Source organism: Hibiscus syriacus, unplaced genomic scaffold (genome assembly GCF_006381635.1).
Source record: "Hibiscus syriacus cultivar Baekdansim isolate YM2019G1 unplaced genomic scaffold, ASM638163v2 tig00112800_pilon, whole genome shotgun sequence".
Classification (NCBI taxonomy): Eukaryota; Viridiplantae; Streptophyta; class Magnoliopsida; order Malvales; family Malvaceae; genus Hibiscus; species Hibiscus syriacus.
In genome coordinates, this window is record NW_024063403.1 from 43,973 (window position 1) to 97,414 (window position 53,442).

A 53,442-nucleotide genomic window follows, 5' to 3' on the forward strand; every position below is an offset into this window, starting at 1 on the left:
TTAAAATAATTATTCAATTAAATGTTAGGGCTATTTTTCGACATTATGCCTAAAACAATATAATAATATTCATGTGATTAATTTTGAGATACATACGCACCAAAATTTGATATTTTAATTTGTATAGAATGATTTTAATTTTCCTATTCATAGAAATAAAAAAAGAAACACTTTTTATACCTGATTTATTTTTTATTAATCTCGATTCGTTTATTTTTACTCACAAAACTATAATAAAAAGATAATATTTTTAGTTTGGAGAGGGAAATTAAGACATGGAGACCCAAAGTCCACAATGCCAAGCATTAATATTAGTAGAAGAAAGAAGATTCAACAATTACAAGGCGTAAGGGATAGGGCAACGACCTTTCCCTTTCATTAAGGGTCTAAATGCCCTTTTGTCCCATGCATTTTGCTTCTTTCATTGGGTGAGGTGAATCATACTTTCTTTCTTTCACCTTTACTCACCATTTTTACAAAAGAAGTTGCTTGCCCTATGGAACACTTTACCTTTGATCAGGGATAAACTGAGGGGTCGATAAAGATGGTGTCCTCTGAAAATATTCTTCATATTTTTTTTTTATCGAAAATCTGGTTCTATTTTTAAAATATTGTCGTATTATTTTTATCTCAACGTGTCCCTTTAACCAACGTTTTTTGTCATTAACTAACGGCTTCGTTAATTACTGCTGACGCGGATGCTTTTTCAAATCTGTTAAAAAGGGAATAATGCTTGTGGCTATTGGTAGAGACATAAATAATCAGTTTCCGGTTGCATGAACAGTTGTTGGATGGGAAGGAAAAGAATCTAGAGGTTGGTTTTTGCAGAAACATATGGTTGACTTAGAGCATCATAATGACGAATGACTTATACCAATGTTGATCAATGACGAAAAATGTTGTTCAAATGACGACATTATGTTCTTTTTTTTAAGTTTAAAGATCACATTAAAAGAAAAAATAGTACGAAAATTACATTAATTTATTTTTTTAAAGTACACGAACTTTTCGTGCCCTTCTATCTAAAATTTTAATAACACAAAATTATGTTACCATTATGTTGGATAGTGCTCGACTATGGTTTATTGCATGACAAGTAGTTAGGTATGGCTATCAGAATCCAGTCATAGTTAGGGGTGTTTATCGAGTGAGTCGATTGCGAGTTGGATAGTACTCGACTCGTGCTCGTTAAAAAATTTTGTTGCTCGACTCGTGCTTGTTAAGAAAATTTGTTACTCGACTCATTGCTCGTTAAGCTTGTTAAAATTTTGCTCGACTCATGCTCATTAAGAAATTTTGTTGCTCGACTCATTAAGGTCATTAAACTCTTGCTCGTCTCATTGCTCGTTAAGTTCACCACATTTTTTTATTTTATTTTTTAACTATAAGTAAAACCTACTAATACTAAATAGAACTTAATATAAACCAGAGTTTCAAATAGCGAGACGCAAACGCTATAGCGACAACTATTTCGCGGAAACGTCGCCATCCATAATCGATATTTATAAATTTAGCGGTGAGTAGTGGATTCACGTCAATAGCAGTCCGTAACGTCCGCCATTTAACGAGTAATGGTGTATAGCACCGATAGTAGCACGCTATTACTGTTTTAGCACTTAAACTTTCATTTTTTTTAAATCATACCTAAGATTTAATTTTCATTTCATTTCAGTATCCGTCGTTCAAAACTTAACACGTTTAGTACCTAAACTATCAATTTTGATCCATTTTAGTACATAAACTTTTAATCTTTTCAAAACTTAATGTTTAATTTTGAATGAGAATACTAAAATGAAACAAAAATTAAAATCTTTAACGGTTGGTATTAAAATTAAACAAAAACTAAATTTTAAGTATAATTCTATAAAAAATAAAAATTTAAATATTAAAATAGTCTAAAACTAATAATTTAAGTATTAAACGTGTAATTTAATTTTTTTTATTTTGTGTTTGAATCTTTGTCCCAAAACTAGAAAGGGGGATTGTTGATTCTTCAACAACAGGCAAAGGAGACAGCTATACTTTCTTATTTGTGTGATTTTGCCATTAAAGTTTCTCCATTTCTTCTTCTTCCCACAAAAACAAAACCACAACCACCAAAGAGTCATCATTCAAGCCTCATCTTTCTCTCCACCTTTTAATGTTTTTTTAGGTTTGCTTTTCTTTCTTTCTTTTGGTCTTTTATACTCTTCTCTCTCCTCTGTTGAATAAACTCTTTTGCTTGGTAGGTTGTGCCGTTGAGGGTAGATGGGCCCTCAACTCCACTGATAAGCATTTTAATGGGACTCCTCCTCCTCTTTCAGTGCTCTCTTTGCCCCCATTTTTCGTGCTGTCTCGCATTTTAAGTTTTTTCCCTTTCTCTTTCGCCATTTCTTTGGTTTTTTTTGGGTTCTTAAAGCTTGAAGGTTAAGATTCTGGGGTTTCTGTTTTCTCCCTTTCGAGACCATGGCTGGTTGTTTTATGGGGGTTTTGTAGCTGGGAATTATCTGTTAAAAATGCTGGGTTTGTATGGTTTTGGGGGAAAAATTTCAGCTTTGAGCTCGCTTCATACTGCAAATTCTGATCTTTTTTCAAGCCGACTCTGGTTTCTTATTCTGTGTAGATCTCTGGGATTTCTGTTTTGAAAATGGAAAACTTTGTATGTTAAATGATGACGAAAGTGAAATTTGTAGTTTATGTTTGTTGGGTCGAAGAACGATGATTGAGAGATAGTGCTTGATTCTGAGAGAGAGTGAAATTTGTAGTTTATGTTTGTTGGGACGAAAATCATGGATAGAATGATTCAACCTCCATTGGTAAGCTAATTAGCTCATTCCTGCTTATTATCTGTTTGAAGAAACGCTATTATAATGGTTTTTTTTGTGATAATTGCTCATGCTTGCATTTCAACAGCTCTATCCATCACGATCAACCATGAAAATATACTTGTATCTGCCACTTTATTGTCTTTCCAGGTGGTCCAATAAGTTCTGCATTTAGTTTTTAAACTTACCAAACTACATGGACCTCAAATTTGTCAGAGGCTTGAAAGCTAGCTCTCTCTAAGACTATTGAGATTGATTGTACTGAACTGTTATTATTTGATGGCTCGACAATTCTTAGCCGAAGTCCCTTTCTATAATTTGTTCTCCGGTAGACTCGGTTGTTATCTTATTGAAGGTATGTTGTCCGACTATGCTAGCTTGTGCGTGGATGAAGCGATGATCATAATAACATTGGAAACGTATGCAGAACATGTTTGTGGAATCCTTCATTGCGTCTTCGAGATTGAGTACTTGCAATAGATACCTTAAGGATCGAGTGAAATTAGTTTAGAAAGTGTGTTACTATCCTTAAAGTCGAAATCTGTTTTCTTTCAGCATATCATCTGTGTTTAGGAGCTTTCTATCACATGTGTACTTGACCGTCTTATCCTACTTATGTGGCTCTCAATGGAAGATCTTTCAATACATCCTGCTTCCACTCGAGGCTGGTGTTCTTCGAGTATTGGTGGAATTGTTTTTCGTTTTCTATTTTGATGCTAACTCAGTCCCTAATGATTCGGGTTGTTACTTGGATCTTGCAACTGTTTCCCCCCTCTTATACTGATGAAAGAAAACAGAGTTCAACATCTGCTTAAGATTGTACTTGTGCATGCTAGAACTGTTGTATATCATCATAAATAAATGATATCATCGTCGTTCTCGATGTTGGGATCAGCCTAGTGCTTCTTACCAGCTTCATGTTACTGTGATAAGAAAGTATAAAAGGTTTAAATTAAAATAAAATCTTCATGAATTGTGAATGTTCTTGGCAGGTTGATACAACGGCTTGTTTATGTAGAGTAGATGTGGGGCTCAAGACTGTTTCTGGAGCGAAAAGATATGTACCCGGTACAAAGATGTGTCTCCGGCCTGATATTAAACCATCCATTCATCCAACAAGGAGCAAGCCAACACGTGGTGATAGGAGCCGTTACCAATCTCCTCTGCTCCCTGGACTCCCCGATGATCTTGCTATTGCTTGCCTAATACGCGTCCCACGAGTTGAGCACAGAAAGCTCCGCCTGGTCTGCAAAAGATGGTATAGACTTTTGTCCGGTAACTTCTTTTATTCACTTCGTAAGAGCCTTGGAATTGCAGAAGAATGGATATACATTATTAAGAGAGATCGAGATGGGAAAATTTCTTGGCATGCCTTTGATCCGGTATACCAGCTCTGGCAGCCACTCCCTCCTGTCCCCAAGGAATATTCTGAAGCCCTTGGCTTCGGATGTGCTGTCCTCAGTGGTTGTCACCTTTATCTGTTCGGTGGTAAGGATCCCTTAAAGGGATCAATGCGACGAGTCATATTTTACAGTGCCAGGACAAACAAATGGCACCGTGCCCCAGATATGCTTCGTCGAAGACATTTCTTTGGTTCATGTGTTATAAATAATTGCTTGTATGTTGCTGGTGGAGAGAACGAAGGGATACATCTGTCATTGAGGTCTGCCGAGGTATATGATCCCTACAAGAATAGATGGTCTTATATTTCAGATATGAGCACGGCAATGGTGCCCTTCATTGGGGTTGTATACGAGGGGAAGTGGTTCTTGAAGGGGCTTGGATCTCACCAGCAGGTGATGAGTGAAGTCTACCAACCCGAAACTGATAGCTGGTACCCCGTCTATAACGGAATGGTTGCAGGCTGGCGGAACCCTTGTACTTCTTTAAACGGCCATCTTTATGCTTTGGAGTGCAAGGATGGTTGTAAGCTGAGGGTTTACGACGAAGTGACTGATTCTTGGAGTAAGCATATCGACAGTAGGATACATTTGGGGAATTCTCGAGCTTTGGAAGCAGTAGCTCTCGTTCCATTCAACGGGAAACTCTGCATCATTCGGAATAATATGAGCCTATCTCTGGTCAACGTTTTGAAATCCGACGATGTGAGGGGAGCCACTGCCGAACATTTATGGGAAACTATAGCAGGGAAGGGTCAGTTCAAGACCCTGTTTACAAACCTTTGGTCTAGCCTCGCTGGCCGGAACAGGCTGAAGAGCCACATTGTTCACTGCCAGGTTCTTCAAGCATGATGACTGTAAATTTTGTTTCCTCTTTGCCTATCGGTATCTCTCGGAACGTGCCGTGCACGCATAAATCCATCGTAGTAGGTGCCTGTTGATGTCGAAGGATTTGGATACACACCGAAATCCGAAAGGTATGAAATGGGGATTAGTGTGAGGGTTATAAACATTTATATAATACACACTGCTTGTTAAAATGTAGAAAGTTGAAAAGCTTGCTCACTTGTTCTTCAGCTCTTTCACCATTTAAGCACAGATTTTTCAACATTGTTGAAGGCTTTTCAAGATATGTTTCAACTGTATCTTTTTTTTTGTTAAGGCGTATTTGTTTCTTGTATTCACTTCTGAAAGAGAATCGGGTGCCTCAGTGCACGTGACGGTCATCGTTCGAATCCGTCGATCAAAGAGTTAGATTAATCTTTTTTTTTTCTAAATTTAAGGGTCATGTTGAGTTTTTCACATAAATGTGAGGCCCTCATATATAATTAAACAAATTTTGATTTGTGATCTGGCTCGATATATTATTAGGGGTGAGGATTCGATCGAGTCAAGTAAAAAAATTTTGAGTTATTTGAGTTGATTAGTCGTGTTTGACAATTTGAATTTACTTGAATTTTTTTCGAGTTAAGTCGAGTTTAAGAAATTCAAGTTGGCGAGTCGTATTTTACAATTCAAATTTAACTTGAATTTTTTGTGTGTCAAAGTATAGTTAAAAAAATTCAAGTCGAGTTGTTCGAGTTTCTATGCTAATTTTACTATAATTATTTACAGTATAATGACAAGGATTTGTTCTATTATTTTAACTTTTTTTAAACTTATATATATATATATATATTATTTTCACACTATAATGTTATTTATATCAAATACATTTTAAAATTATAAAATATATTTATAATATTATATTTTAAATAATGGATTTTGAGGGTAAAATATTTATGAGAGCCTAAAGGAGTCGAATTGATGGGAAGAAAGAATTTGTAAGCAATTGTAGTCAAAAGATTAAATTGAGTAAAACGTAAAGTTAAGGGATTAAATAAAAAAATAGAATATACTTTTAGTAAAAAAAAGGTAATAATCGAAGTTACATAAATATTCTATCGTGGTATATAAGCAAGTGGTTCAAATTTGGTAGAAAATATACTTAAAATAAAGAATGAATTAAAGGAATAAGAAAGTTATAAAAATTCGAGAGACTAAATTAAAAAATAAAAAATTTGTTATTCAAAAAAAGAATTGAAATTACATATGTATACTACTATGATTTAGGAGCATGTAGTTTAAAATAGGTAAATAAACTTAAGATGAAAGAAATTGAATAGATAATGAAATTATGGATTAAATCGTAAAACGGTTAAAATATTTAGTTAAATTTTTTATTTTTTGAGTGACTCGAAATTTCAAAATTTCAATTTGATTCAAACTTAAAAATTGAATTGATAATTCGAATTAACTCAAATAACTTGAATAACTAGAAATTAAAAAAATCAACTCGACTCAGCGATGTACATTACTACTTTTTCTTCGTTGTTAACAGTAGGTTAAACTACACCCCACAGTCATTAAAGTTTTAGTGAAATTATATTCTAGTTACTAAAGTTTGAAAAGTTATGTTATGGTCATTAAAATTATTAATAAATCATAAAATGGATATTTTGTTGCTTGATGAATAGACACGTCATCAGAAAATGTTAATATCTAATTTGTCCTTTAAACAATAACTAAAACTTCAATTTAATCCTTGAACATATTTTTAACTATAATTTTAAAATTAATTTTTTTTAAAAAAAAATCATAATTGGTATAATAACAAATTTAACTCTTTACAAACTATATATTTTAGTCTTAGATTTTAAAAAAAATAAAGATTAATTATAAATGAAAAAAATTGAACCCTATAGTATAGGCAAAAATTCATCATCATTTCTTTGAATTGAAACGATAACCTAAAATGGGTGTTTTGTTCAAGTAATATGGGATTACCGGGGGAATGGAATATCATTCCCCCGTTTGGTTGGCCAGTAATCCTATGCCCCGATAATCTTTTATTCTCAACAGTGGTATTTTGGGGGTATATTACCGGGAATGTGATTACCCCTTCCCTTAGGTATTGTTGGATTACCGACGTTTTGGACTAAAATGCCCTTAATTTTTTTTTTCAAAAATATCATTTTTTATGTCGTTGAATAATAAAAATTCTATGAAGGTTAAATTATAAATTTATCCTTAAACTATTTTAGATTTACAAAAAAAATCCATAATTAGAATTTTATATGAAGTTCAAGGGTTAAAATAAAGTTTTACCCTTTCATTAACCTATTTATCTTTTCAATTTTGTAACAAAATTATATAATTTTTATGAATTTACATCTTTTAAAGAAAATATATAAATTAATTATAGTAGAGTTCAACTTGTTAAAAAAACAAATATATAATAAGAACAATTTGATAAAATATACATTTCAATAATCTTGTATTCATTTAACCAAACACTGTAATCTTACATTTCTGCTAAAAGAACTAAACATAAAATACAACATTTTCAATAATTTTATTACCGCCGATAATCATATTCTCATTGGTAATCTTATATTCCGTGAACCAAACACACCCAAAATATCACTTTTTGTCACTATTCTTGTTAGCTGACGCTTTCCTTTTTTGAATTTTGATTTTTTTAATTTTACTTTTCTTTTATGAAATGTTTAAAATAATAAATATATAAAGATTGAGAGTATATATATTTTTTGAAATCAATATTAAAATAATACAATGTAAAAAGATTAATGATCTAAACCTAATATTATATAAAATATGAATTGTTTTCTCATTTTTTAAAATTATAATTAAAAATGTATAAAGACTAAATCAAAACTTTAGTTATAATTATTGTTTAGGTACAAATTCTATATTAATTTTTTTAATATGTCACGTTATCAATTTAGTTGTATAATGTGTGAAATATAATGACCAAAGTGTACTAACCAAGCGATATCGGTGGTAAATGAATTATTGTTATTCATTGAGGTTTTAAGTTTCGAGCACCAATAATGCCAACGGTGTGAGCTTGTTGAATGTCAAATGGTTGAGAGTAGGGGTGAGCTTTCAATCGAATCCAGTCGAGTCGAAAAATTCAAATTATTCGAGTTGACGAGTCATATTCCATAACTCGGAGTTAACTTGAATTTTTTTTGAATCGAGTCAAATTTTCGAGTTTATATTTAATTTTAATTGTAAATATTTACAACATTGTGACATTATTTCATTACAATTTAAATGGTATTTTATAATCATATACAATACATATATATATTTTTCATATGTAATTTACATATATCATACAAAGTCGAAGGACTTGACTCAAACTCAAAAATCAATCAACTAATTACTTTAAATTTTGAGTTATTCAAGTTGTATTTTACAACTCGATTTGAGCTTGAAATTTTTTCGAGTTGAGTCAAATTTATGAAATTACAAATCGAAGTCACTTCGAGTAAAACAAATTGGTTTTTCGAGTCGATTCGAGTTTTTCTCGCTCATAGTTGAGAGCTATCTTTGAATAAATACTACATTGTACTTATACTAGATTAATAAAAAAAATGACCGAAGTGAAAGCCTATTAAAATTTATTGGGCGTGAGTGTAGTTTACCCTTAAAAGTCAGTACAAAGGAAGTGATAAACCCTAGCCAGTGATTACCAGCCACCATCAAAGGATTCAACCAAATTTAAAACAGAGCTCGGAAAAATCCCTATTGATTTGTTTCACTTGACTACTACTCTGCAGATCTCATCTTATTCGAGGAGTCAAAGATAGTGATTTTGAAGGTTAGGGTTTTAATCGCAGTAGTCTCAAAATGGAAGAAATCGTTCAAGGTGTCAACAGCATCAATTTGACCGCCGATTCCCACAAGAAGAACCGGATTCAAGTCTCAAATACCAAAAAACCCTTGTTCTTCTACGTTAATCTTGCCAAGGTTTTTCCTCTTCAGTTTTCTGATTATTTCTGCATTTTGCCCCTTTCTGAATTTCTGGGTATTAGTTTCTACCATTGTTCTGCAACATAGGGTTTAATTCTTTGTTCATGCATTAAATTTAATTAGTATATCTGATATACTTTTTTTTTTATTTGCAGAGGTATATGCAACAGCACAATGAAGTGGAGCTATCTGCCCTTGGCATGGGTACTTTTACTTTTTCAGCTCTACGTTTTCATTACATTTAATATCATTTTACTTCATTTTCAGATGTTATAATTAAAGGATTATTCTCAGATATGAATTTATGTTTGTTTTTGTCTTGTCATCACGATTTTTGCTTTGATGCATTGATAGCTTAGTCTCAAGAGGAACAGATGGGGGAGGGGGGGAGTTAAGTAATGATTTTTACTTTCTATGGTTGTTTGATCTTTAGATTTTTGTACTGCTGCTGCACAAAATTGGATTTGAAGCTGTGGTTTTAGCATTTTAACTTGCAAATTATGAACCCTTTGAGTGGCCTCAGTTACTAAACAGTTATTAGAGGGAGTGTTGTTATCTCTAGAGGTTCCAAGGTTTGACTAGTTGTGTCTGCAGGTTGCGTCCGTGTTGTCAATGGCTAATAAGGATTCGCCGAATTATGGTCAATTTTGTATGCTAAGTTTTGAGAATGGTGTTAACTCATTGTTCTTTTTTGTCTTATCAAATGTGCAGCTATTGCAACTGTTGTTACAATTGCTGAAATTCTGAAAAACAAAGGCTTGGCTGTTGAGAAAAGTAAGATATCTTCCACTTTTTCTTCTGTTTATATATTTTTCAAAAAATGTGTTAATATGGTCATCACGTCCCGATAATTACGAGAATCAACTTACACCTTTGCAGAGATCACGACCTCAACAGTTGACTTGAAAGAGGACATGAGAGGGCGGCCTGTCCAAAAAGCAAAGGTAAATCAATTCAATAGCTCCTAGTGCCTCCATCTCGATGAGCCATGGTTTATTCAAAAACATATTTGCAAGCTGACATACATTTATTTGTTCACTCCAAGTTAAATTCTGATGTGATTTAGAAAAATTCAGTATTAGAATTTCCAAGTCACGGGTTGTCGTTTTTAGATTCGGGTGTTGATTGATATGCTTTTATGTTCATTCTCAGATTGAGATATTGTTGGGGAAGACGGAGGACTTTGACGAATTAATGGCAGCTTCTGCTGAAGAAAGAGATGTTGTGGATGGAGAAGTGCAGGGTTGAATCTCTGAAAGAAGATTGTTACTTTCTGGTGGTCAGTTCTTATAGCCACTGTATGGTTAAGCAAATTTGGTTTCTTATACATTGTAGGTGTCGAGTTTTCTTGATTGTGCTAGTATGATAATTTTTTTTTTTTTATAATGCTTCCTTTTCAATATTCAGTTTTCTTAGTTGATTCTTTCGGCTTCTGTTTTCCCAGAGACATCGATGCGATGTTGGTATTGTGAAATTTGAAGTGTGAATCATGGCTTCATATATTGAAGACGATCATGATTTAACCTACTTTACATGTAGTAGTTAATAACTCGAATTATGTTATGATTCTGGTCAAACGAAATCTTCTTACTATTAGGATTGATCGATGATCACTTTGTTCATTAGAAAATTGACCTTTGTGATGGCTGTCAATTTAAAAATTAAGATTTAAAAGCATTTTAAAATGGCATATTAGTATTTTTTAACAACAGTGACCAACGGAGGTGAATTAAAAGTTCAATGATTGTAATGTAAATATTAAAAGTTTAGTGATTGAAGTACAAGCATTCTAAAATCCCAGTGACTATCAATATAATTTATCCTAACTTTAAATTTCTTTTGATTGAAAAATTCTGAATTCTTTGAAGTAATGAAACTGGATTCAACCTCATATTTTAACTAATCTTAAATTTGTGAAAAGTAGTAATGACAACTTCAATTATTAAACAAATTTCCCAAATGGATGTAATTTGTGTTATTATACCAAAATAATATGCCCATGGTGTTCAATAGTCTTATTTAACACCCTTTTCCCTGTTTACAAGAAAATGGGAAAACCTCCGTATTGACATTGTTACCACCGTCTTCACTCCTTCGAGGTAAGGACCAGCAATCCCAATCCACCCACAAGTATGTACTGCAAGAAAAGGAGGGTAAAAACGAGTTCAAAAGAAATGAATAGGTTGCAACATCCATGGTATCGAACATGACATGATGATATGACGCATTCATGATGATGTAAAATTTAATTAAAACATGATATGATCACACAATTATATAGGATTATTATCAGATGCATTGACAGTTGAATTTCTTTTATCTATGTTCGAGATTAAAATGATGACAAATATCTCATTCATATATATATATAACATCATAAACACGAGTATGACACAAGTATTATAGGCTCTTTTCTTTCACAAACTTTAAAACTACAAAAAATTTCAAACCTTGAGTATAGGCTTTTCTGACATGATGATTGTGAACCAGCCAACATAAGGCAAGAACCTGTACAGTAAGAACATATTTTTTAACATCATGATAAGTAGCAAGAACGAAAATCAGATAAATGTCACCCAGAACCCGAGTATGATTTTAACCTTGTTCTTGGTCAAACCTGTCTTCAAGTATAACTTTCATGTCCTATAAAAAAAAGTATAACTTTCATGTTGCTCACTTGAATTTCTATGTTACTCGGATGCAGTGTAAGTAGTTATGATTATTTTTTCGAAGTTCTTAAAATATCATAGCCTATACATGTGCAGATATCTGTTGGAGACAAATTCCATACACGAGTACTTGAAGAAAAACGAAGAGTCAAAAACAATAGACGCTAGGATGAACAGGAAATAATGATAAGCATGCAGGGGCAAAATGTGCTTATGAGTTCAGGAATAGTTACTTATGTACAGAAACTATTAAGCATATGAACAGAAAATTCATGGCATTGGCCGTAGTCTGACTTTTTTATTGACAAATAAGAGTAGAGAGAAGACCCCAAAAGAAAGAACAGTTATGCTTGTTCTAGGTCAAATCTTTCCCTGATGGTAATTTGACAAATGTCAAATTGACAGGGCCGATGATAATACTAAACCATTAAATTGGCGTGAACAATAGAAAATTCATTTCACTAAATTCTAGCTCCCAAAACTTCACATGCTTGGTAAATTTTATCCATTTATATGCTTATCAGTCTTGAACAATAATAATATATGCCAAAACACAATTCAGTAATGCTATTTTTGTCAAATTAGGTGTGATGAACTCATAAACTCGAAGATTATAGCACAAATGAGTGGTGCAAGAAATTCCTAATCAGTGTGTTTTACAAATGTCTCCACTTCTAGAAATTTTCAACATTTTTAGGAAAACAGATGTTAGATTTACCCGACAGCTCTGCCCATTATGTATTTTTGTTGCAACCAGTCGTGATTAGATGCATACAACATCCTGTCATCATCTTCATTTGCATCTCCTGATGAATATGTCCGGTCAAGAGATTAAAAGGGTTAGTAGACACAAGTTGTAAATGTACATATGAAGATATTCGGGGGGGGGGGGGGAGCAACCGCAGAAAAAAAGAGAGAGAGAGAAAAAAACCAAGAGTCCACACTCCATTACATTGGTGGGGAATGGGATTTTAATGGTCATAAAATATTTGTACGATTGATCATTAAAGGGGCACTGAGAAAAAAAGGTCAAGACTTGTATTTGCTCTTGTTCAACTAGCTTGTTATCAAGAACATGCTACCTTTTGTGAGTATATCAACTTCTTTAGTATCTTCGTGCTCATGAACCTGAAAAGGCATAACAAAACAAGCAATATACTAAGCCAAGCATACAAAATAACCTGAAGGGTATCATTTAATTCAAATAGTTTACAACCATGGCACCTATGTACATTTCAGAAAGAAAAAAGTTCGATCACTAGCATAGGTGGTTGCACACAAAGTTCATGACCAGACTCTTAGAGTTGAACATGGTGCTAGCTTGATTCAAACTATTTGTTTCTAATTGCTTGAGACATTCTATATCAGCATATGAAAAGCTTCCGTTTCACACTTGACATTCAAGCAGTTCAAACTTTCATCATCGAATAAAGATGAGTCCGGACGATCTGTCTAGAACTCACCATTAGCAACCGATAGAGAAGCACCATATACTTGTGAATACATTGAAACCAGAGAAGAAACAAAGGGTATCAGACTGATCACTTATAGCATGCATAGCACACATTCGTCAATGGCGTTTCCTGGCACAGATGAGTGGCTGGAATGTAGTAACCAAACAACAAAGATGACTCTAGGAAGTCACTATGATGTGCCCTACTCTCTAGAAACTAGACAGTTTAATGTATTTAGATGGTTTCCAAGTACATTGGGAAAACCTTCAAAATTCCAAAGTCCAAACATATGCGTGTTGGGCTCGTATCCAACACTCACACTCGAGTCAAACTAATGTAGTTTTGTTCTGCATTTATACAAGTAAACAGGCAGAGAGTAAAAAAACCAAACATAAAATCTCAACAGGATCTAACCTCAATCACCCGATGAACAATTGGAATATCACGCCCCTACTCAGCATAGAGAAAAAAATGAATCAACAAAACAAGCTTCAAACATGAAAATAGTTGAAAGAACAAGCGTATAATTTGTATACGATGTACATCATTGAAGACGACAATTTGTCCCGTGCGAATAGGATTCTTATTAATGTATAGGAACAAGATATCGCCCTGCATTTCAAAAGTATTTAAATTCACATTAGATTCTTTAAATATCACTAATCAAAATTAAATGAAAAAAGAAAGAGAAAATGCATGTAAAGAAATGACTCACTCGCTGGAAACCTGGTTCCATACTCCCTGATAGTACAACCACGACCGGCGACTGGCTTCCGGTAATGCAAGTCAATCCTTTCCACATCATCAGCGCCAATGAAACAACCATTCCTTAACAAGATTTAATTAAGAAAAGTCAAGTCTTTTTTATCAAATGTTTCGAGAAATTGAGAGGAAAGGGGAGACGCACCGAGGCTGATGGCTTGAGAGAGAATTTTTCTAACATTAGTGAATTTCATGTTTTCTTCAATCCAACCCATTGAAGATCTTCACGAAGCGCCCTGCAAATTTGAGAATGAAATTGAAAAAATAAGCAATAAAAAGAAATATGAGTTTGGAATTTGAGTGTTTGACTTTACCTTCGGGTACCAACACTGAGGCCCATAGTTGTTGGACCTGGACCCGATCCGAGTTGCAAATATCTATTAGGGTAAACTACGTGTTTAGTATCTAAACTATTAGTTTTAGTCTATTTTAATATTTAAACTTTCAATTTTTCATAACCATACCTACCATTTAATTTTTGTTTCATTTTAGTACTTTATAGTTAAAAACTTAACTGGAAATAGTGGCATCTTTTTTATGGATTAAATGCAGCATTCATCACTTAATTATCTTTTTACTCTTATTTTGATCACTAAAGTTTAATTTTTTTTAATTTAATTTATTAACTTTCAAATTACTTTTAATTTAATCACTCTAACTTTCAAATTTTTCTTATTTTTAATTATATATTAATAAAATAATAAAAAATTTCATACCATAAAAATATTAATGAATTAAATTAAACTGATTAAATAGAAGTAATTTAAAAGTTGAGTAGTTAAATTAAAAAATTTCAAATTTTAGTATCTAAATAAGAGTGAGAAGATAGTTGAATAATAATTTACCCATAAAAAATACTGTTAAATTTTTAATAATGATGTATTAAAATAAAATAAAAATTATTTTAGATATGATTTTAAAAAATTAAATATTTAAATATTAAAACAAATTAAAATTAATAATTTAAATACTAAACATGTCATTTACTCCTGTATATTAATATAAGTGATCTGCGTTATTTCCCTCGTAAACCCTAGCGCCCCTTTTTATTACTATATCGAGCAAGAACCCTTGTTACTCGTTTTCCTCTGTTTTCCCAAAGAGAAAAATGATAATGGTTCTCTCTTTTTTCTTAAGCTCATGTAGTTTTATCTATGCATTATATCTTACAATTGGCTTTTTTTTCCGTAAACTAGAGAACCTGTGAACCCCAAAGCATACCCAATAGCATCTCAGTTGACAACAACAATTTTAGATCTTGTTTAACAAGCTGCCAACTACAAGCAGCTCAAAAAGGGAGCTAATGAAGGCTAGTAAACAATACCCATTTCCATAATTTTTTTGTTTATTGTAATCATAGTTATCGTTTCCGATATGGGTTTATCTTTCTCTTGATATTCTTCTTCATTTCATTTTTTAATCGGGTTTGTTTGGGATTCAGCTACCAAGACCCTGAACAGAGGTATCTCGGAGTTCGTTATGATGGCTGCGGATACCGAGCCCCTTGAGATTCTGCTCCACCTTCCTTTGCTTGCTGAAGATAAGGTAATTGCTTTATGGAATATGTATATTTTCTTGTGTAAATTACGCATTTAGTATATAAACTATCAGTTTTGTTCCGTTTTAATAATTTTTAATTTTCTCAAAATCATATCTAAAATTTAATTTTTGTTTCATTTTAATACCTGCATCCGACAAAATTTTTATTTATTTTCATTTTAGTACCATTAAGTTTTAAAAAAAAACTTAAAAGTTTAGTTACTAAAATAGATTAAACTGATAGTTTAGTTACTAAACGCCCTCTCTAAGTTTTTAACGGCTAATACTAAAATGAAATGAAAACAAAACGTTAAGTATGGTTTTGAGAAAAAAATTGAAAGTTTAGATATTAAAATGGATCAAAACTAATAGTTTAGGTACCAAATATGTAGTTTGTCCTACTTGCCTGCACTATTGGGATTGTGTACCTCACATAATAATGGGGGTAGCTACCATATCAAGCTGCACAATTGCTCCTAATTGCCAAACACGACTGTGACTTGCAAGTTTCATGACTATATGTATATGAAGACGTGATTTTCAGCAGTTTTGGAGTTTTCTCCCCTTTTGTTTAGTACTTATGATTGGTATATGTGTTTGTGGTTGATGTGCTTATGGTTGTTGTATGTGCTGTTATGTGCTACCATTTTCTTTGTTTTTAGTTTAGGGTTTAGTATTTAGGTTTTAGGGTTGGACTAAGTGTCTTTTGGAGTGTCTAGCTTCATTGCTTCAAATCGATGGTGTACTCACTAGCTGTGAATTTGAAGCATCTTTAACTTGAGGTTATGCCCTCTGTTTAATGTCGATTGTTCCTATAATGCACCATCTTGATTTCTCAATGTAAAGTTCATCATAGAACCAAAATCTTGGCCACAACACCTTGATTCATTGCCTAGATTTAGAGCACAATATTTAAGTTTGTATTTGATTTTTTTTTTGCAGAATGTCCCCTATGTATTTGTTCCTTCAAAGCAAGCACTTAGACGAGCATGTGGGGTCACAAGACCTGTAATTTCATGCTCTGTCACAACAAACGAAGGAAGCCAATTGAAATCCCAAATACAACTCAAGGTACTTGGCCTTCTAGTACAACATGTTACCTTGTAAAATTTATGATATTTTGCACCCTTTGGGGCTGAATATGCTTCTGCATCTTATGTTTTTTTTGTTCATTTGTGAAATGTAGGATGCTATCGAGAAGCTCTTGATCTAGAATCTTATGAGAACTCGTTTTCGGTGTGATGGGCCTCTCGGATCGTGGTGGTCGGTCCTTAGTGGCTTTGACTGATAAAGTAGTGCCACAATTGAAAATCTCTTTTCATAATTTGACCTTAAATGTGATTGTTGTGCCTTTTATGTTTTCCATGAACTGAGAAAACAGAGTATGATCTTGAATCGATACTTACGGGAGCTTAATATGAATGATGCTATTGCTTTAATGTAGTCTGTTCAATATGCCCTTTTTTTTTGTTGTGTGTCACACACACACAAGCAATTGCATTACAAAGGGAATGGGGAATGGATTATTGGTAAGATTTTGCAATAATTTGAAGGATAAAGGCTTTTGGCTAAAGAGATTTATTTATTTAAGATTAAATATCATTGTAATTAAATTAAATTAAATATATCTAAGATTATAGTACGGATTGACTTCATATATATATATATATATATATTATCTTTTACATTGTAATTAAATTAAATATCATTTAAGATTATAAAATATATTTATATATTTTCTAAAGAAAATACCTTGGGAACAAAATATTGATATGTGGAATTTTTTTTGTAAAATTTGTCTATAATAAAAATTTAAATTAAATAAAATGTAAAATTAAAGGATTAAGATATAAAAAAAATAATTGTTAAAATAAGAATTGAAGTTGCATAAATATTCAATCAGAAGAATATGTGTTAAAATAACATGTGATTCAGTTTTTCACAATAATAATGGAGAAATTAGAGATATAAGAAACTTTAAGTTGATGAATTATTTTTTATTATTTGAGTTATGGGTAAATTATGCCTTTAGTGTCTAAATTATTAGCTTTGGTATGTTTTAATACTTAAATTTTTAATTTTTTTTAAAATCATATCAAAAGCTTAGTTTTTGCTTCATTTTAATCTCTCATAGTTGAAGACTTTAGTTTTTGTTTCATTTTAGTATCCCATTCAAAATTTACCATTAAGTTTTGAAAAAAAAATTAAATTTAAAGTACCAAAATGGATTAAAATTGATATTTTAGGTACTAAACGTGTTAAGTTTTTAATAATAGGTACAAAAGTGAATACTAAATGTTAAGTATGATTTTGAAAAAAAATGATAGTTTAGGGTGTCCAAAATTTCAATAGTTTAATCATGGCGAAAGTCTCAACCTGGGGGAGATAAGATAATAGACTACCCCCAACGTCAAATTGAGAGCAACTTCCATGAAAGACCTCCAAATTATGAAATGCCCTCCGTGGGACTCGATCCCACGACCTCAAGGTTAAAAACCTTGCACTCTACTAACTGAGCTGAATGGTCATTTCTGATTTCAATAGTAAAATAATTATTGTTATTTTTTGACGTTATGAGTTCGAACATGAAAACTAGTAAGAGTATAAACGTTCGATATCAGATGATTGAAATACTGAAAATTATTTTTAAACAAATAACAACTGCTTCACTCTCGTTTTGATATTTGTGTGATGATGATGATGATGATGATCATCATCATCATGCTAATGTCAGTGTGTGTGCAAGTGGTGAAGAAGATTAGAGGTGGAGAGACATTTGATCTCAGCAAGCTTCTTCTGCCTTTTTGGATAACAACAACATGCTATTGTCGGCTTGTGGCTCACGGCTGACAAAAACTCGATACTGAATATACAAAAACAAAAAAAAAATTGTCGTTATCGACAAGAAATAGTTACTGTCCACTAAACCGTATATGATCATTTGATTGACAATGCAAGTAAAATTTAATTCAAGACTAGGGACCAAAAGGATGTGGAGAAAGTAAAAGGAAGTTCCTACTTCATGGAGGTTAATTTTGAGGCTTGAACAGTAAGCCTGTTGGATACAGTGGAAGATTTCACTTGCTGTTCATGTGCAGACATCCTAGGATCTATAATAAGGGATGGTTTGTGTTCCTTCTTCTTATAACTAGAGAAAGAGACAAGACTCCATCTCTAAATAAGGCGGTGTCAATGAAGTGGACGGTGTGGTCTGATTTGAATCGATTTTCGAGTACTGCATGTGCTGCTAAGCGAGCAGGCTGCTTCGTAGGCGTTTTCCTGTGATTATTATCACCCCTTACGTGTGATTTCAGGGCACTTTGTTTGATTGTCGCTACACATGGACTTATCCATGATTCATATCTATGAAGATTGCCTGCAATTGAGATGACACAAAATGTGAAAACGAAGAAAAAAGAGAGACTTTTGGTAAGGAAATTTATGGGGTCTAATCTAACACCTGTAAGCTTTTCATGGTGAATCTTCTCCTGATTAAGCAAGTTGGCACTGCTTTAATCAAAATCTGACTCTAATAAAGCATAAAGAACTACCACTTTGCCGTAAAATATATATATTGCAACAGTTTTTACATGTCAAAAAAGGGGTCAAATATCAACAGTAAGCCTTTGCTTTATCTCCTTGTAGGCCTCTCTTGCATGACATTATCGTCGTGTTGTTCAGGCGGCGAGGTTTTAATGGGATGTGGGGTATAGAACGCACTAAAAAAGTCGTATGGCCACGGTGCTGTGGTTCACCACCTTCACAAACTCCAAATTCTGCATGTTACAGATTCCATTTCTCCTCTTGTACTGCCTTCAATCACTATCACCTTTAAAAATTTCCCTATATAAACATATCTGCCAACAATATCAATGGTTTAGAGTCATCCACCAACAAAACCAAGACCGATAATCTGTCCTATTTAATTAGTGGAGGGTCACTTCATAGGTGTTTTAACTTCCAAACTTGCACTATAAAATGGGAAACTAGTCTCCAACACTTCCAAGTTTGGAGTTGAAGTTACTTTTTCACCTTTGTTGTGCTTGTTTCTTCAACTGTTGAAACATTCAGAAAAATGGTCAGTTTGAGTTTTCCATGACTACATACATATATATATAGATATAGTGTAATAATGGCTGACAACCCATTGTTATCCTTTGTTTTATAAACATGATTGTTTGATTCAATGCTTTCTGAAATACTTTGTTGGTGGGTTTTTCCCCCCTTTTATCAGGAAGGGAAGATGAGTTTGACGGTGGCGGATGCGGTGAATTACAAGGGTTTCCCAGCCGACAGATCGAAAACGGGTGGTTGGATTCCAGCTGCACTCATTCTAGGTTTGTTTGTTCACTTCTTGAGCAGGTTTTCACATGAACTTACACACGCCTTGAACAGTAAAATAAACACACAGTTTGCAAGTAAATTCAGCACCAACAAGAATTTGAGTAACATGTATGGGACCCATCAAAGCTGCAATTCATAGATACTTACAAAACAATGGTGATAAAATTCATGTCATTTTCTTTTTGGAGTATGGGATAAGGAAGATACTATATGTAGGGCCATTCATACGTGAAATTACGTATTGAGACCACCATGCATATTACATGACTTCACCTTTACAACATTATTATATATGCACTTTTTACTAACATTATTAGGTTCGAATCTTTATATTGTAAATGAAGTAAATTGAGTCGAAACCATTTTCACAGGGATTGAGATATGCGAGAGGCTATCAACCATGGGGATTGCAGTTAACCTTGTGACATACTTGATCGGAACAATGCATTTATCGAGCTCAACTTCAGCCAACGTAGTCACAGATTTCATGGGCACATCTTTCCTCTTGTGTTTGCTCGGTGGTTTTCTTGCTGATTCATTCCTCGGAAGATACATGACAATTGCTATATTTTCACTTATACAAACACTGGTGGGTGTTTAAAGTTTCAAAAAACATAAAATAATCAAACACAAATGTTGATTTCGATCCTTACTTTGTTCAGTTTTTGACTGTGAGTATGTTATGGTGATTTAGGGGACTGGGACATTAGCATTGGCTACAAAGCTGCCACAGTTACGCCCAGCACCGTGCAATGGATCTGCTGCTCCCCATGCATGCAATCAGGCCAATGGATTTCAGATGGGAATTTTGTACCTGGCACTCTATATAATTGCACTTGGCACTGGTGGTCTAAAATCGAGTGTTTCGGGTTTCGGAACCGATCAATTCGATGAAAAAGATGAGAAGGAGAAGTCCCAGATGGCTTATTTTTTCAACAGGTTCTTTTTCTGCATCAGTACTGGAACCTTGATGGCTGTCACGGTGCTTGTTTACATACAAGATGAAGTTGGTCGAAGCTGGGCTTATGGGATTTGCTCGGTTTCAATGTTCGTAGCCGTCTTGATATTTTTATCAGGGACTAAAAGATACAGGTACAAGAAAAGCTTGGGGAGTCCAATAGTTCAGATCTTCCAAGTTTTTGTTGCTGCAATGAATAAGAGGAAGATGGAACTGCCTTACAGTGTTGAATTGTTATACGAAGACACTCCTGATACGTCGAGAATTCTTCATACAGATCGATTCCGGTGAGTTTTCGAATTGTTTTTTTCTTCGTTTATGCGATTTGTTGGCCTTGTTTCATTCATGGTTTCTGAATTATAGGTTCTTGGACAAGGCTTCCATTGTTGGGGAAGGAGATCTTGAGAGATATGGTCCGAATCCTTGGAAAGTTTGCTCTGTCACAAGGGTTGAGGAAGTGAAAATGATGGCAGGGCTTCTTCCGATATGGGCCACGACCATCATATTTTGGACCACATACGCACAAATGATGACCTTCTCGGTTGAGCAAGCCTCCACCATGGAAAGATCAATTAGAGGTTTCCAAATCCCTGCTGGTTCCCTCACCGTCTTCTTCGTGGCAGCGATTTTGATCACTCTGGCTGTTTACGATCGTCTCGTTATGCCATTTTGGAAGAAATTGAAAGGGAAACCAGGTTTCAGCAACCTACAGAGAATAGCCATAGGCTTAGTACTGTCAACTTTAGGAATGGCCGCCGCAGCAATAGCCGAGGCGAAAAGACTGGCAGTGGCTCGATCGGTCGATGCAAACACCAGAACCCTGCCTGTGACCGTGTTCTTGTTGATCCCACAGTTCTTCCTAGTGGGTGCTGGTGAGGCTTTTATTTATACAGGCCAGCTTGACTTCTTCATCACGCAATCTCCCAAAGGGATGAAAACCATGAGCACGGGTCTGTTCCTCTCGACGCTATCGCTCGGTTTCTTCGTCAGCAGTTTATTGGTAGCTGTGGTGAAAAGCGTAACGAGAAGCAGTAATGATGGTCATGGCTGGCTGGCTGATAACATAAACCATGGCAGACTTGATTGCTTCTATGGACTTTTAGCCGTTTTGGGGGTCATAAATTTTGTTCTGTTCCTTGTTTCAGCGGCCTGGTTCAAGCGCAGGAAACCCAAACCTGCCATTCAAATGGACACCATTGTCAATGGCTCCTCTTGTGAGGACAAGTGCTAGGCTACTCTAAGATTGCAAATTATCGGTGTCGAAAGCACCATACTAGTCGAAATAGCGAGGGAAGTTACCGGAATGAAAGGCGGTCGTGATTGGCTGGCTCGTAGGATCAATGATGGTCATGATTGGCTGTTTTATGCATCATAAACTTGGGGTTATGTCTTGTGTGTGCCAAAATGTACAAGCCAAATCCAGGAGAATTTGCTCTTAGAAAGGACCAAAACTAGCCATTGTTGATCTTCCTATTAAAGAAGAGACTGCATAACATAGCAATACAATTATATGTAGAAGATGGTTCAACATTTTTCTTGAGTTCATTTAAAGTTCTTCCCAAGTTTCAAAATCAATTGCTATCGTTGATGGATTACGTGATAAAACAACAACAAAAAACCTTAAAACTAGCCCTTCAATGGTCAAAATCTTGGAAACAAGGAGCCGGTTGAAAGACTCCGATAGCTGCACCATAAGCATTAATGCAACTTGAACTAACATTCGTCCCGGTTAGTGCAGACTTAAGCAACACAGATTGCAGTAGCAGTCCGGTGCACGAAACAGACCGGCTGCAGTTCAGTGTAATGGCCACTTCAGTACTCGATGTTCCCCGTAGATTCTTGTAAACCATGTCCCTTATCTTAACACCAGTTTCCTAACATATAATCGGTTCTGCTTTGGTTAGTTTTCAGCTCTGAATTTGTTCAAAAACGACCCAACTGCTCGTTTGAATTACCAGTTCCCCACAAGCACCCCTAACATTGCAGTAGTTTTGGTCTATGATTATCAGGTTTTTCTCCTTCTCGAAGGATAGATTCTCGAACGTAACTCCTCAAACATAACCTTTCCCAACCTTACAAGAACTTGCAGTCAATATTACAAGATAGCAATACAGACATACCTAAGAGTTGTATTTATTTACCTGCCATGTCTTGATTCGAGCTCCATTCGTAGTTCCTTTGGAGGATACCGTGTTTACGCGAATGCTCCGCACTTGTACGAAGTTTCTTGCCCTTCCTAAGCTTCCAATGCTGTTTTTTTAACAAAGAAAAAATAGAGACAAAAGCATATCAGGAGAGTCACAAGTGCTTTGAAAACTACGTTGCTCGGCGGTAGATGTGCTGGCACGTGAGTTGAAAAATCCTAGGACAATCACTATGTTCCAAGGGATTAAATGCTCAAATCTCATCATATAAAAGCTTTCACCTTATTCCATGGCCAGGTCCACACTTTACATGAGAAATATGAACTTTGTAAGAACTGTGTAAAACAATTCATGTAATGGCATGAAAAGATTGTTATACCAGTTCCAATTATACTGTTTCTGATGAATATATTGCTAGCTGAACTGATATGAATTCCATCGGTGTTAGGACTTGTTTCCGGAGTTGTTATCACCTCGTCGTCGACGATAAAATCATTGGTTCCTCTTATCAGGACATGCGTTTGAGAACTATACACTAGTCGAACCTGGCTGAGACTGCTGGTTTTGCAGGACTAGAAAATCACGGCCTGCGAATGCATCAAACACAGGATCTGAACTTCAGGAATTATCTTATTGCTTCACCGGTGTCGAGAAGCGTAATCGAAATCGAGAAATCTACTTACTGTTGGTGCCAAAGAAGTGCACGGTGCACCCTTCGTGGAGAAGTTGGCACATGTATGAAAAAATCGAATCAGAAAACAAGCTTTCCTTGAGGAGATGACACAACTGAGAGTAGTACCAGGTGTGGATGATATCTGCATGATTGGTTCCACCAACCCCAGCCTCGTCCGTCGATCTCGCCTCGACCTTTGATTTCGAGCCCTGAAACTCGGTTAAACGTTAGCCATCGTCCTTGATCGAATCCCTCCCATGTCTCGGGTGAAATCGGTGATATTATCCTCCCCATTATCTGATAAGATAGTAAGAATCACATTGTCTTTTACAGGAAAAAAACTGGGAAAATATTCATTTTGGCCATACCAGAAACTTGATCTCTTTAGCTTTGCATGGACCATTAAAAGTGAGTGGACGCAACAAAAACGTCTGGTTTCCTGGAACTAATATAATCCAAACACCATCTTCAACCTCCCTGCTGCACACGAAATTCCATGCTTTCAAAAGTGCCTGAAACAAATGATTCAATGAACATGTTGAACTCTCATTTGAAGCAGAACCATGGGGTGAAAATTGAACTAAAACGAAGTGAATTTACCTCAGAATTATCAGCAGTTCCATCTACGACAGCACCAATCCAATACATCAACCACCTCTGATTTCATGGCGGCGACGCCAGGAACAGTATCGGAGCAAAGCAAGTGTAAGATCAGAAGATTCAGAACAATGAAGGCAAAACAAGTTGCCTGCAAATGGAAAGAAAGAACAACATCAGGGCGTTCAGTCTCGAACATTTAAAGATGTTATTAAAACTCACCGTTTGCATTAAATGGTCCCTTGTAATGAACTAAAACTACACTTTAAAGTTGAGTTAATTGGCCATTACAAGGGAGAGAAGCAGAATTTAAAGAGCTTAGTTGATGATTTCTGGGAACCTTCAAAGATAAACAAAACAGGAGAGCCGCCCACACCTTCATTTGGTGCTAAGCACAATCAAAGATTTTACATTTATTTGCTCCTAAATTTGTGTGATAAATCATGAAAGAAATGGAAATCAAGTAACGTTTCCAAATTATCTGTTCTTTTTCCAATTTCCATGGATAATTTTTCTTTCTATGCTACTACTGCAATAATTAATTAATGTCATAGTTTTCGTGTTTAAGAACAGAGAAATCTGCCACGTGGCAACTTGTAATTGGTATAATAATCACAGTCACTCCCAAAAGCAACTCCTATACTCAAAAGCTCACAAGCTCAGGCTAGATTTTTCCTAGTCCCAGAGATCTGATCTATAGAACTCCGCAATTTTCCGGGAAAATCTATTGAAGTGAAAATTACTGAATTCCCATGGCAAATGCATGGAAAAGAGAAAGCAGCAAAGCTCAGAAGTTCCTCTCACCCAAAACCCTCCTTCCTCTCCTCCTCCTCACCCTCTTCGTCTACCTCTATTTCTCTCTGCTTTCCCCTAAAACCCCCACCTTTATCCCCACAACTCCCTCTTATAGCGCCCAAAAATATGCCCAGAATTTCCCAATCCCTCCTTTTAGCTGCCGCAACTCACCGCAAGCCCATCCCATCGTTGCAAACAAAGTAGAAAATCTCAAACACCCTTTCATTTACTCCCTAGCTGATTTAGGTTCCCTCCCTGACAAGCCTCACAAGAACATCGTGAGACTTCTTAAAGGCAAGCCCTTTCGTAAGCCTGACATCTCGGCCACCGTTCAGGATTTTCTGCAAGGGAAAAACAAAGATTGGTTTTTCGTCGATGTCGGGGCCAATGTCGGAATGGCGAGTTTCGCGGCAGCTGTTATGGGGTTCAGGGTGTTGGCTTTTGAGCCGGTTCTGGAGAATTTGCAGAGGATTTGTGATGGGATTTGGTTTAATAGGATTGAGGATTTGATTACCGTTTTTGAAGCAGCCGCATCTGATCGTAATGGAAATATTACTTTCCATAAGGTACGAGTCTTCTCATTCATGGTTTTCTTTTGGCCGATTAGCGAGCTTATAATTTAGTGTCAATTTATGCTAAGCAAAATAACTTAAATTTATTGACGTGGCTTATAATGTGTTAAAAATGGGAATTTGGTGGAACTGTTGAACTCGTTTGCAAGTTTGATACTTTGGGATCAATTTTCATTTGCTGCATTTTTTTGAGTTCTTAAGGCTCTATGAAAATGTGGCACCTCTTTGTTCCTTATGCAGTTATCAAAATCCTTTATCCAACTGTCCTTTCCTCTGTAGGTTAGATGCTTCAGTTGCTCTCTCAATGAATCCAGTTCCAGTCTTTACCTATGGAACTTGCCTTATTTTTTCCCTTATGTTTCAAGTCAATGGTTAACTTACTATCAATTATATCCAATAGCTGGTGAGGACCAGAGAAACTCTCTTGGGTTGATCATCAATGACAATTGTTCATGGATTCAATTTAGAATGGAATTCTGGGATACTAAAACTTGGATTATTCTCATTTGGTACAAAGAGGGCCATAGTTTGGGGGATAGAAGATCGAACGAGGATTTTCCTAGGTACAGATAGAGCCTCACTTTCGGTCATGCAGACATTGTACTGAGGGAACCTCACTTTCAGTCAACTAGATCCAGTAGGTGCCCTAGTAACTTTTTCGTTGATCTGAAAGCTGGTGGGTTGATCATCAATGATAATTGATCATGAATTTAATTTAGAATGGAATTTTGGGATTCTAAAACTTGAATTTTTCTCTCTTGGTACAAAGAGGGCCATAGTCTCACGATAGAAGAAGATCAGACTTGGATGTTCCTAGGTACTGAGAGAGCCTCACTTTCGATTATGCAGACGCTGTGCTCATTGCTTGAAGATAAACCGGTGTGATAATTTGATTATGATTTCACGATTGCTAGTCACTTCTTTACGAATCTCAGTAAATTTTGATGGGAAGAATGAGAGAGCAGGTTACATGGTAAGCTTTGGGGGTTTGGGTTGAGAGAAAAAAGATAACTGGTATGGTTTTGCCTTATAGATTATCTGTTGTCTTGTCATTTTGTCGTTTGGATTTAGTGTTTATCCATTCTCATATACTGCTTACTTCTTTTACTGTATTATTATTCCTTTTTCTGCTTCTCATGTGAAAACCTTTGTATTTTCTCCAGTTGGTCGGCCGGCTTGACAACAGTGCTGTTTCTGCGGTCGGTGCAAAGCTGGCATTCAAGTCCAATGAAGAGATAGCAGTGCAAGTGAGGTCCATCCTTCTGGATGAAGTAATCCTGGAATCAGAGCCGGTGCTTCTACTTAAAATCGATGTTCAGGGATGGGAGTATCATGTATTGAAGGGAGCCAAAAAGTTATTGTCCCGGAAAAAAGGCGAAGCCCCGTATCTAATCTACGAGGAAGACGAACGGCTGTTGCAAGCAAGTAACACTACGGCGAAAGAGATAAGGGACTTCCTAAGTAGTCTGGGTTATACTCTCTGCACCCAGCATGGTACAGATGCTCACTGCACCAAGAATTGATGCAAGTACCACGAAATTTTCCATCGATGACAACTTACTGCAAATCGAATGTCATTTCTCTCGGCCCGCGGTGAAATGTAGTTCTTTCGAATACGCATTTCTTCATGTTTATGATAGAGTTGTACCGAAGCTGATAAAAGGTTCTACTGTTGGCGCTCTTTTCTCTTGGTGATTGGTTGGCTGATGGCAGCTTCTCAATTCTTTTGTAATTTTTGTTCTACTTCTCAAACTTCCCATAAAGCCTGGTTCATATTAATGAGAATAATCTATTACAATTGGCCAAATATTTGACCCCTACAAAACCCTGAAATTATAATCAAAACCCTCAAGTATTACATCGTTTATAGCTGAATACAGTACAAATTGTGGATCAATACATGATTGATCTGATAATGAATACCAGGTGCAGTCTAGAGATGCAATATGCACTTATGATGCTTCAAATAAATGACGGGCATGGAAAGCCTGCAGTAGCAAGGTTTAAGACATTTGCGTGAAAAACATTACAAGATATGCCTGTGGGAGCTGGGACTAACTCAAACCTTATGCTTTTGAAGTTTGATCTCGGAATCTCTCATCATATAAATCCAAATCTTCTCGATTATTTTGGACCGCTTGTTTTTGAAAGACCCGCTCTTTCTAACATTACGTCGTAGAGTTGTTTTCCGTTCTAGTTGTAACAATTTTTTCAAAGAAAAAATAATCACAGATCAAGGATTGTATTAAAATGTATTTACAGCTATAATATTCGAGTAACTGAACGGTTTTCTTTCGTCTCTCGAGTTTTTTCAAAACCAAATACGCGGATATGAGAGATGAGTAAGATACACTTACAAAAATGACCGGGAAAAAGTGAACTTGTCCTTCAGGCTTTGTCTGAGTCTCCTTAAAATACACCAGAATGGGGAAAATTGGCCACCAAAGTTCCCAATTCACAAATGTTGAGTACCTTTGGTAAAATTGATAGGTAAGTGGTTTACCCTTTTGGAACATGGATAGAAATCGGAAAGGTGACTTACTTCCATCGGTTTTTGCCACCAACAAAGACATTTTCACCTGAATCCTGAAGCTTGTCCCCAGCTTTCACCTCCTAAAACCACAAACATCACCGTTCACATATGCGTAAGTGGAGAATTCTAGCTCCAAATCCGCAACAATGAAGGAAGTATACAAGAATGGACTAACCAGTGCCTCGTCATCGAAGACAAATCTAACTCGAGTAGTCTACAAGAACAAACTGTCAGCTAGTTTCTGCTAAAATATCGAAATGGAAACTAAAATGATGTAGATCCAGAAATGAGAGATTTGTGGATCTCATCAGAACTGCATCTTGTAAACTGCTTTGTGTTTCATCAAAGGATTAAATCTCTTCTGATGGTTGCAATTTGGAGTCTTCTCAATGACATAAACTATTTCTAGTTATTGATACCTGGAACAACAGAAGCAACCCAAGTAGACCAACAGGTGCAGCTGGTAATAGGTTATCAGTATAAGCTAATCCACCAGCTAGACCTGTTTCAATAAATAATTTTTCGGAATATAACTTAGAACAAAGGGAGGACAATAGCATATTAACAGCATTTATAAAGAACAAGATCAATCAAGAGAGAGTTATTTTGATAGTAAAGAAGCAAACACCGAACAGAGGAGACGTTAAAAGATTGCTTGCAAACCGGTGCAACTATAAATGCAGCCTTGTTCGCAGACCAAAGTGCAGGTTGGATCATATATAGTTAGAAAGGTCCTGATCGCCAGACAATCAACAGCATCGAAATAAACAAACTAATTGTCGAAGAACTATTATAATCCTAGTTTTGATAGTTTATTCATCTAGACAAAATAGGCAAACTTACAAAGTTTGTATGACACCATTCAAGACCAACCAAGATACCCAAAAAAAGGATGCATCCGAGTATGGAAAAATTCAGAGAGCTTACCGAGTAGGACAACCGGTATGCGATAATCTGGATCAGGAACCACAGTTTCTTTCTTTTGGACCTTCCTTCCAAGCTGCCAAGTATCAAAACAGCTATCTCAAATCATGAATTACGACTACATAAAGCCCGGAACGATAATCAGAAATCAGTTCAATCACAATTACTACTTCCTGCCACCAATCTGGATATAAACTAAAGCTTTTTATCTGCATCTACCACTTATAATATAAGAATTCAAAGATTCTATGAGGAAATAAATGCTTAAAAAGCAAAAAAAATGTCAAAGTTCATGAATTCATTCAACAATACAAACCACTGATGCAACAACAGGTCTGCCTCCACGAGGACTATTGGACGCTCTTCTTAAAAAACATTGCTTATATCCTACTTTGCCTCGGAATGAGCTCTTCATTTGTCCCAGAAGACCACCCACTTCATTTCCTGTTGGAAATAAGTACGTGATTAATTCTTTTCAATATTATTTCTTCTCAATGAAAACTTAAAAATATGCTCCATATTTCACTACCCTCCCCCTCAAGTTTCTTTTATGTATAAATAATAAAGTACTGAACTTTATACTAAGAATCAGAAAGGGCTTACTTTGGGAAGGTAGAAATGGAGCAGCAGTCAACAGGAAGCCACTAGCCATTCGCTGCTCGCTGTATTTGCCACAAAGCAATGTTTCTTTTGGGTTTTTGACAAGAAAAAAAGAACAAATAAGCTGTTGGTTCCTGGTTTGTTTGTGGGAGAATTTGACCTTATTGCCCCCTAGTTCCTGTTAGCAATTGACATCTTGTGATGATGTAAACTGATGTTCCAAGGGTGTTTGGGTAATTCACTTAAGCTGAATGCCTCTGCTTCCATTTAGCCTTATCTACTGGAACTATTGACGAACCCACTTTTTCTTTTCCTCTGTTCTCTGAAGTTCAAAGCTTTGTAGAACCAAAAGTCAACAAATTTTTATTTTTTTAATAAATTTGCAAGATTCTGGGAATGGGTTCAATCCATTTGTAAAGTTGCAAGCTTTGAACTGTGAAGGGATAATTCAGATTGTAATGTCATCTAGGATAGAATGGTTTCTGGAAATGGCTAGGGAAATTTCTTATTATAGAGAAGAATGATGAAATACAAAACTGGATAAAACAACATTCATGGTTCGAAAGAAAAGGGTCCTAGCCATGCATGAGCTCATTTTGTTCCACTCAAGAACCCCGAGTTTGATGAATTAGGAAGACTAGCTTCAAGGAAATCTTTACTGGTCATGCACTCGAGATCTAGTGTTCTTCAACCATGATTTTACTCACATCAGCATCACGTTTACCCCGAATCTCATAACGATTTCTTCTGGTTTAAGTCACTGAATCATTGAGCAAAAGAATTCAAACTCCAGTAAGGTTGTTGGTTCATGCAATCACATTTGTTAATTGTTTAATAGGTATGAGATTCGAATAAAGTCTGTAACTTGTAAGACACAAATTTGGAACTTGGATGGTTGATGTATGATTGTGCAGTGGGGCAAGTGTCATGGTGGTTCGGTCCACAGGTGTAAATTGTGTGATTTGTGAGGCCTAAAACTCGTAGAAATAGAAGCTGGGGACCAAGTTTTTGTCCCACAATAAGATTCATATTTTTAATATTGTAATAATGTCATATATGCCCATTCTAAATCAATTCCTGAACTTTTTAATGTTCCAATTTCATCTTCAAATTATAACTCACGTTGTAAACTGGTCCTTAATCTTTTGAACATTTCAATTTCATTCCAAACTATTAATATACACTAATCATATACCCTATTAATGTTATAAGCCAAGATATACTAGTATATGTTTGAAAAAAATTAAGTAAAACTATGGCTAAAACTAATTATATATTTGAAAAAAATTTAGAAATGGTATTGGAAGATTCAAAAAGCTTGAAGACTGAATTAGAATGGAAGTCATAATTTAAGGATGAAATGAAAATGTTCAAGGGTTTATAGACAAATATAGAATGAGGATCATAATTTGAGGACATGTGACACGATTAACTCAATTGAAAAATAATAACAAAATTTATAATTTATGGATAGTACAATGACTAATGACAAAATTTCACCTCATAATACCTAAACCGACATTCATCCATATAAATTATTGGACCTAAACCAGTATTCATCAATATAATATAATATAAAAGAAACTTTACAAGTAACTGAACAGTATTAGAAGAGAGAAAAAATCAAGGAATACGAATAAAAGTTGATAAATGTGTTAACAAGTTCAGTCCACAGTGTTGAGTATTTGACTTGAAATCCCATAACAATTCCAGATTTGATAGCACAGAGTCCAGAACATACTATGCCAGTTATGCTTGGCATACCTATGACAGTATCAATCTAAGAATCTCCCCTGAATAATTGAACGATTTCTCGGTTTCTTCCAAGCAATGATTCTTCTCCTCTCGAGTCCAGCTCTTCAGTAGTGACGATGAAGAACATGAAATCGGTGTTAGTCGTAAAGCAACAGAATGGAGATGGTTTTTTCAAGAGTTCTGCAATCATAAAGTGAATATTACCTCAGCTACTTTGTTCAGCTTGTCCCTCACGTTTTGTAACAATTGGGAAAGGTCACCATCCCATTTGTAAAATTCTAACTCCTTGTTGTCAAGTATCTTCTCAGCTACCTGATAGAAAGAGTGGAGTTGAATGAGATCGAGTGGTCGATCTCGTAAATCGAGTTATAACTATCTAAGTGAGGACATTTTAAGGACCAGAGATATCGAGGGAAGTGTATGCATTCAACATGTTACAAGTATGGCTATGGCTATGGGATATCCACTAGATAGAAGCTGGTGAAATGCATGAACTGACTCAAATGGGGAACTGAAAGGGATAGATCGGAGCAAAACGACACGATTTTAATTCTAGAAAGTGTGGATAAGGATAAATAAATTTAGTTTTCGATACACATTTGAAGCTGATATTGTGTTTAACTAGTTACAAATATGGTTATGGCTAAGGGATATCCACTAGATAGAAGCCGGTGAAATGCATGAACTGACCTAAATGGGGAACTGAAAGGGATAGATCGAAGCAAAACAACATGTGCTTAATTCTAGACAGTGTAGATAGGATCAAGAAATTTACTTTTGGATACACATTTGAAGCTAATATTGTGTTTACCTTCTTCCCAATCATCCGGCCACCTGCCGAGTGTGCAAAATAAATGTTGTAGAAATGACATATGAATGCTTGTGGATCCTTATCGGATAATTCTTTAAGATACTCGGAATACGTAACACCGGGAGAAGATGGTTCGGGAATGGCATAGCCTTGCTCTTTGAACCACTGTAAATCCATCGCCAACTTCTCTGACCTTTCCAATCCAGTGTTCCTGAATTCAGCATCTGAACCAGACCAGACCAGGCTCATCACTTTACTTTTTCTAGCAGTATCGTAAAACCACTAAACACCACACTCAAGAAGCACATAAAAGCATATACATATGATATGAGCAAAGCTAAGAACTAGCTGGTGCAATACAATTTACAAAGCATATGAAACTCCAAGTTTAACACAAAATAAAACCACTTATACTTTTAAAGGCATCCATTTCAAGGATTAAACAGCTACAATTCAATCAATTGTGCTAATGGTAAGATTCTTCGGTTTTCAAGTGAAGGGCTATTCGAATCCTTCATCGAACCATTAGACCAAACAACAGAAGCCCGAAAACGAAAAAAGAACGAATTCTTGGCATAACAATGGCATGCAATCTGCATTCTAATTTGTCATTCCATGTAGAATTTCACGGGGAAAAAAACATTCAATCTGCGTTCTTATGGACTTTTATCGTCAGATTGAGAGCAATTACTCCCTAGCTCACCCCATTATATCTATCAATACAGCGGTTGAGAATAACAGTGGCCTGCATATTAGTCAGACTGATCGTATGCACCATAATAAGTCCGGTGGGATGCAAAATAAGATGGATCATAAACGTTTTGTTGTTCTTGGTCAGGGAGATTAGACGGGTTGTGATGATTTCGAGAAGAAGAAGGTATATTGGCTTGATCGTTTTGTTTTGTTTTTTATTAAACTGGGATAAGTACAAGACAGCTCATGTTCAAAGAGAACTTTTAACCATTTGATATTGAACGCTAACACCCTTACATTCCTGGTCGCTCGGTTTGTGCGATCGTTTTGATTTTAGGTCCATTCTAGACTGATTTCTTTTAGGTCGGAAGTTGTCTAAGCTCAACTTGATGGGAACAATTTGGTCTCGTCCCTTATGCTTTTATCTTTCTAAAAACACCGATCAACGATTATTATCTTATCTACTATAGATATTCCTTTAATCCAGAATCCAAAAGTATGAACCGACAATGATCGACGAGACAACAAAATTCCAATCAACTAGAAGGGTGAACCACCAAGTACGGACGACAGAAAAAATTGTTCCCGTCAACCGTATCCTATAACATCTAAATGTCATCACATAAAAAACTTCAACCTTCAGCCTAGTCTTATTTTCCCTTACTAAACCCATCTTCTCAAAGATGATTTGATTCTAAAATCAATCACAAAATTCCAAAACTATAACTGAAAACAAATATATATAGGAATTAGAATTCAAAGAAAAGAAGAAGAAGCTTACAGCTAGGGAAAGCAGCCTTATCAATAATCCCTTCAAGCGTATCGTAAACCAACTTGCTGTCAACAAGGAACTTCAAGTAGCCATCAACGGTGGGCTCCCATACCTTAACGGTCCGTTCTTCAGGCTGTTTCACCTCCTTCTCTCCTTCCTTTGCTTGGTCTCTAGTATGCAATTTCATAGCCACTAACCTCATCTCCTCCACGAAACCTTTAGCCTCGCCGGGGTACCTCTTCCTGGGCTTCTCCGCCGTCGTGGACGACACGACGACGTTCCTAGTAACCCTCCTGGGAAGTTTAAGAGAAGCCTTGGAATATGGGAAATCCTTGATGATAAAACTGGAAGAGAAATTGGGAGGTGGAGGGGTTTTAAGGTTGGGTCTTTTAAGAAAGGAGTGGGACTGGGAAATTGGGGTCAGAGACGCCATTGAAACACGGATTTTTCTTCTTTTTTGCCAAGTTTTAAATGGGATTGTTTTGGTTGAAGCTGTGAAGAAGAAGAAGAAGAAGAAGATGGAATCTCCAATATTTTCGATTCAAATAGTCTTGGCTTAAAGCCCAAGTGCTAAAGATCAAATAATTTTCAGAGTGAAAAATAAAGCTTGGGTTGCTTAAATTAGTGGCGACTGCAATGGGCAAAAGGGTAGATATCATTGGTTGCTTCTCGAAATTGTTGACCTATAATGGAATATCCTGTTAGATCCAACCTTGGTAAATAAAACTATTTATAATAATATAATAAATTTGTATATTTTATTATTTTTTAAGGATATATAAAATTTCTAAAGTGCTTAAATATAATTTCTACATATTTATTTATTAAATAATTAAATAATAAACTTCACTTCAAACTCTATAAATTATATCATAATCTCCAATCCCTTTCAATTTTTTTCACCATCTTTTTCAATGGATTCAGTTTTGTCCATTTTTATATTAATTTCAACTTAACATTCTATAATTATTTCAATTTGATCCCTCATCCTTGTGTGTTGTTTAATTTAATTTAATTATTGTTTTTAATTTCATGTTTATTCAATTTAGTCTTTAAAATTATATTTTTATTAAAATTAACCCATAATTATTATTTTTTGTAATTTACTATAAATCATATACAATTATAAATTATAATTTGTCGTTCGTGAAAGATAAAAAATAATTATCCCAAAAATTACTCGGCCTGAACTCAATCGGTACCGGGTAATATCCGGCCTGAATTTTGTATAATTTCCTTTTAATCAGGGTTCTCCGAGTTTGCAACTTCATTTATGAGTAAGTTCTATTTTTATCCTTGCTTATTACCCCTCTTTTTTCTTATCTCAGGAAAGGCATTATTTATCAAATTTTTATAATCTCGATTTTCACATCGGTTCTGCTTTTTGGATTACCATGGGTTGCATCATGCCAACCATGCCCCTTGGACGCAGCTGAAGCCTGTCCCACGATAGGTTAATCCGGTAACTATAAGAGATTTCAATGCCCTCATGGTCACTACAATGATCTTGCAAGTCTCATTTTCAACTCAAATGATGATGCTATCAGAAAACTTTTTAGCAAGGATACTGACTCTGAGTTTCAGCTCTCATCAATGCTCATATTTTTCGTCACCTGCTTCATTCATAGTATTTTAAGCTACGGGATTGTTGCTCCGGCTGGTCTATTTGTACCTGTGATAGTAACTGGTTCATCTTACGGCCGCTTCATTGGAATGTTGCTTGGTTCTCATACAAATCTTAGTCACAGTCTCTATGCAGTGCTTGGCGCGGCTTCATTTCTTGGTGGATCTATGAGGATGACAGTCTCCTTGTGTGTTATAATTCTGGAATTGACCAATAACCTATTATTGTTGCCACTGATAATGATTGTTCTCCTTATTTCCAAGACTGTAGCTGATGCTTTTAACTGCAGCATTTACGACCTTATTATGAAAGTAAAAGGTTTTCCTTACCTGGAAACTCATGCTGAACCTTATATGAGGCAGCTGACTGTTGCCGATGTTGTCTCTGGCCCACTTCAGCTGTTTCATGGGATCGAGAAGGTCGGAAATATAGTACACATCCTTAAAACCACGAAGGCATCATGGGTTTCCTGTTATAGATACATCTCCAGATTCTGAATCCTCGGTTTTATATGGTTCGATACTCTGTGCTCATCTTATTGCATTGCTAAAGAAGAAAGCATTCTTGCCCACCCCTATGCGGTTAGGTGTCAGCGATCCCTTTAGGCATTTTTCGGCAGATGATTTTGCAAAGAGGGGATTAGGTAACGTCGACAAGATAGAAGACATAGAATTAACTGACGAGGAGATGGAGAAGTTCCTGGATCTACACCCTTTTACCAACGCTTCATCATATACAGTTGTGGAGATGAGACAATGTCATTAGTTAAGGCTCTCGTACTTTTCCGTGAAGTTGGTCTGCTGCACCTACTATTCATACCCAAGATCTCCAACGTAAGAAACATTGTCAATCATATTCATTTGCCTTTTGTTTTCTCATTCTTTGTCTGATTCTTCATGTTTCTGCATTCTAATTTCAAAGTTTCGTGCACTTCTTTAGCCGTGCTAGTTAATCCAACCATAGCTTTCAATCCTTCTTTTCCCCATCAGTTTCTTTCCTTTCAGTATGTCGTCTGTTTTCATTTTAGATATCACTTTAACCCTTGTTACTAATTGCATTATTCATATGGCTCATGTGACTGCAGAGAGCACCTGTGGTGGGCATATTAACAAGGCACGATTTCATGCCGGAACACATATTCAGTTTGCATCCATTGTTGGTAAGGAGTAGGTGGAAAAGGTTGAGGATTCAATTGCCCCGTTTATTGAAAATATTCTAGGCGGCGACGGCGATCTCGTTCAGTCGTTGCGTAAGGGGCTTACCCTTGGAACTAAAACTGTAAATGGTCTGTACTCTTGTAATCAAACTGCAGTAAGCTGTGGGAATCATTGTGATTGGCGAATACTCAGATCCGGCGGGGAGTCACGTCGAACGAACTACTGCAATCTGTATTTTGCCCTTACTGTAGAATTTGAGGTATGCCAAAATTTTATCGACTCTTTGATTTAGTCTCTTGCATGAAAGCATTAATAATGTAGTAATTATTGCTACCATGGTATAATACTTATTTCCCTGGTTGAGGTTAAAGGTTTATCCAAGTGTAACAATAACAGAATACAAGAGTGATTAAATCCAAAGGATGGATTATGTAGTGTTTCACCCTCGCCTCGAAGTTTTAACGTAGTCGGCTCTAATCGCCCATAACTGTTCTCCCACGGATTTCATCTCCGGACGGTCATTTCTAATGGGTGCTGCGCATTGAAATGCCAAGGCAAACATCTTCCTTAATATTTCTGCATCTACAACTTCTTCCATCTTTGGATCCACCAGCTCCACTACTTGTCCTTCATTATACTTCTGGAATGCCTGTATGGACACCAAAACTATGAATTCCGAGATGCAAACACCGAGTTATTGTTTCTGAAGACAGAATATTTTAGGCCTTGGGTGACTTAAACCCCAAGTACCCAACTTAAATACCTTGCACGGGAATCTTATTTCCTAAACATGAGAAAAACCAGTGAACCTGGGACTAGCTATACTCTAATATATGTGTCTACTCCATGCGCTTATTCCAAAACAATCACAAACAAGAGAACAAAGGGCAAGCTTGAAGCTTACCCATTTAGGCGTCACACGCTCTTCAACCGGTCTCCTTAGTTCCACGGGACGGCGGCCGGTCAGAATTTCCACAAGTAAAACCCCGAAAGAGTACACATCACTCTTGGTTGTGAGTTGATAGGTTCTCATGTACTCGGGATCAAGGTAACCAACTGTTCCCTTCACTTTGGTTGAAATATGAGTTCGATCCGAGTCCATCGGGCCAACTATTGCGAACCCAAAATCAGCCACTTTAGCTCTCATGCTTTCTGTCAGAAGAATGTTGGATGACTTCACATCCCGATGAATAATTTGCTTCTCTGGTTCATGATAAAACTCTATTATGAGAAGGCATAGTCTGAAATTAAAAGAGTATATACCAGTGAGTTTACCTGCATAGAGATGGAGGTACGTAAGGCCATGAGCAACATCAATGGCAATTTCAAGACGCTGATTGAAATTAAGGATTTTTCCAAGCTGACCTGCCAGGATTACCAGCAAAATAAATATATTTTAAGCCTTTGACGATATTGTCGACCGGAAACTTCGGTAGCTACATTGGGAAGGGAACTTACCATCCAAATGATCTTTTAGAGTACCATTTGGTGCATACTCCGTAATGATAAGCCGTTCGTTTCCTTTATCGATGTAACCAAGTAGCTTCACAAGGTTCCTATGATCGATCTTGGATAGAAGTTCTACTTCACTGCTGAACTTTGTTTCCAGATTCTCAAAATGTTCCTAGACGATAAAACAGGAAACGAGCTTCAAAATTATTCTTAACATTGGGGAAAAAGTTGCAGGAAAAATATCAACATGAGCAGATTTACTTACCTTTTTTGCTCGTTTAATCGCAACCACCTGGCCAGAATCTAGCTGGGCCTTGTAAACAGCTCCGAACCCTCCTTCACCTATCTTTAGTGCAGGTGAAAAATTATGAGTAGCTTTGGTCACCTGTGTCATACTGAGATGCACTGACCCAATTCTGTTGAGCTGAGGGGACTGAGACGTCGAGAATCTTGAAGGAGTAGGCGGTACCCAAAGTGGGCTGGCCGGAACCTTCTCGTGAAGGGAACGAGCACTCATTTCCGAAGGGCCAGCCAAATCAACTGCAAAAACGGAACCGTGGATTCATAACTCGAAACCAAAACAGGATGGGCACGTTATACAGCTAAGGTAATGTAACGCTCACTTGTATTTACATCCTTGGAAAGAACATTTTGGTCAGTTGCTTTCTTTTTCCTGTAAAGACAGGGGCAGATTAAAACACAGGTTAGAAGTACTCCAGAAGCTGCTGCCATCCCTACTTTGGTCGAGACCGGAAGTTTTCGATTATTGTTCCCTTCCGGGTTATCGTCGGGTATCTCGTCTTTCTTTGGCTCGTGCAATAACTTCCGTCCTCTTCCGGTCGAAAAATCAGCTGCCAAAAGCTAAGAAATTTACTCATTCTATGTGATTAACTTCATAACTAAATATTAGAAACTTCAAACGAAGCGTGTCACCTAAGGAAACGCCAAAACCAGAATCAGCGCCGGTATAGCCTTCCAACACAGAGTGATCTTCATAGTGCAACTGCAGGACCTTACAGAACAAAACCCTATCTACTGGAATGTCGTTCAAATAAAACACTTCATGGCTGTCCGAATTCGAATATGCTATGTGATCAGTCCCGCAAATCGTCGACTTCACTTCGATCCCGGAGGCAAAAAGTCTTGATAATTGCACAAACAGAAGTAGGCTAAACACTGAGGCAGCCATTCTCAATGTATTAACTCACTCAACTATCCTGCAAAATTCAATCAAAAGCTTTGAACTTTATCATCAAAGTCACTTCCAGTTGACAAAATGTATATATATATTTGAAGAAAACTACAAAAAAACATGGTAGGAACAGTACTAACAGAGAAATTCAAACCCTTCAAAACCACAGAAAACCATAATCAGTCAAAATAATTGCATCGACCCAATTCACCAAATCATAAAATGAAATAAACCCAGAGAGCAAAAACATCTAAAACCCTTAAAAAGGATCGGAAAGGAAAGAACTTCACAAGAAACAGCAAAGCTGAAAGTGACAGACAGAGGGCTGTCTATTGTTGAAGTAGTTGGAGTTAATAGTTGTTTAAAACGTTTTTTGATGTTGTTTTCACTTTTTTTTAAGAGTTGATTTTATACCGTCACAACTGATAATTTTTGTTTATTTTAGAATCTCACAGTAAGAATTTAATGCGTTTAGTATCTAAACTATCAATTTTGCCCCGTTTTAATACTTAAACTTTAAAAAAAATCAAAAATAAAATTTTGAACGGTACTAAAATAAAATAAAAACTAAATTTTAGGTATGATTTTAAAAAAATTAGATATTAAAACATATCAAAATTAATAGTTTAAGTACTAAAGTTGTAATTTACCCAAGTTGACTTTAATATTATTAAAAATGTTATTCTGGAGTTTGCAACTTGTGGGGGAGTAATCCGAGACTCGGCTGCTGCGTGGATAATAGGCTTCTCGCAATGAATTGGGTGTTGCTCGGTGACTGATTCGGAGCTGTGGGGCATCTATTCGGGTTTGTCCATTCCTTGGGAGAGAGGTTTTCGCCAGGTTATTATCGAGTAGGACTGCAAAGATGCTGTTGCGGTGGTCCAAGGTCAACCGAAGGTGAACGACATCTCAACGATGGTGCCGCATATTCAAGAGCTTATTCGACGGAATTGGATTATTCGGAGTCGACATGTCCCACGGGAAAGCAACCAGGTCGCGGACGGATTGGCACAGATGGCTTGGAACATGACTGATCACTTTCAAAGCTTTTCAGAACCTCCAGCTGAGATTGGAAGCTTGGTTTGCATGGAGGAAGCTGCATGTGAAAACTGTTTATGAGCTTTACTCTTCCCACTGTATTCCAAAAAAATGTTGTTATAGACAATAATATTTTTTAATATTAAAGTTATGATATTCAAGTTAAAATTTATAAAATTATTTTTATCACATTATCTAAATTTTAATATAATTAGTCTATTAAATAATTTTTAAATAAATAAACATCTTATCTTTACTTTTATCATAATATATAGTTCTTAGAAAAGCAAACTATTTGCCATAAAATAACTATTACCCTTTGTCTCAATAGTAATATGTATTTAAAAAGACCCCGATATATAGTATTATTCTTTAAAAGTCTCGAATTCGAGAATTTGTTTTCAGAATATATTCTTTTTTTTTATTAAACTAAAGTGATTATAAAGTAATATTATATGTTTAAATACTTTCCACCATTTGATAATATTGTAGGTAGTACAGCCTAAACCTATGATCTGTAGAAACAATAACGATTCTTTTAACCACTGAGATATGTTTGTTGCCTTTATAAATAACATACACAAACATTTCGTAATAGTTCAATAGTAGAGGATTGCACTGTAAGCATGAAATGGGGGAAAAACTGCAAGTATCCGTAGTCCATACGGTTCTTTCTAATTGTACAAATACAAGTGCAACATGTCCAATACGGTAACCTACCGTACATACTCAGTTTAATAAACATCTACATCTAAAATTCCATTTTAACAAGCGCATTGGAAACTTCAGAATCTCCATATTGTAACCACTCCTTGGCACAGACCAGTGCTTCCACTGTCTCCGGTCGCAAGGAGCTTCGGTACTCATCTAGCCGCTTCTCTGTGGTATTGAAGATCGAATCAGGAGCAACAGAGGAGACTGGAATCGACAAAATGTCACGAGCCATCTTGGAAAGAGTTGGATACTTCATCTTGTTCACCTTCCACCAACCCAAGACGTCGAACTCTTGGACGCGGGGTAACAATGACTCTTCCAAGTACTGATCTAACTCGGACTTCATCTGATGGCTACTAGTCTCCATAATGTAGGCATCGAAATCTGTAAGCCCGTGGTCTGAAAGAAGATTTCCCTGATGAGATTCATCGGTCTTTCCGTTGTCTCCGGCATTCCCTTCATCTGCATATGTTGGCGTCAAAGGCAGTGGAAGTGCTATGTACTCAAGAAAGAGCTCGTGAATTCCGTCATCGACAGTTTTAACGTGTGTGGGAGCTTCCTCACCGTATGTTTTCGTGAAACTGAACTCGACAAGTTTCATTTTGAAACGGGGATCCATGACAACGGCAATTGCCAAAACCAGGCTACAGTCCTTCCAGTATTTATCAATCTTTTCATGCATTGATTTCGCAAGGTTGCTGATAAAGGGATCCTCACTCGTGATAGAACGACCCAAGTCCGCGTGTATCCTCCACACTTCGTGAAAGAATGTGATTGCAGTAGGTTGAGTTTTAGCTGTAAGGATGCTGGTTGCATCGAAGAGAGGTTTCATGAAACTGCATAAAGTCTCAGCCAGCTTCCAGTCTTCCACTGATGGGGCTAGCTTATAATCTGGATCATAAGTATCCAAGCAATCAAACACTTCCTTCAATTCAGAAGCAGCTGCAAGCATTTGGTATGTTGTGTTCCACCGAGTTTGATCATCAAGAAACAGGTTCTTTTCACTGAGCACTTGAAGCTGGTTTTTTACTTGAATGAACTTTTCCTCGTGGGATTCTGACATCTTCACGTACTTTACGCTATCACGGATTTTCTTGATGATCCCTTGCCCGGCTCCAAGAACATCCTTTGCCATGCTGCTTATAATATGAGCTATACAATTTCCAATTAACAGCTGACCATTAAGAATAAGGGGATTCTTAACGCACAGTAAAGGTCTAAGATTTTCCAGCCCGGCTTCACTTAGTGGATGATCGAAGGTGAGGGAAAATAACTTGCCTTCCAAACTCCAGTCAGAAAGGCAAGCAGCAACGGCATGACTTAGAGCAGAATGGGAATCCGGATACGGTTCCATTATGACATTGAAAACCCGTCTGTGCAACTTCCACTCCATATCAACAAAGTGTCCGGTAATAAACACATAACCGAGCGTTTGATTTGAACTCCACATGTCCAGTGTAAGACAAAATCGTCCAGGAACACCCTCAATAAACTTCATGAGGCTTTGCTTTTCCCTCAGGTAAGTTGCCACACAATCCCCTTGAACTGTGTTGAAACTCATTTTATCGAACCGAGGCCGAAGATTTTGAACAAAAGCTATGAAACCGGGATGCTCAACCATGTGAAGGGGGTACTCATGCAAGATGATCATTCTGGCAATTTCATGCCTGCATCGATCCTGATCAAATGGGATAAAAGGTGTACTAGGAGATCTGTAGCGTCGCTTCGGAGGTTCACTTCCGCCCATCATTGTGTTATACGAGTTGAATTGATTGTTATCTTGGCCTCGTAACACCGGACAGGTTCCTTTGGCAATGTGGCGTTTCAGATGGCTGGTACCCGCTACCTTGGAACCAGTGCTATAAGCAAAACTTTGCTTGCAGCGCTTACAATATGCTCTTCTACATCCAGCACTCACATGTTCAATGGTGAAGTACTCCCATACCATGGACTTCTTTTTCCTGCGCCTGATCGGCTGCGTTTCAGGAGTGGTCAGCGCCAGCTGATTGTTCTCCCCGGAGACCATTTCCTCCGTCATTTCTGCCTACAAGTAAACCCTGCAGCTAAAAAGCAAAAGAAATTTTAGAAAAGGAACTCATATGACCACACGAATTTAGAAAAGGTTCAAGAAATGATGAGGTTAAGCCAAAGCACTCTTATCAGTTTTTACACAAACGTTAGAAATCCCTCAATAAATTATAAAATCATAAGATAATCTAATCATATCACTCTATCAGTGATGGTGGTGTGTGAGCCAACCGAGCGAACCTACCGGTTTTAATAGGTAAAATGGAAAGATTGCAGGTGTTGGGATTCAAGCTCGAAGCTTTCTCGATACCGATTCATCAAAATGATAGCATAAACCAACTGAACTAAGTTCTGCGTTCTAAATTACATAATATTTACCATTACACAAAACATGCTAGTAACACCACGTACATATACACAAGCTAGCAATGCAACAAGTTAGAATATAGTGCTCAATCAACTTAGAATGTTGACGGCAAACGATGCCATTGCCGAAGCAAACTCGATCACGATATAGCCCACAGGCAACCAGGTCATCATCACACGGTGGATCCATCGAGAAAACGAATCACATCATAACAAAATGACATCAAATAAACAGATAACACAAATAGGCCATCTTTGTGGTGCATGGGTAAAATAGGTATTTTACATATAAATGGGCTTCACCGGTGAATGTATAACAACAAGGGTTTACCTTAGGAAGGCAAGGAAACTAGATCTGGGGCTTGAAAAATATATTTAAAAAGAAAATAGAAGAAGAAGCCCAGAACAAGTAAAAATGAAATCCAGTTCAAATTTGAAGATCAAACACAACTGCAAGATCAAAAGACGAAAAGGATTAACAAACAAAGCAAAGACCCATTAAATATGACTCCAGCGATCTACCGCCCAGATCTTAAAATCTCAAAAAGGGCAGGCAAATCCATCAAAAGCCCGAAACAACAAACGATATATATATATATATATATATATATAACAAAAGTGCATAAACGAGGAAGTACGAAAAGAGCTCATCGATTCATTAAACTATTCCGCATAAGAAATAGCAACGATTTTCTCATGTGAATTTAATCAAACGTAAACATCGTAATTCTCATGAAATTCAAAAGTGGAGCCTAAAAAAGTAAACCCGGAGCTCGATTAAACAACGAATCAGAAATAAACATTAAAAACACAGGAATTTAGATTCAAAGGGGGCGAAAAAAGAAAAATTAGGCGAGGTGTTGTTGGTTTACCGGTGAAAAAAAGCCCAAACAGAAGCGATCTGATCTGGGGGCGGGTTTGAAGGCCGGAAAACGACGTCCAAGGCGGAGAGGTAAGGCTTTGCAGGAAGAGAGACAAGAGAGAGGAGGAGGAGGATTTGGGCTTAGAACAGACCCGAAAAGCTAATTGGACCTAAAAGAAAGAGGTGCAAAGGTTAAAAAATGGGATTTTGAGAGATTAACAAACAAAAAAACTTGTAGGGTTAGGGTCATGAGTTTTGGGTATTCAAAGCTTTTGGGAACTGGTAATGCCGAGCCAGCCCACCCCAAACTCGGCTTATTTTGCCATTTCCAATCTATTTAGGGTTTGATATGATTAGCACCCAGCGAAACGTTTTGAATTTTAGGGTGTTTGAATTTAGCAAAATTCTTCAGATTCGTTTCTTTATTAGGGTGAACTACGTATTCAGTACTTAAACTATCAGTTTTGATTTGTTTTAGTATTTTTTTCAAAACAATACCTAAAGTTTATTTTTTGTTTCATTTTAGTATCCGCAGTTAAAATTTTAATAGAAGTGACATTATATAGGTAAATTACATCATTCATTACTTAACTATCTTCTCACTCCTATTTTGGTCATTAAAGTTTAAAAATTTTCAATCTAACTACTCGACTTTCAAATTACTCACGTTTTAATCACTCTAATTTATTTTATTAATAATATTTTGTGACATGATATTGTTTTATTATTTTATTAGTATATAATTAAAATAAAAAAAAATTAAATTTCAAAGTTAGAGTGATTAAATTATGAGTAATTTGAAAGTTAAGTAATTGAATAAAAAAATTAAACTTTGATGACCAAAATAGGAGTGAGAATAATAGTTGAATGATGAATGATGTAATTTACCCATAAAAAGTGTCAAATTGTAACAGTTCCGCTAATTTAACATTAGGGGTACTAAAATGAAACAAAATTAAACATCGTGTATGATTTTGAAAAAATTGAAAGTTTAGTTACTAAAATGGATCAAAACTGATAGTTTAGGTGCAAAATGTGCAATTTACCTTTTTTATTAATCTGGGTTAGGTACAAGGTAGTATCTATTTAAAGATAACTCTCAACTATTTGACATTAAACGTTGATTTTCCTAATTTTTTGGTGTTCGAACATAAAACCTTAAGGAATAACGACAATTTCTTTATCACTGAAGTCATTTGGTTCGTGCTTCTTCTGATTCGTTTTTTGAAGTAATAAAGAAGTAACAAATTGATGAACCAAAGGAGTTTGATAAGATTAGCACCCAAACTATTTCCTTACTAGTTACTTGGTTTAGTGGCTCAATAAGTAATAAAGTCCTCAAAAACCAAAGGGAATGGTAAGGTAGTTGAGGTTTAAATTGGATGCCATTGCTATTGATTTTCCTTGAAGGTAATGTAGTGTAAACTTTGGAACAGCTCTTGTAGTAGATAAATTTGGTGTTTGATATCATGGTGTGTTTAAGTTGCTTTTGAATTGTTGCTTTAGTTGATACATGGTGTTTGTAATGAATTTTAAAATTGTTTATTATTTAATAACGTATAATTTTATACTGGGATAAATTTATAAAAATTCAGAGAGTAAAAATATTTTTTCAATAGAAAATATAAAAAATATATATAAATTATGCCGCTCCTACCAGCCCTTCGGTCCATCCTTACTTATACATGTTGAAATGATTATATAATATTCTTAAAGATGCATATAACCTATGGAGGGCAAAAAATGGTCTAAATAGTTGAGTGATTATGTTAAATTTTTTAACTTTAATTATTAAAATAGAAGTAAGAATAAAGTTAAATATTGAAATTTGGAATTTACCCATATTGCAATTACTGTCATTTTCGGGGGTTTAAGCTAAGATGATTATAAAGTAGTATTTGTTTTAAATACTCTCAATCATTTGTTAATGAATGCTTAATCACTATACTGCAGTCGTTGATGCTCAAATTTGTGACCTTTAGGAACAACAATGATCTGTTTAACCAACGAGATAAGTTAGTTCATGGATAGCTTTTCACGTCGCTCGAGTCTTAATTGTGGTTTGTCGGTATTATTTCAATAGCTTGATCATCTTTTGTGGTTCATTTGCCAATGCAATCAAATCTGTTTGTATTTATATTTATTCGAGTTTCTTGGTTAGATTTAATATTCTCTTGTATGGTACTTATGTGATTTTAAGTTCTAGTTTCGTTTTGAATGATTATAAGAAATTTTTCTAATTATATGTTTAATTACGATTGTGATTATAAATCTTTATTGTAATTTATGATATTTTTTATTTTGAATAAAATTAATTGCTTCTGTAAAAAAAAAGTTTACTAGAAAAATAAATTATAATTTCAATCCCTTAGAAAATGAAGTCTCTTTATCTTGTAACTATCTTTTCAGTTTTTCAGTAAGATACAAAAGTAATCATTAAATTATGCCTAAATAATTTCTTTAGTTATTAAAAATATTGAAAATTATAAAAAAAAAATATAAAATTCATTATATTATTATAAAATACTTATTATATTTTTATAAAATAATAATAAATTTATGGATCAATCTATAACCGTTTAATAAAATTCATGATTATTTTATAATAATTTAAAATTTAATTATTTTCCAATTCTTAAAACTTAATTTTAAAATTGTTTATTTTGGGTAAATCTAAACTATCAGTTTTGGTCTGTTTTAATACATATACTTTCAAAAAATCAAAAATCATACATATCATTTAGTTTTTGTTTTATTTTAGTATCCCACCATTAATAATTTAACACGTTTAATACCTAAACTATCAAATTTGTTTTGTTTTAGTACATAATCTTCTAATTTTTTTTAAAACAAATTAACATTAAATTTCCAACGTGTACTAAAATGAAACAAAAGTAAGCTTTTGGTATGGTTTTGAAAAAATTAAAAGTTTAGGTATTAAACACATTAAGTTTTTAATGGTGGGGTAAGAAAATGAAACAAAAACTAAACGATTAAAATGGACTAAAATTGATAGTTTAGATACTAAATTTGCAATTTAGCCTTTATTATTTTTTGGGTAAACTACACCAGATACCACTGAACTTTAGGTATTATATTGTTTATACTATTGAACTTTCAATTTTGCCAATTATATAAGTGAACCTTGATTTTCATTCTAATTATACAATTGGGTGTCGTTAAATCGTTAACAACTTGATCAAAACAACATCGTTTTGACGAGGTGTTTACATAAAAAACCATTAACCGCATCATCGTGCCATTAATGATTTAACAGTTAAGTGGTTTAACTGAGAAAAAATCAAAACCCAATGTTATAATTGCTAAAATTAAAAGTTCATTGATATAAATAATACAACACCTAAAGTTAGGTTACATATGATGTAGTTTACCCTTATCTTTTTTACTATTGGCCATCCACCGAAAGCTCGACGTACACACAAAGCACAAAAATTTCCACATACCGACACCCAATTTTGACAAGTCTCATAAAAGCGAAGTGATGGCATTTGGTCACGCATCAAATCAAATTAAAGTTAAAGCAATAATTAATTATGTGCTTAATCTCTAATTGCCAGCTAATTTAATCATGGATCCACCAACTCCACTATGTGGTAGGCTAATTGCATGTTATTGTAGATAAATATTTATTATTATTAAAAATATATAAATATTAAAGTTAAAATGTAAACACAATTATAATAATGATTCATGTTATAATCATCCAAAACAATATATAATTAGATATAACAGAATACATAAGTGATATCAACGGTTAAAAATATCTAAAAATATTAAGTTCAAACAGTTACGTGTGTATGTATAGGTGTATGTGTGTTATAAACGACTAAATTTTCTTAGAACAACTATTGTATTATAATCACTGACTATTTATACGTGGGTATAAATAACATTTATATGTGAGACCTCTAAATTCTGAAATCTTATAACGAATCATATTTTACATTTGTCATTGGACGTACCTAAGTGAAATAGCTCGAAATCCACTTACCGTCTTTCTTTTCCCCGATAATTCGTTTTTCCTCTTTTTCCGGCGTTGATTGATCAACGTTTATTTACTGATTGTGACTCTTTGCTCAAACTAAAAAGTAATAAATCATTGACGATCGAAAAAAATGATTTGTTCTCATTCATAAGAATAGATTTTGATTTGAATCATGACGATTACAAATAAAAAGTGTAAAGAAACAGCGCATTCCCACGAAGCAAGCTCCGTTCCGGGAAAAACATGATGTACTCTACTTGCCAATAGAGATGCACATAGCCGAATTTAAATATGATCCGGTTTTTTAACTAAACCAAAAAATTGGTTTGGAGGGCCGGATGATGTAACCGGTGTAACCGGTTTCGGTTTGGAAAAAAACATTTTTTTTAAATCGGTTTTAATCCGGTAAAAAATCCGGTCATCCAATTTTTTAAACCCCAGACCGGATTTTTTCCCGGATAAAAAACCCGTTTAAAATATTTGATCCGATTTAAAAAAACTAGTTTTTCCCAAATCTAATTTCGGATTTTTTTTTTTGACAAAATCGAATATTCATATTTTTTGTTTCTTTCGCACATGCCCACATGTGAACATCTATTATAATTATTTTATTTATTTATTTATTTTCGATTTTCATTTATGATTAATTTCAATTTAATATTGATTTATTTACCCTTAATCTTGATTCAATACCCTCCCTCCCCCACTTTCATGCTTCATTGAGTGCATCTCACGCTCCCCTATTTGGATGATTTTATTTTACCGGTTTTTTTACGAAGTTAAGGTAAGTATAAGGCAATATTTGTTCAAAAATAATTCATTTGATATTGAATGTTCACACCACCTAGCATTTCTGGTGCTCAAATCCGAGACCTATAATATTAATTTACGGTTATGGTGTCCGTTGTCGATACGGTTACGGTGTCACAATTGCGGATGTTATGTAACACGCAACGGGTGCTTCAAGTGTGATTTGTTTCTAAAAAATCACATTATTTCTAAAACATTATATTTATATATTTTATATTCATATTTTAATATTAGCTATTGTTTAATGGTATATTTTTATAGTCAATCTTCAATTATTATATAGAGATGCATCATAAGTTAAACTTTTGTTAATATTTAATATCATTTTTTGTTAAGTCAAATTATTCAAGTATTTTTTCTATGTAATTTTATATTTCGGGCAACTTGGATGTTTGTTGCGGCGTAATTTTTTGTCTATTGATGTGTTACGTAACGATTTTAGAACGCAAAAATTGTTATGTGGTTCTCTTATCGCATTGCGCTAATATTGCCTCGTAGTAACCTCCAAAATCATTACGATGTGGCAATTATGTTGTGTTGCGACTGTAATTTAGTACAATGTCGGGACCTCAAAGAATAACAACAATTCATTTACCACTAAGGTCACTTGCTTCGTGTCGGATATTTGTATAATTGTATTATCGAGTAGTCAATAATAATAAGGGTAAATTACAAATTTAGTATATAAACTATCAGTTTCGATCTGTTTCAGTACTTAAACTTTTATTTATCATCCAAATTATTTGTTGTGCGCAAGTTATAATTTTTTAATACGTGATGAGATAAAGTACGTAATTCGATTTGATCCATTAATTTGTAGAGTTATTTATTCAATGAACTTCCAAAACACAATATAATAAAGGGTAAATTATGCATTTAGTACTTAAACAATTAGTTTTAGTATTTAAATTTTCAATTTTTTAAAAGTCATACCTAACTTTAATTTTTGTTTCATTTTAATACTCAATCGTTAAAAACTTAAAGCGTTTGGTACCTAAACTATCAGTTTTGATCCGTTTTAATACCTAAACTTTCATTTTTTTCCCAAAACTTAACATTAAATTTTGAACGCGTATTAAAATGAAACAAAAACTAAATTTTAGGTATGATTTAAAAAATTAAAAAAATTAAATACTAAAATAGAACAAAATTGATAGTTTATTACTAAACACGTAATTTACGCGATAATAAAGAGGAAAAAAAACACAGATTTGGACCAGAAATCCGTAAAATCCAGTACCCGTCAGAGCGCGTGGACGGATTATTGGTTGCGAATGAGTGGACATATCTAGAGTGTGGGGCCCACCTGTTTGCCCCCACAACGGTAACATCCACCGTATGATCCGGTGGTATGCATCAGAGCCACACGTTAATTTATAAAAACAATAATAACAATAATAATATTTCTCTCCTATTAGTGTTAATGGGATGAAAACAAAATTGTAGTTCAGCTTTACTGTTTAGGGTAAACTACCGCCAAGGTCATTAAACTATTGAATCAATTCAATTTCATGATGAAAAATTATCAATTATATCATTACACTTTCGATTTAATTTTCATCAAGTCATCAATCAAATCGATGATGGAACGGTTAATAAATTTTGTATAGTAACACATTTACTCGTTATTTATACATTTTATCAGTTTGGTCTTAATTTTAGTTAGAAACGATCTAATAAACCTAATCCTTTAATAAGATCGCGTGATTGAATTCAGTAAATGTTTAAAATTAAAATTTACGCTAAATTAATGAAATATATAAATAATAAAGAGTAAATGTGTTATTGTTTCGATTATGATCAAATTATTATAGTGTACAAGTAACGATTATGAAAATTTAGTGCCTAATCGATAAAATACTCAATTCAATTGTAAAAATAGGATGACACAATGCCAAAACTAGCTTCTAATATTTATCAAAATGGTCATTTTGGTCCTTATTTTTTTTGTGTTTTTGCCCCAACATTTCATCTTGGAGCAAAAAGACCCCTTTACGAATGAAATTTGTTAATTAACACACAATTAATGCTTTAAAATAGAGGTCTTTTATCCTAAAATGAATCATTGAAGGCTAAAATCCTTTAAAAAAGAAAAAGGACCAAAGTGACTATTATATCAAATCTAAGGGGCCTTTTTACCCTAAAATAAAACGTTGAGAGCCAAAATACTAAAAAGTGAATAGAAACCAAAACAATCGTTTTAACAAAGGTTGGAACTAATTTTATGTCAAATAAAATCGACATAATAGTTTAGTGGACTTTAGAGTAGTTTACCCTTTAATCTATGAGTAAATGCACAAATGGTCATTAACTATATGGTATTGCTTTAACAAGTCTTTCGACTATCAAAAGTTATAAAATAATTATGTGACTTTAGAGTGTTACTTTTTGAGTCTCTTGATTATTTATTATGTTATAAACTCATCATTTTCTATTAAAAAAATGATCGTATTATGAGCTAAACGTTAACTTGCTGACTCAATATGATAAGATATGATCTCAAAATTTAAAACGATTATCATATCTCAATCATCATGTTAACGTTCAACTTAGACAACCGCTAATTTTTAACGGAAAATGACAAGTTTGGAACATAATGAAAGTCGGGTGACCATTTTGTAACTTTGAATAGTCAAGTGACTCAACAAAGCAACATTCTATATTTGAAGGATCATTTTGTAATTTTTAATAGTTTAGGGACTTAATAAAATATTATCATATAGTCTGGGACCATTTGCATATTTTACCCTTAATTTAGTCTATAAAAAAACAAGTTGGAATAATAAAACATAGTTAAATGAGCCTCCCAACATTCTTCTAGGGATTGGTGGTAAAAAAGGAAAAATGTTTCCCCTCGTTTCTAATATAAATACCCTTTCTTCTCTCCCTCCTTTTCACCCAATAATCTCCACTTTCCTTCCTTTTTCTCTCCGCTTTCTGCTCCTTTCTCTGTCTCGGTCATGGCTGCGTTTGCTAGAGCTTTAGGGTGTCAGTTTCATCATAAAAACGGCGGTGGTTCCACGAGAAAGGGATGAAGAAAAAGGTGAAACAAGGAAAACATGACCCTCTTTGTATTCTTCCACAGCTTTCTTGAACTGCAACTTCGTCTTCGTCCTAGATCGTTCTCTATTTGCTGTTAACTGCTGTGCGTACATAAGCCGTACACGAGTATGGCGTTGCGGTTCAATAAAGCTGTGGGAAGATACAGATAAGGTCAAAGTGAGTTTTGAAGATCGATCTGTTCTGGGATTTGAAAAATGACCACTTTGGGTGCTTGATTATTTGTTTTTTTCTTACTTTCGGTTCCAGTTTAAGAGTTTTACTGTGCATGAAGATATATATATATATATATATACAAACACTCATATTGCAGGTATATATTTTCCATGCTTCTTTGCTTTAAAGAGCAAAGATTTGTCTTAACCCTAAGCGTGTTATGGTTAGTTTTTCATTTTTGCTCTGTCAATATATATATATATATAGTGAGAGAGAGAGATATTCAAGCTTGAACTTTGTTGAATATACCTGTTGTTTTAGTACTTGGAATTTTCTATAGGTATAGATTCTTGTCTTTGCTGAATATTTTTCTCACTTTGTTTTTGGATCCATTTTATCATAATTGTTTTGACTTTTGTTTTATTTATAAGTAGTAAAGTGTACCCCTTCATTTGTAGGTTCCATTGTCCTTGACATAGGTTGAAAAGGCTCTGTACCTGGTATTTGTGGACTAAATTCCAGCAGGTAGATGGATCTGCACTTATACTTCCATAGGGTAAATGTTAACAAATTTTTATATTCCATTGCTGTCGATTTTTCTTTTATTACTTGAGCAACTATGACTCTCATGGAATCAATAATTTTTTTAGAACAAGAATAGGGCTACTATTGACTTATGGAGCATTAAAGTCCCAGTTATATTCAGTTACTGGACCACTGGAAATAGGCTTTAACCTACCCCTATTTGATATCCCCACCGAATTGTTCAAGTTCAGTTTTAACCATACTTGAATTTCATTCAATTGGATTTGACCGTGAAGTTGGAGGGTGAATGAAGCTTATATATATATATATATATATATATAAAGCAAAACTGTATATGGTATAAGATGCCTGGATGGATCAAGTTAAGACTACTGCCCCACTTTTGATTTTTAAAAAATTCAACCTAATTATTTAACTTTCAAATTGGTCTTATTTTAATCACTCTAATTTATTTTATTAGCAATTTTTTTTACATTAAAGTTTTTATCATTTTTTATTAATATATAATTAAAAATAAAAAATAAATTTGAAAGTTAGAGTAGAAGTAATTTTAAAGTTAAGTAATTAAATTAAAAATTAAATTTAGTAACCAAATAGAAGTAGGAATATAGTTAGTGGTGAATGATGCGATTTACCTATAAAAAAGGTGACATGTGCAAATCAATTGTTAAGTTTTTAACGGTGGAGTACTAAAATGACACATAAATTAAACTTTAGGTATGATTTTGAAAAAATTGAAAGTGTAGATACTGAAACGAATCAAAACTAATAGTTTAGGTATTAAATGCATAATTTACCCTATATTTTATTA

General features: G+C 34.9%; 9 protein-coding genes and 3 pseudogenes across 11 annotated transcripts; 6 read left to right on the forward strand and 6 right to left on the reverse strand.

The window, feature by feature from the left end:
- Positions 1–2,691: 2,691 nt before the first annotated feature.
- Positions 2,692–5,345, forward strand: LOC120183604 (F-box/kelch-repeat protein At1g55270-like). The gene is made up of 2 exons (XM_039188280.1): positions 2,692–2,795; positions 3,797–5,345. Exons 1-2 carry the CDS (start codon positions 2,748–2,750, stop codon positions 5,054–5,056), a joined length of 1,308 nt encoding a protein of 435 aa, XP_039044211.1. The 5' UTR covers positions 2,692–2,747; the 3' UTR covers positions 5,057–5,345.
- Positions 5,346–8,780: 3,435 nt separating this feature from the next.
- LOC120183584 (uncharacterized protein At2g34160-like) lies at positions 8,781–10,463 on the forward strand. Its single transcript, XM_039188257.1, has 5 exons — positions 8,781–9,022; positions 9,181–9,229; positions 9,737–9,799; positions 9,905–9,969; positions 10,178–10,463. Exons 1-5 carry the CDS (start codon positions 8,903–8,905, stop codon positions 10,271–10,273), a joined length of 393 nt encoding a protein of 130 aa, XP_039044188.1. The 5' UTR covers positions 8,781–8,902; the 3' UTR covers positions 10,274–10,463.
- Positions 10,464–10,994: 531 nt separating this feature from the next.
- On the reverse strand, positions 10,995–14,161 carry LOC120183608 (signal peptidase complex catalytic subunit SEC11C-like). Its single transcript, XM_039188285.1, has 8 exons — positions 14,056–14,161; positions 13,864–13,976; positions 13,692–13,760; positions 13,563–13,598; positions 12,777–12,822; positions 12,413–12,500; positions 11,476–11,533; positions 10,995–11,162 (listed from the first exon to the last, which is right to left on the reverse strand). Exons 1-8 carry the CDS (start codon positions 14,123–14,125, stop codon positions 11,112–11,114), a joined length of 531 nt encoding a protein of 176 aa, XP_039044216.1. The 5' UTR covers positions 14,126–14,161; the 3' UTR covers positions 10,995–11,111.
- Positions 14,162–14,456: 295 nt separating this feature from the next.
- LOC120183556 lies at positions 14,457–16,677 on the forward strand (annotated as a pseudogene).
- A 2,790-nt stretch (positions 16,678–19,467) lies between these two features.
- On the forward strand, positions 19,468–22,203 carry LOC120183624 (protein NRT1/ PTR FAMILY 6.2-like). The gene is made up of 5 exons (XM_039188298.1): positions 19,468–19,527; positions 19,684–19,786; positions 20,165–20,382; positions 20,488–21,038; positions 21,115–22,203. Exons 1-5 carry the CDS (start codon positions 19,525–19,527, stop codon positions 21,980–21,982), a joined length of 1,743 nt encoding a protein of 580 aa, XP_039044229.1. The 5' UTR covers positions 19,468–19,524; the 3' UTR covers positions 21,983–22,203.
- Positions 22,204–22,385: 182 nt separating this feature from the next.
- LOC120183557 lies at positions 22,386–24,364 on the reverse strand (annotated as a pseudogene).
- Positions 24,365–24,849: 485 nt separating this feature from the next.
- On the forward strand, positions 24,850–27,262 carry LOC120183638. Its single transcript, XM_039188310.1, has 2 exons — positions 24,850–25,526; positions 26,696–27,262. The coding sequence occupies exons 1-2, from the start codon at positions 24,918–24,920 to the stop codon at positions 27,053–27,055; spliced, it is 969 nt and encodes a 322-aa protein (XP_039044241.1). The 5' UTR covers positions 24,850–24,917; the 3' UTR covers positions 27,056–27,262.
- A 17-nt stretch (positions 27,263–27,279) lies between these two features.
- LOC120183640 lies at positions 27,280–29,753 on the reverse strand. 2 transcript variants are annotated; one of them, XM_039188313.1, is made up of 9 exons: positions 29,565–29,691; positions 29,306–29,474; positions 28,993–29,065; positions 28,485–28,567; positions 28,241–28,279; positions 28,075–28,145; positions 27,890–28,004; positions 27,592–27,725; positions 27,280–27,520 (listed from the first exon to the last, which is right to left on the reverse strand). In XM_039188313.1, the coding sequence occupies exons 2-8, from the start codon at positions 29,402–29,404 to the stop codon at positions 27,657–27,659; spliced, it is 549 nt and encodes a 182-aa protein (XP_039044244.1). In that variant the 5' UTR covers positions 29,405–29,474; positions 29,565–29,691; the 3' UTR covers positions 27,280–27,520; positions 27,592–27,656. The 2 variants fall into 2 exon arrangements, with proteins under 2 accessions (XP_039044244.1, XP_039044243.1); XM_039188312.1 differs by having other exon boundaries at positions 27,286–27,520; positions 29,306–29,433; positions 29,593–29,753.
- Positions 29,754–31,210: 1,457 nt separating this feature from the next.
- LOC120183639 (heme oxygenase 1, chloroplastic-like) lies at positions 31,211–34,161 on the reverse strand. Its single transcript, XM_039188311.1, has 4 exons — positions 33,630–34,161; positions 32,156–32,379; positions 31,549–31,656; positions 31,211–31,446 (listed from the first exon to the last, which is right to left on the reverse strand). The coding sequence occupies exons 1-4, from the start codon at positions 34,051–34,053 to the stop codon at positions 31,354–31,356; spliced, it is 849 nt and encodes a 282-aa protein (XP_039044242.1). The 5' UTR covers positions 34,054–34,161; the 3' UTR covers positions 31,211–31,353.
- Positions 34,162–34,796: 635 nt separating this feature from the next.
- LOC120183558 lies at positions 34,797–36,557 on the forward strand (annotated as a pseudogene).
- Positions 36,558–36,840: 283 nt separating this feature from the next.
- LOC120183559 (calmodulin-binding receptor-like cytoplasmic kinase 3) lies at positions 36,841–39,042 on the reverse strand. Its single transcript, XM_039188242.1, has 7 exons — positions 38,787–39,042; positions 38,477–38,704; positions 38,119–38,393; positions 37,860–38,025; positions 37,677–37,766; positions 37,306–37,604; positions 36,841–37,050 (listed from the first exon to the last, which is right to left on the reverse strand). Exons 1-7 carry the CDS (start codon positions 39,040–39,042, stop codon positions 36,841–36,843), a joined length of 1,524 nt encoding a protein of 507 aa, XP_039044173.1.
- A 1,668-nt stretch (positions 39,043–40,710) lies between these two features.
- On the reverse strand, positions 40,711–44,247 carry LOC120183590 (zinc finger BED domain-containing protein DAYSLEEPER-like). 2 transcript variants are annotated; one of them, XM_039188262.1, is made up of 2 exons: positions 44,064–44,247; positions 40,711–42,854 (listed from the first exon to the last, which is right to left on the reverse strand). In XM_039188262.1, the coding sequence occupies exon 2, from the start codon at positions 42,833–42,835 to the stop codon at positions 40,835–40,837; it is 2,001 nt and encodes a 666-aa protein (XP_039044193.1). In that variant the 5' UTR covers positions 42,836–42,854; positions 44,064–44,247; the 3' UTR covers positions 40,711–40,834. The 2 variants fall into 2 exon arrangements, with proteins under 2 accessions (XP_039044193.1, XP_039044192.1); XM_039188261.1 differs by having other exon boundaries at positions 40,711–42,860.
- Between the last annotated feature and the right edge of the window lie 9,195 nt (positions 44,248–53,442).

Coding starts and splice junctions, on each gene's coding strand:
- LOC120183584 (XM_039188257.1), top strand. CDS start 8,903: ATGGAAGAAATCGTTCAAGGTGTCAACAGCATCAATTTGACCGCCGAT. Junction 9,800..9,904: donor AGGCTTGGCTGTTGAGAAAA/GTAAGATATCTT, acceptor ACACCTTTGCAG/AGATCACGACCTCAACAGTT. Junction 9,970..10,177: donor GGCCTGTCCAAAAAGCAAAG/GTAAATCAATTC, acceptor GTTCATTCTCAG/ATTGAGATATTGTTGGGGAA.
- LOC120183624 (XM_039188298.1), top strand. Junction 19,787..20,164: donor TCCAGCTGCACTCATTCTAG/GTTTGTTTGTTC, acceptor CCATTTTCACAG/GGATTGAGATATGCGAGAGG. Junction 21,039..21,114: donor CTTCATACAGATCGATTCCG/GTGAGTTTTCGA, acceptor TCTGAATTATAG/GTTCTTGGACAAGGCTTCCA.
- LOC120183608 (XM_039188285.1), bottom strand. CDS start 14,125: ATGGGTTGGATTGAAGAAAACATGAAATTCACTAATGTTAGAAAAATT. Junction 13,977..14,055: donor CTCTCAAGCCATCAGCCTCG/GTGCGTCTCCCC, acceptor AATCTTGTTAAG/GAATGGTTGTTTCATTGGCG. Junction 13,599..13,691: donor AAATTGTCGTCTTCAATGAT/GTACATCGTATA, acceptor TATGCTGAGTAG/GGGCGTGATATTCCAATTGT.
- LOC120183559 (XM_039188242.1), bottom strand. CDS start 39,042: ATGGCTGCCTCAGTGTTTAGCCTACTTCTGTTTGTGCAATTATCAAGA. Junction 38,394..38,476: donor TTCCAAGGATGTAAATACAA/GTGAGCGTTACA, acceptor CCGTTTTTGCAG/TTGATTTGGCTGGCCCTTCG. Junction 38,026..38,118: donor CGATTAAACGAGCAAAAAAG/GTAAGTAAATCT, acceptor TTTATCGTCTAG/GAACATTTTGAGAATCTGGA.
- LOC120183639 (XM_039188311.1), bottom strand. CDS start 34,053: ATGGCGTCTCTGACCCCAATTTCCCAGTCCCACTCCTTTCTTAAAAGA. Junction 32,380..33,629: donor TAAGGCTGCTTTCCCTAGCT/GTAAGCTTCTTC, acceptor GGTCTGGTTCAG/ATGCTGAATTCAGGAACACT. Junction 31,657..32,155: donor GCCGGATGATTGGGAAGAAG/GTAAACACAATA, acceptor TCTTTCTATCAG/GTAGCTGAGAAGATACTTGA.
- LOC120183604 (XM_039188280.1), top strand. CDS start 2,748: ATGTTTGTTGGGACGAAAATCATGGATAGAATGATTCAACCTCCATTG. Junction 2,796..3,796: donor GAATGATTCAACCTCCATTG/GTAAGCTAATTA, acceptor TGTTCTTGGCAG/GTTGATACAACGGCTTGTTT.
- LOC120183640 (XM_039188312.1), bottom strand. CDS start 29,641: ATGGCTAGTGGCTTCCTGTTGACTGCTGCTCCATTTCTACCTTCCCAA. Junction 29,434..29,592: donor TCCATTTCTACCTTCCCAAA/GTAAGCCCTTTC, acceptor TATTTCCAACAG/GAAATGAAGTGGGTGGTCTT. Junction 27,726..27,889: donor ACTTTTTCCCGGTCATTTTT/GTAAGTGTATCT, acceptor TGTTACAACTAG/AACGGAAAACAACTCTACGA.
- LOC120183590 (XM_039188262.1), bottom strand. CDS start 42,835: ATGACGGAGGAAATGGTCTCCGGGGAGAACAATCAGCTGGCGCTGACC.
- LOC120183638 (XM_039188310.1), top strand. CDS start 24,918: ATGGCAAATGCATGGAAAAGAGAAAGCAGCAAAGCTCAGAAGTTCCTC. Junction 25,527..26,695: donor GAAATATTACTTTCCATAAG/GTACGAGTCTTC, acceptor TATTTTCTCCAG/TTGGTCGGCCGGCTTGACAA.